The 72,089-nt window shown below is 39.3% G+C and overlaps 1 protein-coding gene across 2 annotated transcripts; it reads left to right on the top strand.

The window, feature by feature from the left end:
* The first annotated feature begins 31,351 nt into the window (after nucleotides 1–31,351).
* On the top strand, nucleotides 31,352–49,088 carry NAT1 (N-acetyltransferase 1). Of its 2 annotated transcripts, XM_032162348.2 has the most exons (4): nucleotides 35,295–35,366; nucleotides 37,574–37,957; nucleotides 44,572–44,650; nucleotides 47,469–49,088. In XM_032162348.2, the coding sequence occupies exon 4, from the start codon at nucleotides 47,475–47,477 to the stop codon at nucleotides 48,345–48,347; it is 873 nt and encodes a 290-aa protein (XP_032018239.1). In that variant the 5' UTR covers nucleotides 35,295–35,366; nucleotides 37,574–37,957; nucleotides 44,572–44,650; nucleotides 47,469–47,474; the 3' UTR covers nucleotides 48,348–49,088. The 2 variants fall into 2 exon arrangements, with proteins under 2 accessions (XP_032018240.1, XP_032018239.1); XM_032162349.2 differs by lacking the exons at nucleotides 35,295–35,366; nucleotides 37,574–37,957 and adding an exon at nucleotides 31,352–31,432.
* The last annotated feature ends 23,001 nt before the right edge of the window (nucleotides 49,089–72,089 follow it).

Here is a 72,089-nt window from a genome sequence, read left to right as displayed (position 1 = left end):
AAAAAACGCCTGATTGGTCTGTTACACAATTCTGCAGACAAAAGGACAAACCAGATTGCAGAGTTTATTTAGAAACACTGTGGAAGATGCTGAGCTATAAAGGCAACAAAGAGTATTTCCTTTAGGGACTGAAACAGTATTAACTTATAGCCTGCAGTTAGACCCAGTAGCTAAGCCATAACCTAATTATTTCAAAGTAGTAGCAGTGGTTGCCAAATTGGTGGCGATCTTCTCTGAAGTAGTTTTGGGAAACATTTTTCTTGCATGTTCCACATGCTATGGAAACCCTACTGAATTCCAGGATAACTCACCGTCTTTCAGTAAACAGACTAACATCTTATGAAATTCTTGTCTCCTAATCGTTATTTAAAACACTGAAATGTACTTAATCCTGCTGCTCTCCTACCTCTAAGGACAACAGTGAAAACTGCAATTGTGTGAGTGTAGCATCAGAATTAGCAAACACTTGTGTTGATTTATAAGATTCTCCATTAGCTAATCAGGAGTTAATGCTTCATGTTATTAGGTCTTAGGCCAAACACTAGAAAAAGAAAATAGCAGGCAGTGTATGCTGTTACAATAGAAACTTTTAAGCTCCACACGTTTTATAAGACTGGTTGACATTTAACTGCTTCTACCTCCCGACATGCCACTTTCCTCAACTATAGCTTTTCAAACTGACTTCTGATCACACTGCTTCATCGAAACGCCTGCTGGGAAAGTCACCAGTAACCTTGTGATCACCAGCTGGGTTGATTCTTTCTCCATCCCTGTCCACCATATATCCCAATTTGTCCTTCAGCCAGGCTTGTCATTTATTCTCCCTCATGCAATCCATGTACCAGTCAAAACTAATAACATGTATTTCCCCTAGCCTGTTCCCACACTGTTTCTCTGTGCAGAACACCCTTTACTCTGGTGGTTCAAATTCTACCAATACCTTGGCTCAGCTCAGTGGTAAACTAGGACTCTTAACACCCAGCCTTTTATTATCATGATTCAGATAAACATCTTAATTCTGTTATAAAATTAACTCCTTGAAAGAGTATAGCTTATTAAACTCTACATCTTTCATGGTTTGTATTTAATACACTGCTGTGCACATAATTACTGTTTAATAAATATTTGAGAAATTGACTTCAATTTAATTGAATTTCTAGATGGAGCAAATTATACCCCCAAAGAACTTGAGTAGATGCTTCAAGGTCACCTGCCAGGCAGACATTCTAAAACGAGCTGTTGTATCTGAAAAGTGCCTCTGAGCAATGCCCCTGTGGAAGAACAAAAGCATGTGAGGCTAGATGCACACATTTTGTCATCCTCAGTCCGTTCTCATGGGGAGCCCAGGACCTCTCTTCAGCGGCGAGTCTTCCATGGTGTTTTATTGTCAGGCAGAGAACAGTGCTACTGCTGCTGTAGATTTCTGACTGGGCTCTCCTGGCTGTGCCCTGTTAGAGCACACGTGCACACAGAGATGCACACACACACACACACACACACACACACACACACACACACAATGCTCATGTGCATAGCACAGTATATGAGCAGAAATACATCACATTTCTTTGATCCTTATTGCAGTCAAGGCACATGGGTGCAGCTACAACTTGAACTTTAGAATCAGGGTGCCTCGTTCCTCAAATGAGTTCAGACTATCTAGCATTTTCATTCTTGCCATCTGTCTTCTACAATAGGTCCCTCTTGTTTTCCACCTCATGGAATGAATGTTCTTTTATCATCCTGTTTATTAAAAAATCTCCAACATATCACTATACAGAGGAAAAGCAAGGCTGTTGTGGATACTCATGCTTATGCTGTGCACCTACCTTCAGCCCCAGAGACACATAAAGGGCTTTCTAATAACTGGGATGGCAATTGCAGATGGCCAACATTATAACACTGAGGCACAGAAAACAGCCTCACCTCTTCCCAGTGCTTAGGAGCCCAGTGTGGATAGCGGAGAGTGCACATTCCACATCTCAGTGCTGACACGTTCTTGTTGTATAGTCTTGTTTCTTCACCAATAAGAATGGGTATAAGATTATGAACCTCATAGATTTGTTGTGATTATTTAAAAATGTAGCATCCTAAGCCAATGCCTGGTCCCTAATGAGTGGTTCCTTTTAACAAGCAAATATTCTCGACTACCCCATAACATCAGACAATAGCCTTGAAACAATGTTATTGACATTTTAAAAATCAAACAATATGCACCCCATATTATAGTTATAGTTGCATTGCAATTACATAAAGGAGTGAATAGACAGACTCACCTTTCATATCCACTTTTAATCTAACTAAGAATATCACAAGACAGTCTATTGAGATGGATAAAGTAAGAAACAGAGACAGAGCTTGTTGATGTGTGTGTGAGTCATCCTCCTTGTGAGGTTCTGTGTGTGATGAATGGCTCACTAGCGCCCTGGGGTCACTAAGAAGAGAGAAAAAGATGATTAGAAGAAACTGAACATTTTGCAATAAAATAAATTGCTGTCAATATCTGAGCAAGTGTATGAATAGATAAGCCACATGAATGTCTGTTTCCCAGGGTGAGGGAAAAGCTGTGAGGTAAGGCTGTTCAGTGACTGGACTTACATCCACCATGATTGATTAGAACATTCTCAGCAAGCCATATTTCCTCTGGACACATTCAGTCCCTGCCCTTGCTAATGAAGATTAAACACATCATTATTTTAGCTTTCCACTCATTCACTGACATCCCTGCCAGAAGTCACCTCACCCCTTAGTTTCCTCCTCTGTAAAGTTCCTACTGTTTTCTAGCTACCTTCATAAAGATATTCAAGGATGGCTGGAAAATTCTTAAGTTCTCAGAAGGCACCACAGGTCAAATCCCATTAAAAACACAAACAGAAAAGTATTACATTTTCTCCATCATAATGGACCTTCAACTTAACAAATAATTCAAAATCCAGAGGAGTCCTCATGCCCTGGAAAACACAGCTTTAGAGGGCAGTTATTGTGATTTTTCCCTGTAATAATAATATTTATTTATTTGCGTAGCAGAGATAGCAAGCATGAGAATAGGAAGCATCAGATACGAAGTCGGGAAACCCAGGGTTTTTTCTAGCTCTATAACTCTGGGCAAACCTCAGCACACAAGCCTAAACCCCATCTTTTACAGAAAAGGGTCATCTCTATAACCCTTTTACCTCCCAAATGCGAACTCTCATGCTTATGTAGCACTAAGAAGAATGAAAGAAAACATACACAGTCCTCAAGGGGTTTACGGTCTCCCCACACCTCTGGGTAACAGAATCTCAGAAGAAGTATGTACAAAGCTGTGTTGACCTTCTTATATTCCTGCCGCCTGGTTTTATTAACTTCAATATTTCTGCATCATATTCATGATTCCTTAATTTTCTGGTACAGAGTAAGTTTTAGTTTTCTTAAATATTTATTTATAATTGACAAATAGTAATAGTCCACATTTATGGGGTACAGTGTGATGTTTTGATCTATGTATACATTGTAGAAAGAGTCAATAAAGGTAATTAACATATCTATCACCTTATTAATTTTTTTTTGGTGTGATGAGAATGTTAAAAATCTATTTTTTTAGCAATTATGAAATATACATTATTATTAATTATGGTCAAAATGCAGTGCAGCCAATCACTAAATCTTATTCCTCCAGTCTAACAGAGACTTTGTACCTTTTGATCAACATCTTTCCATTCCCCATCCCTCCTCCTCTCCCCTAGCTACTGGTAATCCCTCTATACTTTTTGTTTCTATGAGATCACATTTTTTTTGAGTCCACAAACAAGTAAGATTATACAGTATTTGTTTCCATGCCTGGCTTATTTCACTTAGCACAGTGTTCTCCAGCTCCATCTATGTTGTCACAAATGACAAAATTTCCTTCTTTTTCAAGGCTATATAGTATTCCGTTGTGTAATATAGTATTTTTTCTTTATCCATACTATCATTGATGGCCACTTATGTTGCTTCCATATCTTGGCTATTGTGAATAATGCTGAAATGAACATGGGAGTACAGACATCTCTTCAACATACCAGCTTCAATTCCTTTAAATATATATCCAGAGTGGAATTGCTGGGTCATATGGTAATTCTATTTTTAGATTTTTTGAGGAAACTTCATACTTTTTTCCAAAATGACTGTACTAATTCATGTTCCCAACAGCATACAATGGTTTCCTGTTCTCCAGATCCTTGCCAACACTTACCATTCCTCTTTTGGGTAATAGCCATTTTAACAGATGTGAGGCAATACCTCATTGTGTTTTAAATTCACATTTCCCTGATGATTAAAGATTCTGAGCATTTTTCACGTATCTGTTAGCCGTTCCTTTCTGTTCTTTTGAGAAATGACTGTTCAGATCCTTTGCCCATTTTTAATCACGTTTTTTGTTTTCTTGCTATTGTTTGAGTTCCCTATATATTTTGAATATTAGTTGCTCATCAGATGTATGGCTTGTAAATATTTTCTCCCCATCCGTGGGTGGTCTGTTACTTCTGTTAATTGTTTCTTCTGCTGTGCAGAAGCTTCTGAGTTGAATGTGATCCCAATTTGTCCATTTTTGCTCTTGTGGCCTCTGCTTTTGGAATCCTATCCAAGAAATCTTGCCCACACCAATGTCATGGAGAGTATCCCCAATTTGATTTTCACAGTATTGAACATTAACTGTGTAGTGTCACAGTTTCAGGTCTTATATTTAAGTATTTTATTCATTTTGAGTTGACTATTGCATATGAGTGTGACATAAGTATATCCACATGCAGAAGAATGCCATTTATTAAAATGACTGCTTTTTCCCAATTTGTATTCTTGGCACATTTGTCAAAAATCAATTGGCTATAAACACATGGGGTTATTTCTGGGCATTCTATTGTGTTTCATTGGTTGAGGCGCCTGTTCTTATGCCAGTGCCATGCTTTTTTTTTTTTTTTTTTTTTACAATAGATTCATAATATTTCAAATCAGGAAATGTGATGCCCTCTACTTTGTTCTTTTTGCTCAAGATTGTTTTGGCTATTCAGGGTCTTTGTGGTTCCATATGAATGTTAGGATTTTTTTTTCTATTTTTATAAAAAAATAACATTGAAATTTTAAAAGGAGTTGTATTGAGTCTGTAAATCACTGCTTTGGGTATTATGGATATTTTAACAATTCTAATTTTTTCAATCTGTAAACACAGAATATCTTTCCATTTATTGTGTCATCTTCAATTTCTTTAATCAATGGTTTATAGCTTTTAGTGTAGAGATCTTTCACCTCCTTGGTTAAATTTACTCTTAAGTATTTTTTCTGATGCTATTGTGAATGAGATTATTTTTAAAATTTCTTTTCCAGATAGTTTGTTGTTAGTGTATAGAAACACTACTGATTTTTGCATTTTGATTTTATAACTTGCACCTTATTGAATTGATCACTTTTTTTTTTTTTTTGAGACGGAGTCTCGCTCTGTCGCCCAGGCTGGAGTGCAGTGGCGCAATCTCGGCTCACTGCAAGCTCCGCCTCCCGGGTTCACGCCATTCTCCTGCCTCAGCCTCTCCGAGTAGCTGGGACTACAGGCGCCCACCACCACGCCCGGCTAATTTTTTTGTATTTTTAGTAGAAACGGGGTTTCACCGTAGTCTCGATCTCCTGACCTCGTGATCTGCCTGCCTCAGCCTCCCAAAGTGCTGGGATTACAAGCGTGAGCCACCGCGCCCGGCTGAATTGATCACTTTTAACAGTTTTTTTTTTTGTGAAATATTTAGGGTTTTCTATATGTAAGATTATATCAACAGACAGTCTCATTTATTCCTTCCTCATCTGTCTCTTCCCAATGAAAAAGAATTAATACTCAGAATTACAGCATCTTTTCTTGTTCTCTCTTTTACCTATCCCACTATATTCCAAGAATAGTAATATTAAAAGACATTGAATAGGTTTTGGAATATACAATGAATTAACTTAGATATGATCTTTGATATTAACCCAAAAGTTTTATTTATATAGTTATATGAGCATTAGTCAGACTTATCCTCTAAGTCCTAAAATTTTGTGTTTAAAAATTGTACAATTTACAAACAACTGCTTATGACATAAGAATAATGGGAAAATTGCTTTATTTTTATAAGCCCTGAATTCCCAGCTTATATTCATTTGGTGTCATTGTCATTACCCATAAATACTATTAGGTATTACACAAAATTCCATTGTATATAATAATGGGTTAGTGTTTTTACCTCATTTTAGAAATGAGGATATACGTGTTAATAATAAATGCAGTGGGAGGAAAGACATTCGTATCCCACTGTCCTAAAGCCAAACAGTAATGTTTCTGTTGATCTTTCAGATTTGCTCATCATTTTCCTTAGCTGGAATCAGATGAATAGAAAGAAGTCTTAGTTTTAAGTTTTGGATTACACAGGTTACAACTTTATTAACATGTGCATCGTTGTCCAGGAGAATCCAAAAGGCAGCTTAGAAGATGGATGTTTCTAATTAGCTGAGTGACTTTGGGCACCTTTTATTTAATGTAGCCTTAAGGACCCTTCCAGTTTTGAGGTTATCTTAGCCTTTGATTTTCACAGTATTGAACACATGGGATTAAGATTCAGTGAGAAATACCTGAGTCAGCTATTAACTTTCTCTCTTCTTACATCCTCCCTGGATTTTCTAACAAATGGTGCAATTAACCTAATGTAGCTAAAAGGCATTACCAGGTCACAGGAGTGGAGTCATGGGACAGGGGGAGGGAGATGGGAAATGGCAAGTGCTAGTTGACACTGCAGGGAAGAAATAAAACCACCGGAGGCAAATTTAAGAGCAGGAGATGCAAGAACTCGCACTGTATGTTTCTAGGAACCTCTGTTTAGCAACTGTTTTGCATATTCTTCTGGATTTGTAGCTACATGATAGAAAATAATCAGTGGTGACTTCTTAGACAGCATTCCTTCTGGTCAAGCTGGTCTTCAGAATATTAAGCTACTGAACATAAGTCAGAAGAGAATAAAAGTTTAGTGTGGATTTTCTTGTATATTAAAATGTGTGGCTTTAATATACTATTTTATTTCTGGGCTGAGTTAGCATCAACTTGGTAACAAAACAGACAATATCTCTTCACTCCCAGAACCTGGATTGAGGTTCTATTTCTGGGTCTTCACTGGAAGTTTTGCTACTTTGGCCAGGATGTGTAGACAGCAGAGAATTACAGTGCTCAGTGAGATGTGAGCTATAGCTGAAGAGCTCATGAATCAAGTTTTCCTAGTGAAAATTATCACTGTTCTTTCCATTTAAGTGACAGATGAATAGAATTGTAAGGCTTTCAGCAAATCCATAATGTGGACAATTCAGTCATATTCCTTTGAGAGAGGAAGGAGTAGATAAAATATCAGGACTGTGACCAGTTTCCCTAATAGATGAGCGAGCGTTAGGAGAAGGAGAGCCGGGTTTTTTTTTTTTTTTTTTGAGATGGAGTCTTGCTCTGTCACCCAGGCTGGAATGCAGTGGCGCAATCTCGGCTCACTGCAAGCTCCGCCGCCCGGGTTCACGCCATTCTCCTGCCTCAGCCTCTCCGAGTAGCTGGGACTACAGGCGTCCGCCACCACGCCCGGCTAATTTTTTGTACTTTTTAGTAGAGACGGGGTTTCACCGTGGTCTCGATCTCCTGACCTCGTGATCCGCCCACCTCGGCCTCCCAAAGTGCTGGGATTACAAGCATGAGCCACCACGCCTGGCCGAGAGCCGGGTTTTTAATAGAGACTTCGATGGGCTCCATTCAGAGTTTCCTCTCTGTTCAAATTCTAGAGTTTAGCTTACAAGCTTTTCAAGTCTAATACCACTTACTCCTCTAGACTTGTCTTTTCACCTTACACTTCAACCTCACTAAACAACTAGTGTTGCCCTGCAAATACTACAAATCCTTCTCTAGAGAATACCTTTCCTCAACATTTTCAACTTACCCTTCTTGTTCCTGCGTGCCTTTAATTAGCCAACATTTATTCCTCTATATTCCACTGTATGCCCAGCCTTCTCTCTTGTCCTCTTCCTCACTCTGTCCTGGCCAATTTGTCCTTACATCTCTCCATCTATTGCACAGTATTTGCCTGATATTTGGTGTCTGTTCCTTGCCTAAAACATTGGGAAAATCTCCATGGTGGGGATTGTGTCTTAGTCATTTGGCACATCCGGTCCCAGGACACTCTTCACATCCTCAATGTGTTAATACTACAAAATCATTCATTTGATAATAGCAGGAGATAAGGTGAAAAGGTAGATAGGGAAGAGAGAGAATGAAATACTTGATTTTAGGGAATTGGTCTAAGGTAGAATTGAATTTTGGAGCATTTTCTATGGCCACCCAAATTAGTAGCAACCTCTTGAGAAACTTGGTTTTGAAGCACCAGCCTGGAAGTGGCATGCATCACTTTCACTTTTCCCCAATTGTGTCATTGTCAGTGATGTGCTACAGCAAAAGGCTAAGAAATGGCATATTGAAATGTGCACAGAAATAAGGGCAGAACCTATTTTGGTGCATGACTACCAATCCCTACTGGAGTCTGCAGACCCCAGAAAAATCGTACATGTGTTCTGAAATGTCTGTAAGGGATCAAGTTTCAGAGGCGTGGGAGAGAGAATCAGAGCATGGAGCATACTTCTTCAGTCAATCATAGTACTAGGGCCCTAGGGATAGATCTACACATGTGCTATCACAAACCAAATCAAAGCAAATATTTATTTTGCACTCATATGCACGGCATTGTGTTTAGCCTCATGAAAGACACACAGAAATACAAGGAAGGCACTGTTCCTGCCTGCCTCTAATGATTTCCAGTGTGGAAAGATTAAATCTTAAGCAACTTTACAAGATATACAAAGAATAATAGAGGAGATGTCATAAGGCAACAATAACTAATGGCCCAAATTACAGACTAGGCGGGCGGTGGGGGCGCATAGTAAGAAGTCAGAGGAGGGAGTATGCTATGCAGTAGGGGTCAGGTAAGATTTAAAGAAAGGTACTGAGGCATGAAAGACATGGTGTGTAGATAAGCAAGGAAGGAGAATTGGGGGAGCTAGAGGGAACCCACTGAAACCCCAAAAATCATTGAGGACCGCCAGTTGCAAGGTTCTGGACCAAGCCTGGGTGGGCTTGATGAGTGGACTTGATTCTGACATCACGGTGGTGTTGGGTTAGGAAAATTAGTGCTAGAGTTGGATTTCACACTTAGTTGAAGGGAAAATGAACTTTGGCAAGGGGGATGCTATTTGACTAGGGTCTGAGGGGTTGAGAAATGGTTTTTGCAGTCCAAAAGTACAGACTGAGTAAAGGCAAGCAGGCATGAAGCCTATAGTGGATTTGGGAAGGAGAAACAAAGATCTATTGAGCACCTGCTCTGCTCCAGTATTTTGTTGAGGATTTTTGAATCTATGTTCATTAGGAATGTTTGCCTGTAATTTTCTTTTCTTGTAGTGTCCTTATTTGGCTTTGATACTAGAATAATGCTGGCCTCATAAAATGAGTTTGAGTTCTATTGCACAATATGGTGACAACTTATATTAAGATATGGTAAGACAAAATATCGAAAAGAGAGGCTTTTGAATGTTCTCACCATAAAGAAATAATAAGTGCATGAGGTAATGGTAACACTAAATACCCTTATTTGGTCATTATACAACACATATGTATTAAAACATCACATTATACCTCATAAATATATGTAATTATAATGTATCAGTTTTTAAAAATGAGGTGGCTGGGAGTAGTGGATTTATTTCTGGGTTCTTTGTTCTGCTCCATTAGTCTGTGTGTCTGTTCTTATGCCAACACCATGCTGCTTTGGTTGCTATAGCTTTATAGTATAATTTGAGACAGATAATGTGATGCTTCTAGTTTTATTCTTTTTGCTCTGGATTGCTTTAGCTATTCAGGGTCTTTTGTAGTTCCATACACATTTTAGAATTTTGTTTCTATTTCTGTGAAGTATGTCATTGGTATTTTGATAGGAATGCATTGAATCTGTACTTACTTTGAGTAGTATGACCATTTTAAGAATATTAATTTTTCTAATCCATTAGCGTGGGATAGCTTTCCATTTTTTGGGTCCTCTTCAGTTTCCTTCATCAATGTTTTATATTTTTCTTGTGGAAATTTTTCATTTCTTTGGTTAAACTTATGCCTAAAATTTTAAAAAGTGGCTATTCAGTAGGATTCAATGGGATTGCTTTTTAAATTTCTTTTTAAGATTTTTTGCAATTGGCTATTGGCTGAGTACAGATTCAATGCAATCCCTATCAAAATAACCATGACATTCTTCACAGAAATAGAAAAAAAATAGAGATGCTGTGGATTTTTAAATGTTGATTTTGCATCTTGCAACTTGAGTGAATTTATCAATTTGAACAGTTTTTTGTGGAGTCCTTATGTTTTTCTAAATATAACACCATGTTATCTGCAAACAAGGATAGTCTGACTTCTTTCTTTCCAATTGAGATACACTTTATTTCTTTCTCTTGTCTGATTACTCTGCCTACAACTTCTAGTACTATTAATATGTATAAAAGTGGTAAAAGTGGTAAAAGTGGACATACTTGTCTTGTTCCAGATCTTAGGGCACAGGATTTAATTTTTCTCCATTTGGTATGATGTTAGCTGCGGGTTGTCATATATAGCCTTTATTGTTGTGAGGTGTTTTCCTTCCATATCCAGTTTGTTGAGACATTTTACCATGAAGGGATGTTGTATTTTATTAAATGTTTCCACTTCAGTCAGCTAGTGGTGAAGCAGGCCAGGACTCGTTTTCCTCCAGTTGGGGCAGTGGATTCTCCTCTGTCCCAGGGAAGGTCTAAATTCTCCCTCCCTGGGTTTGGAATCAGGCACTGTGGGGGCTCTGCCTGTGCTGTGTTTTACTGTGGCAGGCCTGACTCTAAATTCCAGAACAAATTCCCATACCCACTTCCCATTCCCTTCCCCAAGCAGGAATTGTCTCTCTCCTCTCTGGTGCCTGGGATTGAGGAGAGGTGGTTTTGGCAATGAGTGATTATCCTTCTTACCTTCTTCAGTGTGTATCTTTTCTTGTTATTATGCTAAAACCAGGTACTGTGATACCTCACCTGATCTCTTTAGCTCTTTTGAAGGTGCCTTCTTGCAAGGACAGTTGTTCCGTTTGATGTTCCTGTGGGGGGATGATTGACAGAGGGCCTGTTCAGCTATTTTGCTCCCCATATTTGAAACTCAGCATTTCTTTAATATTCCAATGTATCAGTCTTTTTTTATAATTAGTGCCTTTTATGTCTTATACATACTATTAGTGCACTTTGTGTACAAATTTTCTTATAGCCCAAGGTCATGAAGATTTCTGCACTGCTGTTTATTGGAAGCTTTATTGTTTCACCTTTTACTTTTAGGTCTACAATCCACCTAGGATTGATTTTTGCTTACGGTGTGAGCTATAGATTGCTTCATTTTTAAAAAGAAACTCTTTTCACTGCTTTGCAGTGTCATATTTGTCATGAATTTGGTGTCCACATGAGTGGGTTATTTCTGAGCTCTCTATTACTTCCTTAGCCTATTTTTCAATCTTGATTTCTAGAGCTAAATAAGTCATGTTATCTAGCAGAGCAATTCTCCCCACATTGTTCTTCTCTAAGACTGTCTTACTATTTTTGACTATTTGCATTTTAATATGCATGTTAAAATTAACTCATCAATTTTCACTCAAAAACTGTTGGGATTTAGATGGGGATTTCATTGAACATACTGATAAACTTAGGAATAAATTACATGTTTTCATTAATTTCTATCTAATCGTCATTTATTTAGGACTTTAAAAATGTCTCTAAATAATGTCTAATCATTTTCTGCAGAAAGATCTTATGCATCCATTAGATTTATTACTATTTATTTGAAGTTGTTTATGCTATTATAAAGTCTGTTTTAAATTAATTTTTGTCTTAGTCTATTTTGTGCTGCTATAACAGAATGACACAGATGGAGTAATTTATAAACAGAAATGTATTGGCTCATAGTTCTGAAGACTGGGAAGACGAAGGTCAATGCACCAGCCAGAGGGGAGAAGAACACTGAATCCTCATGTGGTGGAAGGTGAAAAGGACCAAGGAAGAGCCCACTCTTGAAAGCCCTTTTTACAATTGCATTAATCCATTCATGAGGGCTCTGCCATCGTGATGTAAACACCTCCCATCAAGCCCCACCTCTCAATAGTGTTTGCATTGCAAATTTCAACATCAGTTGGGGAGGGGACAAACATTCAAACCATTTTAAACCACAGCATTCTGCCTGTGGTCCCCCAAAACTCATGTCCTCGCATATAAAATACATTAATTCTTTCCCAATAGCCCTGGTAAGTCCAAAGTCCAGAGTCCCATCTAAATGGAAGATAATTTGCAGAATTAGGAGTTTGTAGGCAGATATTCAGAAGAAGCTAGCAGAAGAAGTTCCTTACCCATGTAGTGTCTGAAAGGCCATTAGAGATAAACAGCCCTGAGGAGTCAGAAGAAGCTTCCTAGATTAATGGTTCATCATTTTCTGTGTTCCCTTACAGAACGGAAGATATAGGTGAGACCGAAGCATGAGTCATCCTGAGACAAATCCCCTCCCACAATAAACCTGTGAAATCAAACTATTTATTTATATGTTTCCAGAATACAGTGGTGGGACAGGCACAGGATAGACACTCTCGTTCTAAAAGGGAGGAACAGTCAAGAAGAAAGGGGTAACAGGTTTCAAGTCCCAAAGCCAATAGGGCCTTACATCTTAAGGCTTGGAAAAAAATCTTGACTCTATGGCCTGCCTTTCAGACACACTTGGGTTGGGCTCCCAAGGCCTGAGACAACCCTGCCTCTATGACTTTGCTGGGCTCAGCCCACACAGCAACTCTCATGAGTTGGAGTCTCATGCCTGCGCTCTCCCAGGCTGGCAATGTATACTGGTGGCTCTATGCTTTCAGGGTCCCGGGGCGGGGTGGGGGGGTCCCTGTTCCCATTGCTTCACTAAGCATTACCTTGGTGAAGACTCTCTGTAGTGGCTCCACCCATGTGACAAGTCTCTGCCTGGGCCCCATGACTTGCCGTAACATCCTTTGAAGTCTAGTTGAAGAAAGTCATGCCTACTCAGCTCTGGCACTATGTGAGCCTGCAGAATTAGAACTACATAGATGTCTCGAAGGTTTACAGTCTGCCTTCTGGAAAACTAGGTGTGGCCAAGGAGAGTTGTATTAGAATGCATGGATCAGGGTCCTGACACAGCCCTGATAGAGAGCAGCCCATGGAGGGCACCCTGGGCCCATCATCCCAAACCGTCCTGCCCACAAGGCCCTAAATCTCTGGGCCTGTGACTACAGGGGCAGCCTTGAAGATCTCCAGAATGCCTTTGGGATCATTCTCCCATTTTCTTGATGAATAACACTTCGCTTTCTTTTATCCATTTAATCTACAAATTACTGGAATTAATCAGTGTAATTACCAAAGTTGTTGAATATGAGGTCAATACATAATAATCAAGAATAGTTTTATAACAGCATTTTAAATAATGCTATTATTTGAATGTTTGTCTCTCCCCAAATTCATGTTGAAACAATCTCCCACGCAACAGTAGTGAGATGTAGGGCCTAACAAGAGGTGTTTAGGTCATGAGGCCTCTCCAGTCTATTAATGGATTAATGCTGTTGCAAATAGAGCTTTCAAGAGCGGGCTTTCTCTCTTGGCCCTTCCACTTTCTGCCATATGCAGATCCTGCATTCTACTTCCCTCTAGAACATTTCACCAGTTTTTGCATGCACTCATTTTTCTAATGCCTGCTTGTCCAAAATTCTATGACATTTTATCAAACGTACAGTGATACTTGACTAGTAAGCTTATCTCAAATTCCTGGAATAAATTCAACTTGGTTGTGGGCTACCATCTTTTTTAGATGTTGCTGGCAGATCTAAACATTGGTTAAAAAAATGTTTCAATGTTACTTTTTCAGGTTTCAGGAGTGCTTGTTTCAGTTTCAGGAGTGATTGTTCTGTAATTTTTCTTTCTGGAATGTTCATATCAAGTTTCTGTACCAACATTAGATTAACTTCATAAAAGAAGTTAGGAGAAGAGTTATTTTTTCTATTCTCTTGAAAAGTTTATAAAAGTTTTGTAAATATTTAGTAGAATTCACCAGCAAAGCCATCTAGGCTGGATGTTTTGTTTGTATGAATTTTTTATTATAGATTCCATTCCTTTAATAGTTTCAGGATTATTTATAATTTTTATTTTTCTTGTGACAGTTTTATGCATTATATTTTTTCAGAAATGTGTTAAGTTTACCAAAATTTTCAAATTTCTTGCCATAATACTGGTCATAATGTGGTGTAATTTTCTTTTCTACTGCTTCTGAGTCTATGACAATGTTCCCCTTTTCAATCCTATATTGTTGGTCTTTGTGTGTTCCCTCTCTGTACCTGTCTTTTGGTCAGTCTCATTAGGGTTTACCCATATTACTAGTCTTTAAAAAAAAACAAAATCTTAATGTTGTTGTTTTCTTTTTCATAATTTCCGCTATCTTTATTCTTTTCATTCGTTCTTCTTTTAAAATTCCTTGGGTTTAATTCACAACTTTCTTATTCATTTCTTGAGCTACATATTTTAGATTGTTATTTTTCACCCTTTCTACTTTTCTTATGTATGCTTACAATTCATATAAATGCATATAAATTATTCCTGTAAGTATTGCTTCGGCTATGTCCCAAAAATTTGATATGTTACATTTTTTTATACTTTCAAAATATTTTCTATTTTTATCATGGTTTCTTCTTTGTTCCTTGGCTTAGCTATAAGTGTCTTTCTAAATTTACAAATATTCAGAAAGTTTTAGTCCCCTTTTTGTTATTGGTTTCTAGTTTAATTGCATTGTAGTCAAAGCACATAGTACGTATGATTTCAACCCTTTGGAACTGCTTAACACTTGCGTTACACGTTTGGGAACATTTGTATTTTAATGTTTTTGGGTGAAGTTTTCTACATATGTTCATGAGAGTCAAGTTTGTTAGCCACGTTTTAAAAAAATCTATTCATACTGATTTTTTGTGCATTGATTTTATCGGCCAGTAGAAGATAGGCATTGAAATTTCCCATTATGATTATAGGTTTGTCTATTTCTCCCTGTAGTTCTTTTTTATTTATCTTGATGTTTTACTGCATGATTGTACATTTAGAATTTTGTAATTCCAAATGAATTAATGTCATTATGAAGTGCTCCTCTTAATTCTCATAATGCTTTTATCTTAGTGACTAGCTTGCATGATACTGGTATAGCTACACCATCTTTCTTTTTTGTTGTTGTTGTTGTTAATGTTTTCACTCTTTTCCTTTCAAGCCTCCTGTTTTCTTGTGTTTAATATCGCTACACATATGTAAGTAGCATATAGTTGTTTTCAAAAAATCCAATTTGACAATATTTATTTTGTAAATGCTTTAACACAACTGCTGATATTTTAGGTTTATATCTATTGTCTTATTGTATTTTTATTTCCCCACATATACTTGATTCATTTTTGCTTTTAGAACAGTTGAATATTTTTTATTATTCCTTTTCTTTTCTCCATTGTTTGGAAGTTTTTCCTGTCTTATTACCCTTTCAGTGATTGCTTTACAGATCGCAACATGCCCCTTCCCTTAACAAAGCTTAAAATTAATTGCTAAAAATTGACAAATGGGAACTAATTAAAATAAGAGCTTTCCCACAGCAAAAGAAACTATCAATAATGTAAACAGGCAACCTACAGAATGAGAGAAAATATTTGCAAGGAGGAGCAGAAGAAACTCGAGGAGCTAAAAGTGAAGGCTGCAGGGAAGGGGCCCCTGGCTAGAGGTCGAATTACGAAATCTGGCAAAAAGGAAGCTGTTCCTTGTGCCTGAGGAGATGGTGACCCTTGATTTCATTTGCACTTAAACATCTGTATTCCCCGCCATAACATCTTTTGCCACCTATAGCTGGAATGAAGTGTTGTCTTGGAACTGTTGTAAATATAAGAATAAACTTTTATATAAAAAAAACCATGATGATATACCATCTGACAGCAGTCAGTGTGGTTATTATTAAAACGTTAAAAAATAACAGATGCTGGCGAGGCTGTGGAGAAAAGGAAAGACTTATACACTGCTGGTAGGAGCGTCAGTTAGTTCGGCCACTGTGGAAAACAGTGTGGTGCTTCCTCAAAGACCTAAAACAGCAATTCCATTGACCCAGCAATCCCATTACTGGGTGTATACCCAAAGGAATATAAATTGTTCTACCATAAAGACACATGCATACGTATGTTCACTGCAGCACTATTCACAATAGCAAAGACATGGAATTAACCTAAATGCCCATCAATGGTAGATTGGCTTTTAAAAATGTGTATGTGGTACATATGCACCCTGGAATACTATGCAGCCACAAAAAAGAATAAGATCATGTCCTCTGCAGCAACATGGATAAAACTGGAGACCATTATCCTTAGCAAACTAATTCAGGAACAGAAAACCAAATACCACATGTTCCCACTGATAAGTGGGAATTAAATGATGAGAACACATGGACACAAAGGGAACAACACACCCTGGGGCCTACTTGAGGGTGGAGGGTGGGAGAAAAAAAGAGGATCAGGAAAAATACCTGTAGGGTACTACGCTTATTACCCAGGCAATTGAAATAACCTGTACACCAAACCCGTGTGACATGAGTTTACCTATATAACAAACCTGCACATATGCCCTGGAACCTAAAAGTTTAACAGATCCTGAAAGAAATTGCTACTTTTAATCCATTTATTCCCTCCCAATTTGTATGCTATTATTTTGTATTTTAAACACACGCACACACACACACCCCCACAGAGACTTTTATGCCACACGAGACAGCATTATTGTTTTGTGGTTCCATTTTTATAAAGCAATGTTGTCTTCTCTAAAAAAGTTAAAATTCATCTTTACATAACACATACTAGTTCTAGAAATTAATATACTTTTACTCTTTGTACCTGAGCAAAACCGAATGCTATAAATAGAGGACGCTAAACAGCATAATAGAAAGTCTATACGTATGTGACTTCACAAGTAAACAATTAGACACATCCCTGAAAACATTATAACTGTAAGAAAGCAACATTTTTTCTTCTGATGTCTGCCCAAGCCCACCTTCCGGAATCCATTCATTAAAAAGCCTTATGACAACTTTGACTTGATACTAATGACAAAATTTTTCTTTGACGTTTATCAAGGTAAAATTCATTTTAAGAAATAATCATTCGTTTAAGATATTCCGGTGTGGGGGAGGAGGGCAAAATATACATTTATAAATGAATAAGTCTTAGTTATAATTTTATTAGCTTTTGACTCAAGTTTAAGACAAAAATAGTTGATTTTATCAACTTTTATTAAAATTGGGAAATGGGCATCTGGCATTTCATTATACATATCTTTATTTTTGTGTATGTTTGAATTTTTCTTTAATATAAAGTAAAAAAGTGTTTTTTTAGTTTTTTAGCTTTTTTAAAAGAAATTTAATTTTTTAATTGATATGTAATAGATATACCTACTTTTAGAAAAACATCAGGCCAGGCGTGGTGGCTCACGCCTGTAACCCTAGCACTTGGGAGGCTGAGGTGGGTGGATCAGGAGGTCAGGAGTTCAAGACCAGCCTGGCCAACATGGTGAAACCCCGTCTCTACTAAAACTACAAAAATTAGTCGGGTGTGGCGGTACACACCTGTAACCCCAGCTACTCAGGAGGCTGAGGCAGGAGAATCACTTGAACCTGGGAGGCGGAGGTTGCAGTGAGCCCAGATTGTCCCACTGCACTCTAGCCTGGGTGACAGAGAGAGAGTCCATCTCAAAAAAAAAAAAAAAAAAAAAAGAAAGAAAGAAAAAAAAATCAGTGCATTTTTTGCCTATCACATCTGCAGAGCAGTTGTCCCTTACTGAGAGATCTCAGTACGAAATATTTATTACAACATATAAAATGCAGTCGTCACTCATCAAAGTTGTCAGATTATTTGCTACAGTTTTTTTCCTCGGGTAGCATTAGGGGTTCCTCGAGGATTTCAAACTTGGAAAAACACATGTTTTATGGCAGCAATTTTATTCACTTTATTATTTTTTCCAACTTTTCCCTCCCTTCCTCTCATGATACCATTTATTGATCAGGCACTGTGCTAGCTACTTTATGTTTGTAATCTGCTTTAATCATTCCTACAAGGTAGCTGGTGTCAGCAACTCTCATTTGGAGAGTAGTACAAGATGGGAAAAAAGAGCAATACTCTGGGGGAGGCATATCAGATAACAGTGTAGTTTGAAAAAGCATGTGTAATAATATAATAAAAATGGTCAAAAACCCCGTAATGCTATAATACAAGCAACACAGAGTTGACCAAATCTTCACTGCTAGCAGGAATATCCTAAGACATATTTTTCTACGCCAGACATTAGCATCTCAAGGGGAGTGGGAAGTGATTATTTGAAAAGTTGATCAGTTTTTATAGGTAGAAGGCTTTGTTTATTTGCTTTGCTATGTGGTTGTTTCTTGCCTTTTCTCTCCGAATTCCCTTGCAGTACGGGCTGGTTACACCGTGTTCCAGCTGCATGATGACTGTGAAGCTTACAAACAACTTCACAGAGTTCTGTGGTTGTTGTTTAGGAGCACTGGTATGTAGTATTGACATTTTATCAGTATTTGGTGACAAGAGTCTCACTCTGTTGCCCAGGCTGGAGTGCAATGGCATGATCTCGGATCACTACAGCCTCCACCTCCTGGGTTCAAGCGATTCTCCTGCCTCAGCCTCCTGAGTAGCTGGGACTACGTGCGCGTGCCACCACGCCTGGCTAATTTTTGTATTTTTAGTAGAGATGGGTTTTCACCATGTTGGCCAGGCTGGTCTTGAACTCCTGACCTCAAGGGATCTGTCCACCTTGGCCTCCCAAAGTGCTGGGATTACAGGCGTGAGCCACCACGCCCGCCCTAAACCTGCTATTTTTAAAAACAAAAATATACATGGTTGCAAGCATCGCCATGATGTCCTCTTTCAAACTTGTGGATCCTGTGGCTTAAATAGACATCCTAACTGTTATTGGCTTGACGTATATCTCCCTGGAGCCAGATCCTGACTGGGGTATGATTAGGGCTGAATGGAATTGGGACAACTGGACTGTGAGCCTGCTTTATGTTCACTGGAAGTGGGGGATTGCTGACCCATCGGTGTGGCACAGCAGAGCAACCCTGAGGCTTTTCACAAAACGTGATTATTAACCAGTAGTGCATTGAGCTGCGCTGGGCATTTTCTTTGAAGAGTGACTACTTTAGTGATGTGTCTGTAGGGGAGATGGTGAGGTGGCATAGCATCAGTGATTTAAATTTTTTAATCACGTATATGATCTCTGCCTATGATGCCAATCAGGATTTCTCAGATTTTCTTCTCACTCTGATGTTTAGCACCAGGACCAAGTCATATCTGTTGAATCCACTTGTGACGGTGGAGGTTTGTTATCTCCATATAGAGAGTTTAAGGGCCCTGTAGACACAATATAAAGCATGGCCCTTGAGCAGGGGACAGAAGACTCAAGGTTGGCCGGGCACGGTGGCTCACACCTGTAATCCCAGTACTTTGGGAGGCTGAGGCACGTGGATCACCTGAGGTCAGGAGTTCGAGACCAGCCTGGCCAACATGGTAAAACTCTGTCTCTATTAAAAATACAAAAATTAGCCAGGCATGGTGGCAGGTACCTGTAATCCCAGCTACTTGGGAGGCTGAGGCATCAATCACGGGGGCGGAAGGTGAAGTAAGCCGAGACATGCCACTGCACTCCAGCCTGGGCAACAGAGTGAGACTCGGTCTCAAAAAAAAAAAAAAAAAGAATATTAAGGCAGAGGCAGCAGGGATATGTATGTTTCTCTTTCTCTTGTTGGATTCCTCGTCTTCTCTCCTAGCTGAGGAGCTGCATGGGAGTAATTGTGCTGGTTTCTAGTAAATGGATACCTGCGTGTTCTCAGATGGAGCAGTGATCAGACCCTCTTCTCAGTAATACGTCATCCAAATTGCTAGCAGTTTCAGCAGTGGTCCAGAAAATGGTCAAATCTCTGTTTGATGAGTAAGGTCAAGGAGTTTCCCCTTGGAGTTACAGGGGATCATCTAAAGACCAGAAGCCTCTGCACAGGAGAGACAAGCAACCCGTGAACATGGAGGACAACACATGGCTTCAAATCATGCTTGGTCACGTACACATATGCAGAATCTAAGATTTCTGTTTCAAATTCGCAGGTCACCACACTAGTCCCTAAGGGCATAACTACGCCTGGTTAGTGAGAGTAAAGGAGGTAGAGGTCAAAAGCATGGATTGCTTCCAGAACTGCAGTCCCTAAACAGAACATTCAAATAGTGCTAAGGAGCCTCATTCTAAACTCAGAAAGTGACTGTAATTTACCTGGTAATTAGATATGCTCAGAAGTAACTTCTGACTTTTCCCATCAATTTCTAGGCTCCCTTAACACCTGTAGTAGCTGGACAAAGGAAGAAAGTTGTGCTGCCCTTGGTGGAAGTTTGGACCCATTCCAGACAACGTTATACGCTTCCTGCTTCCAAATAATATGTGTAATCCTATGGGCGCTGACTGGTAGACTTACTTTTTTTTCTGATTCAAAATGCCATTCCTGTATATTATTACAAATTTGGAAAGTACATAACGATATAAAGAAATTTTAAAGTGCCACACAATCCCACTACTAAGAGTTAGGGTCTAAAATATTGTGGTCTGTCCTCCTGAGCCTTTTTCTCGGTGTAAATGAGCTAGGATCTAGCAGGGGACAGAAGACTCAAGGTTGGCCGGGCACGGTGGCTCACACCTGTAATCCCAGTACTTTGGGAGGCTGAGGCACATGGATCACCTGAGGTCAGGAGTTCGAGACCAGCCTGGCCAACACGGTAAAACTCTCTCTCTATTAAATATACAAAAATTAGCCAGGCATGGTGGCATCACTCTGCCACCATGGATCAGCTGCACTCAGAGCCCATAAACCCAGGTTCACTTTCAAAGTCGCGTGCAGGAACTCCTCCTTCCATTCTACCTGAAGGGGATCAGATCTTTTCGACCCACCAGTTATACACACACACACATAAATACACACACTCAGAAGTTCTTGGTGTTAGATTAAAAAAAAAAAAAAGGCCATGATGGCTTGCAGAATTGACATACCACAAAAATGTATGATGCACTTTTATGGGGTACACAGAGGTGAAGTTTGTCATATAAATAGATGGTGGATCTGAGGATTAATTTACAGAAGAAAAGCTTTGGAAACTTTTAATAAATATATAGCAATTTTAAAACATTACACTTTATACAATTTTATTATTTTTTTTAAATACAGACAATGTCTCACTATGTTGCCCAGGCTGGTCTCGAACTCCTGATCTCAAGTGATCCTCCTGCCTTGGACCCCCAAAGTGCTAGGATTGCAGGCGTGAGCCACCACACCCAGCCAACCTTATACGACTTTTAAAGAGAGAAACGATGAAATGTAATTAAAGTTCTGAATAAATGCCCCAAGAATAATGAGATCTTGAAGTCTCACCTGAGCCTTCAAAGGCATGAAGCACAATGACTAAAGTAGGGATGAACACATGAGGAAAAAAGAAAAAAAAAAAAACAACTAAGTTGTGCCTCTATAAAAGCCACCCACCAAACACCGGACAAACATGAAAGTAGATGATGAGAGACCAACACTTCAGTACAAAAAGAGATGCTTTATAGGATCTTAAACTATCTCCACTCAATATTTTTCATGAGGATGCTGTACTTATTACCGATACCTCTGACTTTGTTACTTCCTTGCATTTCTGCTACATTTCAATCTGAGAAAGTGATAAATTCTTGAAGCTCTTAGTATTTTTTCTCTCTCTTCTGGGAAGGTTAGAAAGATGACAATGATAAATGCATAAGTAACCAGCAGGGAGGGAAGGTGCATCATTACATTTGGAAACACCTGACTGTCCTAGCTTTTTATTATTTTAAGAAAGAGGAAGGTTATTAAAGGAAATTTTAGAACTACAGAAAAATCAATAATAATAAAAACTAATATCTGTATGTGATGTTAGAGTTTACAAGCACTGTCATCAATTTCTATTTAATTCTTGTATTAGTCCGTTCTCACACTGCTATAAAGAATATTACCCAAGAGTGGGAAATTATGAAGGAAAGAGGTTTCATTGACTCACAGCTCTGCAGGCTTAACAGGAAGCATGGCTAAGAGGTCTCAGGAAACTTAAAATCATGGCGGAAGGCAAAGGGTGAGCAGGCACCTTTCGCCTGATGGTTTTTAAGCCATCAGCGCTCATGAGAACTCACTCACTATTATGAGAACAGCATGGGAAACCACCTCCATGATCCATGAACCACCCCCACGATCCAATCACCTCCTACCCGGTCCCTCCACTGGCACGTGGAGATTACAATTTGAGATGAGATTGGGTTGGGGACATGGAACCAAACCATATCAATTCTTAAGCAATTTTGTGACACAATTTTTTTTTTTATTATCCCCACTTTATAATTTACTAAATTCATTGAAGTACATAAAGACACCATATAGCCATGGGCGGATAACTCAGTAGGCTTCTTGGTCTAATTCTGTGATCCTCAATCAGGAGTGATCTCTCCACCTCTAGCAGACACTGGCAGTGTCTGGGGACATTTTTGGTTGTTACCACTAGGTAGTGCTATTGGCTTCTAGTGGGTGAGACCAGAGATACTGCTAAACAATGCACACGGCAGCCCGTCACAAGAAAGGCTCATCCGTGTCAGTAGTGCTGAGATTCAGAAACACTGGTATGTTCTACACTTTCATTAGGGTCCTGATGAAACTCTTAAAACTTGGTGTGGCGGTTTGTCTAAACATCATTCTTTCTCTCATTGTTCTTGCTGTCAGAACCTCATTTTATTCAGGGAAGGGCATCCTATTCTCAGTTTAGGAGTAAATATTGATCAGACAAGATTAATCATGGTATTCCCATTTCCTGTCAGCAGGTGATTATCAGGGATGGACATGTGACCTGGTTCTGACCAATAAGACACGAAGGGGGATCTGCTAGAGGGATGAGTTCGGGGAAGTATGTTTATACTTTTTTTTTTGAGATGTTGAAATTATTTTTAGGAAGGCTAAGAACTAAAATCATTTATGTATGTATGATGAGACAACAAAGGATGCCAAAATAGTTTAGAAAGAATATAGTTACTAAAATTGCTAGCAAAGGCAAAAAATAAAAAAGTAAACCCAAAACAAATTTTAAAGATACTATGCCTTATAGAACTTCTAGAATTGATAGATTTTCAATTTATGGACCATTTCCTTGAATTGAAATTAATAGCAGAGACTTTCCAATCTAGGCAAAAAAATCTACTTTTCTTCCATCAGAATCAGAGAAATCAATGAAGTGAAACATGAAAGATTCATGTGAGGTGCCCTCTACTGAAAGCATAAATTTTGATGCAATCAGAGAAAAACATTATGAGAAAGGATGATCATTAAGTTAATATCTTCCAATTACCTACACTTGTCCCTCAGGTTAAGTCACTGAGTTATGAATGGGGTTTGTTCAACTACAATAGTCCTTCCTACCCACATAAGATTCTTAAATCCCCTTCTATCAGAAAATTACTCTTGTAGTAAATTAGGATTCCTAAAGGGAGTATCAAGAGCTCTCAGTAATATTGAGGTTAAATCACTCTTTCCAGCAATAAACGTTATTTCTGAAAAGTAAAACTGAAATCGAACTTGTGTCAGTTAAGTGTCATTGCAAAGTTTTAAACTGTGCTCAGTGTTTAAAGGTTTTATTTTTCCCCAGTAGTATTCAGGTATAATTGACAAACAAAAATTGTATATATTTAAGGTGTACCTTGTGATGTTTTGACACATACATGCATTGTGAAATGATTATCATAATAAAGCTAATTAACAGATCCATCACCTCACATGGTGACCATTTCCTTTTGTAGTGAGAGCACCACACAGTGAAATGGTCACTTCTGTGGGCTGCCTGTTTGGTGATGGAAGCTCAGTTTGCAGCAGATGTGAAAGTAAAACAACTTGAGTAGGACTTGCAATTAGAGAAAAAAGCTTTTCTGAGCTCTATGGTCAGATGTCAGCTTAATTAAAAGCTGATATTCAGGATATAGTGTTTTCTCTTTTTTTTTGGGAAAAAAAAGGCCTTCTGCTTTTAGTCAATTGAAATCTCCTTTAAGACATTGTTTTTGGCCTGGTGACGTGGCTCACGACTCTAATTCCAGCACTTTCGGAGGCCGAGGCAGGTGGATTACTTGAGGTCAGGAGTTCGAGACCAGCCTGGCCAACATAGTGAAACCACGTCTCTACTAAAAATACAAACATTAGCCAGGTGTGGTGGTGCACATCTGTAGTCTCAGCTACTTGGGAGGCTGAGACAGGAGAATCGTTTGAACCCAGGAGGTGGAGGTTGCGGTGAGCTGAGACTGCAACACTGCACTCCAGCCTGGGCGACAGAACAAGACTCTGTCTCAAAAAAAAAAAAAAAAGTTTTTTATGTTTGGCACCTTTCTTGTTGGTGTGATTTTTGCCTCTGTAACTTGTTCTTCCATTTCCTTCCATGCCTGTTCTTCCTTTCTTTTGCCATCTTTGGTATCACACGAAAAAAATCTAGGGGAGACGTCTAGAGACCCTGAGACCCCTTAAGGAACACAGAAAAATGTGCCATCCGTCCCCTTTAAGGAGTCTTCTGCCTTCCCTGTGGAGTTCCAAGAGTCAGTGGAAGGTTTCCCTTAGGTCTAAAGTTCTGCCCTCTCTTGAATTGGGTTCCCTGAACTCTTTGGCTTTTGGGAGTGTATCAGGAATTGCTTTGGACTCTGAGAGAACATGACCTTTGAGTGTGTGACGGCTGATAAGTCACTGGTGAGGGCTGCAGTTGTGGAGGGAGCTCACAGCATTTACAATGAGTGGTTATTACGGCTGGGGGCTACTCGTTTCTTTGTGCATTTAGATAAAAAAAGCATGATCTGCAAGCAAAAAACAAACAGCCACGTTAAAAGGTGGGAAAAGGATGTGAACAGACACTTTTCAAAAGAAGACATACACATGGCCAACAAGTATGTGAAAAAATGCTCAGCATCATTAATCAGAGAAGTACAAATTAAAACCACAATGAGATACCATCCCCCACCAGTCAGAATGGCTAATATTAAAATGTCAAAAAGTAACAGATGCTGGCCAGGTTGTGGAGAAAAGGTAACACCGATTCACTGCTGGTGGGAATGTAAGTTAGTTTAGTCACTGTAGAAAGCAGCCTGGTGATTTCTCAAACAATTTAAAACAAAATGACCATTTGACCCAGCAATACTATTATTGGGTGTATACCCAAAGGAATATAAATTATTCTACCATAAAGACACATGCATGCACGTGTTCATTGCAGCACTATTCACAATAGCAAACATATGGAATCAACCTAGGTGCCCGTCAATGATAGACTGGATTAATAAAATATACACAATGGAATACTATGCAATCATAAAATGGAACAAGATCATGTCCTTTGCAGCAACATGGCTAGAGCTGGAGGCCATTGTCCTAAGCAAACTAACACAGGAACAGAAAGTAAAATACACATGTTCTCACTTATAAGTTGGTGCTAAACATTGAGTACACATGGACACATAAAAGGGAACAACAGACACTGGGATCTACTTGAGGGTAAAGGGTGGGAGGATGGTAAGGATTGAAAAACTACCTCTCAGGTACCATGCTTATTACCTGGGTGATGAACTAATCTGTACACCAAACCCCTGTGACATGTAGTTCACCTATCTAACAAACCTAACATACAACCAAAACATAAAAGTTAAAAAATAATAAAAAAATTAAACCACTGTACAGGATTGATTAATTAAGTAATATGTAGGTATCAGGCATATGTGATAGATCCCTTCATTTGTTTATATTGGAGGAAGGATGGGATCCAGCCCCATTCACCTAGGAGAACAGCAGAGGTAGCAACACTCAGGACCTTGATATTGGATCTCCTGGAAGTCCATTTGCAGTGAGGGTCTTCCCTTCAGGGTAAATATAATTTTTAGCACTGAAGACGGTTTAAGTTTTATATGTAGTCTAGGCCATAGGTGTTGGAGACCGTAACTAGTAAGGCTAAGCCTACGGTGGCTTTGCAGGCTCCGAAGGATAATCGGTAATATGGATGCTAAAATGAAATGTAAATTCAAGGTTATAAGGATGCTCATGATGAATACTGACAGCATTATTCCTTCTAGACATAGAAGTGAAGACATTAGATGAGATCGGTAAATTATTATTCCTGCTAAGAGATGTAATGAAGGCCAAGGTGATATTAATATAGATAGAAGGCATTTAGTAATTATGAGTAATCATAATTTAATGAGTCAAAATCATTTGTTTTGGTTTAAACTCATTACCAATTCAACTCATTCTAGTCCGTTTTGGATTCATTCATAGGCTAATCCTAGGGCTAAGACAGTAATTAAAATGAGTACTGTAATAAGTATTAATTTTAGGCTGTTCATTTGGAAGGGAAGACCCTCACTGCAATCAGGCATCCAGGACGGTGATCATATGGTCCCACACTGCCTCTTCCCCCTCCCTGGGTCCTGCATTTAACTTCCTAATCTCAGCTGGTAGCAATATTAACTGAGTATTTGAGACCCTCAGGGCCCCTCTCAAAAAAAAAAGAAAAAAGAAAAGAAAGAAAAGCATGGTTTGGACACCTGCAGGCTATAGAAATGCTTGCCAATGAGGGATAAGACTCCCACTGGGGATGGGCTGACCAGAGTGGGCTGACTGGCATTGGGTTGGCCAGCAGCCTCAGGGGGCTGTACTGACAGTGGAGTACACTGTGGAAGCATCGCACTATCTAGTCCCATGGTGCTTCCCTCTTTTTGGGAACCTAGGATTCAGTGTGAAAATGGGATTCTTGATTTGGGGGTATCTAAGTGCTCTACCTTCCAGCTGTGGCTGTTTTTCACACACATATGAAGCCCTGGAAGCTGCAAATGCTTTCCTTCCCCTGTTCATCAAAGGACTCCACCTTGAAGTCAGTAATCTCATGAATAAACAAGCTAAGTTGAAAAGACCGCATATCAAGCTCAGTTTCCAAAACACAACTTTGTGACATTTAGTCGGCCATTTTGAAACTCTTTGTAAATAAAATTGATGTCTATAAAAGAAATCCCCATTTGTAAGCACATCTCTCGCTCTGCTCCTAAACCGTTAGAAACTGTAGGATGAAGACATTGACTTAATATTTACCTAACAAACCTTATCTTTGTTTAAGATTTTTTCCTGGCAAGCTTGTCTTGACTGGGCCTTTACCTATGTCCTTCTTTGTCTCAGCAAATAATGGTTTTAAACCTAAGTTCTGTGCCTTTGAGATACAAACTTTAACTTGCGAGTCATACCTTTGGAAGCGTAAATTTAGGGTTGCCTAGCTAACAATTATTTTGGGGAACTGAACAGGCAATCAAGAGATTGATAGTCTAAAGCGCGAAGGGAAACTATTTGAAAACTGTCAAATGAAGAACCTTATAAAGCTGTTGTGTCCGGAATTTATTCCTTCCGGTAGGTTCTTGGTCTCGCTGACTTCAAGAATGAAGCTGCAGACCTTTGCGGTGAGTGTTACAGCTCTTAAAGATGGTGTGTCCGGAGTTTGTTCCTTCAGATGTTCAGATGTGTCCTCTGGAGTTTCTTCCTTCCAGTGGGTTCATGGTCTTGCTGACTTCAGGAGTGGAGCTGCAGACCTTCGCAGTGAGTGTTACAGCTCTTAAAGGTGGCGCGTCTGGAGTTGTTTATTCCTCCTGGTGGGTTCGTGGTCTCGCTGACTTCAGGAATGAAGCCGCAGATCCTCACGGTGAGTGTTATAGCTCACAAAGGTAGTGAGGACCCAAACAGTGAACAGCAGCAAGATTTATTGTGAAGAGTGAAAGAACAAAGCTTCCACAGCGTGAAAGGGGACCCGGGCAGGTTGCCCTGCTGGCTCGGGTGACCAGCAGTTATTCCCTTATTTGGCCCCACCCACGTCCTGCTGATTGGTCGATTTTGCAGAGTACTGAGTGGTGCGTTTACAATCCTTTAGCTAGACGCAGAGCGCAGATTGGTGCGCTTTTACAGAGTGCTGATTGGTACGTTTACAATCCTTTAGCTACACACAGAGTACTGACTGGTGCGTTTTTACAGAGTGCTGATTGGTGCATTTACAATCCTTTAGCTAGACACAAAAGTTCTCCAAATCCTCACTCAACCCAGGATGTCCAGCTGGCTCCAGCTCTCACTATAAGATCTGCTTCTGTCGTATGTCTGTATGTTTATATGCTTGTATGTATGTACATTTCACTACCCAAATATATGAAAGAGCTCTAATTAACTGGCTTAAAGAAAAAGTAAATGCTGAAATAAAATATGTCAGGAAAATAGAAATGACCTCAGATGCCTTTTATGTCATGTGACTTTAGTAATTTTGGGCAAATAAAACTAGTTTTTACATTGTTGGTAAAATAAAATAGAAATGTCTTCAGAATCATCAGAGTTAAATATAACTGAGGCATTTTCACCTAGATCTACTGGTAAGGTAAGTTTAGGCTATCTATCTTAGATTTTTAAGGTCACCAAATGTTGCTTTTGTGACATTTTTGATACTTCTTTGACTTTTCTGTGAGCTTAGGTCTTGGAGCCATTAGATTTCAGGCTCTAAACAAATGGCCACAGTGAGGCCTGAGGACGTATGTGGAGTTCTCGCTGGCCCAGTAGTGCCTCCTGGCTATGCTGGGAAGGGTCAGACATTATCCTTACAGCTCTGTTCTCCCTTGTGAGCTCTACAATTGGTGTGTACATTCAAGACCCAAATGGCCCCTACCCTTTATAGCCATCCTTGTGATACAGGAGTTAAGAAGCAATTACTTAGGCAGATAGTAAGGGTATGGGAGTCCTAGGTAAGGCTTTCCTTTTTAATGAAAAGCAGCCCCAAATCATTTTCTGACTAAGAGCAGCCTGCAGGCTGGGAGCTTGCACGGGTGAATGCTGGCAGGAGATATGGGCTAGACACGTTAAAGATGGTGGCTCTGTCTTCCCTTCTCTGAAAGCCACCTGTACTGTAAAGGAGCAGACAAGATGGTGCCAATCAACTGGAAAGTCTATTTGCATAAGAAAATTAGGGTGGGGAAACCAGCTTTCCCCATGCACTATTTAGACGTCATACCTGATCTAACCAATTTGTGAACCCTATGTAAATCAGACACCACTTTCTCCTGCCTGCCTATAAAATCGGCTGCGGTTCGCTGCCTCCCCGACTTTCTGGATGTCTTTCTCTCTCTCTCTCTCTCTCTCTCTCGCAAAGAGCTGCTCTCCCATATCCTTTCTTCTGTCTATTAAACTTTCCACTCCTTAACTCACCCACATGTTTCTGTGACCTAAATTCTTTCTCCACACACAACAACGAACGCAAGGGTATATACCCCAGAGAGTGTAGCCGCTTCACTTGGGTGCACATGGGTACTTGGGACCCAGGATGAGTAGGGAAGTCAGTAGGGAGGGTGTCATAGTTTTAAAATTCTGTTCAGTAACTTAAAATCTTAAAGTCATGTTATGTTAAACTAAGTAATAAATAATCATGAAATATCTGAGCCATTTAAGTAACTTTAAAAACTGAAACGTTACTTATTAAACATAAGTTTAAGTTTATATACTTTGGCATTTTATTTTTAATATAATATAGAAAGCTAAACATATTTCAATCTGTTAATATACAAAAAAATTGAGGAAACATCCTTCCAAAAATTTTGATTTTTATCTACGAATACAGATATAAACAGTTCAAAATTACTTCCCATGTTTTTCACTGGAAATTAGTATTTCTAAGAGTTAAAATAGTAGTCAATATATGTAATTAAAACTATTAGGTGTAAGAGAATCAATTCTACAAACAAAGTGTATAAAAAAAGTAAGATGTATTTTTGGTGAAGAAGGTTATAAGGGAGACATGAGGATGTTGTTTTAACTCTTAGAAATCCTTTTATCCTATTTGACGACCATAAAGTTTTGATTGCGGTATAAAGTGGAATGAGGTGACTGACCCCATTTCTAGAAGATTTTAGTGGGCCAGTGCTCAGCTCCCAACTTCTGGGCTGTATGCTCTAACTCTGGGGGACCTGTCTTGAGCCCTGACTTTGTCCTCTGGCTCCTTGAGGTTAGGTATCCACTGTGTTGCTAGGGGGTAGAGGTACTCCCGGACCATTGGTCACTACACTCCTTTGGGTGGTGTCAGCCAAAGCATTTCATAGTGCAGTTACGGCAAGATCCATTCTTGCTCACACATGCCAGCAGCAGTGGTAGTGGCAGCATGGTACGTTGCATGCTTGTCAGCTGAGGCAGAGTGTTAGCAGGTGCCAGAGTGCCTGCCTCCCTTCATCATAGTGGTGGAGGCAATGCAGCTGTAGGGGTGGGAGCTTGGTGGAGAAGCCTGATTGCAATTGTGTGCATGGTCATACTGGTGGTGGTATTGGCTTGGGGGTAGGGTGCTGGCAGACAACACAGGTCTCTGTGCCCTGTAAGCAGGAGTGGTTGTTCGGGGCACGTGAGGATCCACTGTTCTCTGTGCCTAGTTTCACTCCCTCAGCAGTCTTAGCACAAGAGTGGGGCACTGGCAGGGGCAGGGCTGGCTGGCTCTGTGCCTGCCAAGGCTCCATCCGCAGTGATGGTTTGCAGAGGGAGGAGTGGCAGACTGTACTCCCGCCACAGCAGTGGCCGGGCACGGTGCACAGACACTTGCCTGCTGGCAGATCAAGGAAAGCAAAACCTGCCCATTCAAACACATGCCAGCAAAGCAACGTGAGGAGTTGCACTGGGCCCTGGGGAAGCTGCAGTGTGGAGAGGGTGCGTGCAGGCTGGTGTGTAGGCATGGGGGCCGCCATGCTGGAGCTCCTTGCAGGTTAGGTATAGTGTGCCAGTGCAGAAGCTATGATGCAGCCCCCAGGGCCCTGCAAGCAGGTATGGCCAGGTTGAGGCCCTGGGAGAGGCCAGCAGATGAAGGGGTGCTCAGGTTGGACTGGCCCTATTTGATGGGCAAGATCACCCTGCAGAGTTTAGGACTGACAGTTCTCCAAGGGCTAAAGGCTCCTATGGCAGCAAGTGGAGCCTAGGGTGATGGCCATCCCTGCCCATGCTCTGCTGCAGGTGCTCCCGGATCAAACCCTCTGGGCTCCACATCGGCTGGTTTGCTGCCCCCTACTTCTTCCCTAAGCAGCTCTCCCTGCCAACTTGTGTCTATGGTGGCTGAACTGTCTCCTTCTGCTGGAGTTCCAGAGACTCGTGGTGAAAGTGAGTTGCTCCATACCAGTTCAACTCACCTGTTCCCCTGGAGCTTCTGGGGCACAGGGACAACACCAGGTATGCAGTAGCCCCATGTAGGGTTCCCAGGTTTCCCCCTCTCAGTCCAGCTTCTGTGTGTTCCCTCTGTTCACTTTCAGTGCCTTCCCTCTGAAGATCTGCTAGGAGTATACCAGTCATCTTGGTCCCTTTGTGGCAGCTGTTTTACCTGGCTGCATCTAGTCAGCCATCTTGCCACCGCTCAAAAACTTCTTAATGTTAATGTGGGAAAAACTGAATGCTATTCCTCTAAGATCTTTACAAGGCAAAGATGCGCACTCTTGCCATTTCTATTGAATATAGGACTGGATGTATGAACAAGAGCAATTAGTCGAGAAAAAAATAAAAAGTACACAAGCCCTTTATTCATGTGTGTTGGCCGCATAAATGTCTTCTTTTGAGAAGTGTCTGTTCATGTCCTTTGCCCACTTTTTAATGGGGTTGCTTGTTTTTTTCTGATAAACTTGTTTAAGCTCCTTATAGACACTGGATATTAGACCTTTGATGGATAGGTTGCAAAGATTTTCTCCCATTCTATAGGTTATTTGTTCACTCTGATAATAGTTTCTTTTGCTTTAATTAGAAATTATAGAAATTATAAATCACTTTGGGCAATATGGCCATTTTCATGACATTAGATAGCTCTTTTGTTTAATTAGACCCCATTTCTCAGTTTTTGCTTTTGTTGCCATTGCTTTTAATGTTTTCGTCATGAAATCTTTGCCCATGTCTATTTCCTGAATAGTGTTGCCTAGATTTTCTTCTAGGGTTTTTATAGTTTTGGGTTTTATATTTAAGTCTTTAATCCATCTTGACTTAATTTTTGTATAAGGCTTAAGGAAGGGGTCTAGTTTCAATTTTCTGTGTATGGCTAGCCAGTTCTCCCAGCACCATTTATTAAACAGGGAATTATTTCTCCATTGCTTGCTTTTGTGAGGATTGTTGAAGATTAGATGATTGTAGATGTGTGGTCTTATTTTTGAGTTCTCTATACTGTTCCATTGGTCTATGTGTCCGTTTTGGTATCAGTACCATGCTGTTTTGGTTATTGTAACCTTGTAGTATGATTTGAAGGTGGGTAGTGTGATGCCTCCACCTTTGTTCTTTTTGCTTAGGATTGTCTTAGCTATCCAGGCTCTTGTTTTGATTCCACATGAACTTTAAAATAGTTTTTTTTCTAATTCTTTGAAGAATGTCAGTGGTAGCTTGATGAGAATAGCATAGAAATTATAAATTACTTTGGGCAGTATGGCCATTTTCACGATATTGATTCTTCCTAACCATGAGCTCACCATCACTGATCATTAGAGAAATGCAAGTCAAAACCACAGTAAGATACCATCTCTTGCCAGTCAGAATGGCAATTATTAAAACATCAAGAAAAACAGATGCCAGTGAGGCTGCAGAGAGATAGGAATGCTTTTCCACTGTTGGTGGGAATGTAAGTTAGTTCAATCATTGTAGAAGTTGGTGTGGCAATTCCTCAAAGTCCTAGAATCAGAAATACCATTTGACCCAGCAATCCCATTCTTGGGTATGTACCCAAAGGAATATAAATCATTCTATTATAAAGATACATGCATGTATATGTTCATTGCAGCACTATTCACAATAGCAAAGACATGGAATCAACCCAAATGCCCATCATTGACAGACTAAACAAAGAAACTGTGGTACATATAGACCATGGAATACTATGCAGCCATAAAAAGGAATGACATCATGTCCTTTGCAGGGACATGGATGGAGCTGAAAGCCATTATCCCCAGTAAACTGACACAGCAGCAGAAAACCAAACACTGCATGTTCTGACTCATAAGTGGGAGCTGAACAATGAGAACACATGGACATAGGGAGGGGAGCAAGACACACTGGGGCCTGTCGGGGTGAGGAGGGTGGGGTGTGGGGAGGGAGAGCATCAGGAAAAATAGCTAATGCATGATGGGCTTAATACTTACATGATAGGTTGATAGGTGCAGCAAACCACCATGGCACACGTTTACCTATGTAACAAACCTGCACATCCTACACATGTACCCCAGGACTTAAAATAAAAAAAACAAAAACAAAAACAAAAAAAAGGAAGTAAAAAATAAGCTTAAAAGGAAAAAGTAAAATTTTTTCTATTTGCCAATGACATGATGCTACATATAGAAAACTCAAAACACTTCATAGAGATTGTTAAATCGAGTAAAGCAGCAGGATACAAAATCAACATACAAAAATCAGTTGCACTTCTTTACACCAATAATGATCTATCTGAAAAAGAAATCAGGAAAACACAATCCATCACAATAGCATCAAAAAGAATAAAATAGAGGGTGGAACAAGGTGGCCAAATAGAACCTTCCAGTACTCATTCCTCTGCAGGGACATCAAGTTCAACAAATACCCTCACGAGCCCAGGAAGCACAGTGCGAAGACAGAATCTACCTCCTTAGGAAGTAAAAGGAATGTTAGGGTGGGATTTTGCATTTGAGCCTAGTGCTGACCCCACTGCAGTGGAACACAGCACTGGAAAGAGCCTCCAAGGCCCTTGATTCTAGGCTGGAGGCCACAGAGGGAGCATTTAGACGCCACCCCCCACCCCAGGTCAGAGGGGAATCTGCTACCTCAGCAGGAGGAATCCAAGTTCCAGTCCACTTCACAACCACCTAACTAAAGTGGCCTTCGGCCAGACCCTAAAACAAGGATTTGCATTCAGGTAGATTATTTGGGAGATGATTTAAGGACGCACCAGTGCAGGAGTGGGACAGTGAGACCAGGGCAGTTTGAGAATCAATAAAGGGTGCATCTCATTGGCAAGTTACCTGTGAACAAAGGGAGCATAATTCCACTGGACAACACTAGGAGGCAGTGTTATACAAGCCTGAGAGTAATTCCACCTGACCAGGTATAGCACAAAGATATTTAGCCTCCAACTCCCATCATCCTGGGCTGAGTAGTGGTCCAGACCCGTAGTTTTCAAGTCTGTCTAGCCTGCCTGAGGACATGCCAAGAGAAAGCCTTCCCATAGAGTCCTGAGTTCACGTGGCAGGATGCCAGAGGCATGTTCTAGAACAGTAGGTGCCGAAGCACAAGGCAACACTCACTCGTGGAATGTTCTCAAAACAAAGAAACGATAAATGTTTGAAGTGATACATGTGCCAATCATCATTTGATCATTACACAATGTATACATGTATCAGAACACCACATTGTACCCTATAAACATGTATGTGTCAATAAAGAAACAAAAATTATGTTGTATAGAGAAAAATGCATAAGAAACAGCAAGAGTTATAGATCAATATCACGAATGTAAAGAAAAAACACCAGCATAAACAAAGCCATATGACATATATCACCCTCATACCACACACATGGAGCTCTTTCAGACACATTGCCCAGGGCCTTCAGGTAGAGGGGCCAGTGGGAATGAGGATGATGGATGAAGGGAAGGAAAATTTTTTAAAGAGGCCTAATGGGGATTGATGAAGAAAGTATGCCATAAACTTGGAGTGCGATTAAAGCCTTCCATCTGCCTCTTTTGCCGCCTCTTTTGCCGCCTCTAGGTTACCAGTTCTGCTTTTCCTGGACCTGTTCCAAGCTCTCATGTTCCACATCACACATGGGACATCTGGTGTCAGGCTCCCAGAGAGCTAGAACCAGGTGAAATATAAGAGCACAGTCCTCCCAGTCAGTGGCATGGGGATAATCGGACAATACAACTCTCCACACTTTTTTAATGGAGAGATATGAATAAGAGGTCCACAGGAGCAACCTGAGGCCCTGCAACTACATTTCCCAGGGCTCTCTGGGGTAACCCTAATGTGACCCTGGGGGTGGGGCCACTTGGACATCCAATGAGAGCACTTCCCCTGCAGACTTTGAAAGTGAGAGCACTTCCTTATAGGCATTGGATGTGGGAGGATTGCATTCAGTCTAGTTCCTGGTCGCCTGCTGAAATAACCTGGTAAGTGGAACTCTGTAAGGGACTTGCAGCGTACTTTGAAATTGGGGTTTAATCCTATCTCAAGTGTGAGTACAGGAGAGTAGATTCAACACGATGTCTACATTTCAAGTATAAGGTTGTTCAGAAAGTGTGGCCGGCACATACTTGGAAGCTAATGCTGTCACTACTCCACAGCTTAGTGGTGGCAGTTACAGGTCCTTGACTGAAACTGTTGGGTTTAGAGTCACAGCCACTTTATAGCTGTGAGAACTTGGCCTAGTCACTTAGTTTCCCTAAAACTCAGTTTCTTTTTCAGTAAAATGGAGCTTTGAGTACTGCTTGCTTAAAGGAGTTGTTATGAGGATTAAATACATGTATTAAAAGATAGCTAATGTGTTTAAGGCAACTTTCTCAACAGGATTTCCCTCTTGGTTACTTGTAACAGTGATGCTCACCCTCCTCTGTCCCCAGTGGCTTGTGTCCCAAAGGACCCAGGTAGTCCTACAGGCAGCAAGCTCGTAATAATTCCTGCTCCTCTTGCAGTAGCTGATAAAAAGCCCCTAATGATCCTGGATGTCCAGGAAGATTGAATTCTGTTGTTTGCAATGCCTATGGGAATTCCAGAGGGAAGTTTTTGTTTTTTTGAGACAGAGCCTTGCCCAGTTGCCCAGGCTGGAGTGCAGTGGCGTCATCTCAGCTCACTGCAACCTCCTCCTCCTGAGTCCAAGTGATTCTCCTGTCTCAGCCTCCTGAGTAGCCGGGATTACAGGCACCCGCCACTGTGGCTGGCTAATTTTTCTATTTTTAGTAGAGATGGGGTTCAGTTTTGTATTTTTAGTAGAGATGGGGTTTCACCATCTTGACTAGGCTCGTCTCGAACTCCTGACCTCACGTGATCCACCCGCCTCCGCCTCCCAAAGTGCTGGGATTACAGGCGTGAGCCCCCACACCAGGGACGAAGTTTTATTATGGCCAAAGTTTCCTTAGTGGAGAGGGTCTCCAGGAGGCTTGAATGACAAAAAAGTTAACTCCTTCACTGTCAGACTGAGAGCATCACCCCCTGAACATGGACTTGCAGAATTCCACAGAAGAGAGGAGACTGGCCTAGACAGACAGCCCCAGGAGCTGAGGGCCCAACGGGCTTTCTACCCTGGATGCTCCTCCCATGCCCTGACATGATGCCCACTACAATGGTATACTTGTTTGCTCTTTTCTAATTAAAAAACAAACAAACAAAAAATCAGACATACTGTTTGCTCTTCAATGCTTGAAACACAAAACAGGTGACACCACCTTCCTCCTCAAAAGGAACTTTTTAACTGTCAACTTTCTACCTGCACGCTGCCCAGAGACTTATTTTGTCTGGCCCTTGCCGTCTTCAGCAGTAGCAGCAGTTTTTCTTTAGATTTGCTTTCCTGGCCTGCTACAAGTACCCCCCACCACCTGCCTGGCCCCAGTCGGCATTAAACGGCAGCAGTGAGTGGCCTTCTGGACAGGAACAACTGTTGAATGATGGTCTTTGGGTGTGGCTAGTCCAGCAACCCCTTATCATCCAGAGACTCAATGAGCTGGCTTAGGAGGGGGCTTGGTTGTAGTGTCAATTTAGTGGGATTCCATGCCCTTCTTTCATGGTGGTAGAGACAAAACAAAAGAGAAGGAATAGGAAAAGAAAAGAAAAGAAAAAACACAGAAAGAAAAGCCACTCATTGGCTCTCCTTATTAATTCTTCTAATCATTAATGCCAGAAATCTATGCAGCAGGTGTAGATGATTTTAACTCAGTCCACAATTGTACTTGTGCTGACTGTAGCCTTAAGGCATAAGAGCCCTATCTCACAGGCAGGCTACCTCTGGGTTAATCTGCTTTTAATTCGTCTGTGTTGGGCTCTTGTTTATAACTTTTTTAAGAGAAAGAATAAAGGTTTCTTTAGCGATAAAGAAAAAGAAAACCACTGCTGTATATTTAACATATATAGATTCTAGAGACCTGGAATTGAACAATGAGTTCTGCGTATCAACCTACTCTCCAGGGGTACCAATCCAAGAATGTGATTATTGAAGTGCCAAATCACATAGGGATAAATCACAATAGTTGGTCAACCGTTGAATATTGATCCTTCAACTAAACAACATTCATGAACTCTGCAGAAAAACATAAGCATTTTGCTCAACATTCAGGACCCTCTAGAAGTTGCCTTATTCTGTATATCTTACCTTTCTTTTACACAGCTCTCCAAAATGTCCACAAAGGTGACTTAAGTCAGGTTCCCCCAAACCAGACACCAAGACAAGAATCCATGTGCGAGTGACTGAAGGAAGTGCTGGGAGAGCCCCAGCTGCAGCCTGGATGTGAATTGCAACTCCAAAGTGTGTCCAGACTCAAGGCAAGGGCACTAGGCTTTCCAGACCTCCTACTAAGTCATCGATCCAGCACTGCCCTGCCAGGACATAAATCCCTGGCACCTCTAGCTCTCTGCAAAGGAGGGCAAAGCAGCTTCAAGAGCCCTTGGGAGTCCTCCAAAGAGAGTCTAGGGTACAGGTCCGAAAGTAGAAGAACATAGAAGGCAGGCCACGGGCACTGCGAGATGGGAAAAGAGATCTGAAGGGATCCAGGTAAGTTATTGAAAGTATTCTTCCTGCGCTAACCCCAGTCCTGAATCCTTGCCAGTCAGCCCCGTCTTCCCTCTTAGGTACCCTGAGCAGGCTCTATTTTATGCCCTTCCGTACCTACAGTGGAAACCAATAGGTTTTTTTTTTTTTTCAGACAGAGTCTCACTCTATTGCTCAGGCTAGAGTGCAGTGGCACGATCTCAGCTCACTGCAACCTCCACCTCCCAGGTTCAAGTGATTCTCCTGCCTCAGCCTCTCAAATAGCTGGGACTATAGGCATGTGCCACCACACCTGGCCTTTTTTTTTTTTTTTTTAAATTTTTTATTAGAGATGGAGATTCACCGTGTTGGCCAGGCTGGTCTCAAACTCCTGACCTCAAGTGATCCACTCGCCTTGGCCTCCCAAAGTGCTGGGATTACAGGCGTGAGCCATTGCGCCAAGACCCAATAGGTCTAAGGGGTCTCATTTGAGTCATTGTATATAAGTATTTTTTTCAATGTTTTTTGTCTAAAAAACTTTAGACAGGGAATGCACTCTCCAATTACCTTCAAGCGCTACCCCTCCTTATTTTATTATACCTAGATACATCTTGCCTTTACATTTCAATAATTTAACCAGAATATGTTCTGTTAAAAATCTTTTCATTGGTGGGCCATCAGACTGGGTGACTCCTGTGGTTTCATTTTCATTCATTTTACTGTTTACCAGTAAACAGTAGAAAACTGGAGACTTCACCAATCAGAAACTGTCAACTAACCTCTAACTGGGGACTTTTCACTCTAACCAACCAAATAGCTTTTCTTTGTCTCACTCTTGTGAACATTTTATAAAGGTTTCTCTCCTGCCCTCCCCTTTCCTCAGCAGAGCATTGAGCCACCTGTGGTCTGGTGCTGCCTGGCTCATGAATTGCTGTCTGTTCTAGTAAACTTTAAAAAATGTTATACCTAAAAAATTATCTTTTAACAATTCCGGTGTTGACAGTACTGGATTGGTCTCTCTTAGACTCTAGTCTTTCTTGATCTTCAGATTGAATTTTTAACCTCGTATTTCTTTTTTTTTCTGAGACAGAGTCTCACTCTTTCACCCAGGCTAGAGTTCAGTGGCGCTATCTCGGCTCACTGCAAGCTCCGCCTCCCGGGTTCATGCCGTTCTCCTGCCTCAGCCTCCCGAGTAGCTGGGACTACAGGCACCCACCACCGCGCCTGGCTAATTTTTTGTATTTTTAGTAGAGATGGGGTTTCACCGTGTTAGCCAGGATGGTCTCGATCTCCTGACCTCGTGATCCGCCCTCCTCGGCCTCCCAAAGTGCTGGGATTACAGGCGTGAGCAACCGTGCCCGGCCTTAACATCATATTTCTATCTCCTTATAAGCCAAAATGGCTCGTTCAAAAGCCATAACTCTCTTAACTTTTCTACTCTTTGTTCTGTATTGAAAGGAGTCAGTGTTCACCAACACTCCTTTAGTGTGACCTCTCTACTTTTTGGTTTTCATATTCATCTACTTGTTCACTGGCCATCAAACCAAAACTATCCAGATAGCTCAGTTATTGCATTTCTCAAGCTCTTTTATGTTTGATATTACCTTTATATTCATGTTGCCTTTATGATCAAGTGAAATACTAGCCAGAATATTTGGAGCAAACCCTTTCCCTTCAATACTTTGAAGATATACTTCTATTACTTCACCAGTGGATATTTTTGTGTAACATTCTCTTGCTGCCCTGATGTTTTCTCTTTCATGAAATATTTTCTTTCTCTGCCAGATGCTTGAGTAGTTGTCTTTAGACTTTTAATAATTTAACAAAAATATATTCCAGTGGCAAACATGTTGTATCGAACTTTCCCAGAATTTTCTCTTTTGTTTTTTAGCTTCAATTTTTTCATCATTTCAGGAAAATATTTATCTTTACATACATTTTTCTTAACTTTTAAATCCTGGGGTACATGTACAGGTTTGTTATACAGGTAAACTTGTGTCATGGGGGTTTGTTGTACAGATTTTATCACCCAGGTATTAAGCCTAGTACCCATTAGTAATTTTTCCTGATCCTCTCCCTGCTCCCACCCTCCAACCTGTGAAAGGCCCCAGTGTGTGCTGTTTGCTTCTTTGTATTAATTCTCATCATTTAGCTCCCACTTATTAGTAGGAACATGCATTATTTCATTTCCTGCTCCTATGTTAGTTTGCTAAGGATAATAGCATCCAGCTCCATCCATGTTTCCATGAAAGACAGGATCTTGTTCTTTTTAGTGGCTGCATAGTATTCCATAGTGTATAAGGACCACATTTTCTTTATCCAATCTGTCATTGATGGGCATTTAGGTTGATTCTGTGTCTTTGCTATTGTGAAGACATGATCTTGTTCTTTTTAGTGGCTGCATAATATTCCATGGTGTATAAGTGCCACATTTTCTTTATCCAATCTGTCATTGATGGGCATTTAGGTTGATTCTGTCTTTGCTATTGTGAATAGTGCCATACATTTTTCTATTGCACTTTTTGCGTTCTGCACTTTGGAGCACCAATTGTCTTTGCATTGGCTTGTCCTTGTCTGCTTTCTATTTTACTCTATCTTAATTGCTTTATCATTTCATTAGCCTTTAGTAGGAATATCAAGTTTTCTGTCACATAAGCAATGTGATACGATATCGTATCTATATAGTTCCTTTCTGTTCATCATTATGTATTCTGTTGATTAATTAGTCCCATTTCTGTCCTTAATTAGTATTCTAAGGTATGAAATCTTTCTTTTCATAAAACTATTATCATTTTATTTTTAGCTGTTTTTTATTGAGTTTATTTTACACGGTCCATAGCCCCAGATACCTGTACAAATTTTTTTTTTCAGTTTATTTTTCTTCTTGAATTGGTTGTGGTTTTTTTGTATGTAACTTTTGCATGTTATGTCTTTTCTTCTAATCCCAATCTCATAGTATTTTCATTTTGTTTGTTCTCATCATTTTCATGTATGTATCGCTCTATTTCCACCTTTTATTTGTTGCTTGAATCTGGTGCGGCTGGTGAGATGTCCAGCTGGGGTTGGCGTACACTTGTCAGTCGAGGAAAATGACAGGATGAGTCTCAATCATTTTAGGAGATTTATTTGCCAAAGTTAAGGATGTGGGCCTGGGACACAGGTCTATGCCTTTCTCCGAAGATGATTTTCAGGACTGCAAATTTAAAGGGGAAGGATGGGATATCGAGAAGCACAGTTTTCATGTAAGAGCCGGGTAGGGAAAATAGTCATTCATGGCCTTTGGCTCAGTGATTGTGCATTTTTTTGCATGAGATGACATAAACAAAAGGGGCAGAGGAAAAATGCAAGGACTCTGCATTTTACATAACACACCTGGTGGCTCAGATGCTACTCTTTTAGCTGTGGTTTCAGCCAGTTGGTTACCCTGACTTTCTGTGGTGTCTAATTTTGAGTGACCTAGGATTTTTATAATTGCCAAACGTTTTGGTTTTACAGTAGCTTCTAACAGCTCTGATACCTGCTGCCCATTTTCTATGGGTTGCCATGAGGAGCTTAAATATCCTCTCTCTTTCCATAGCATCCCAAAGTTATGAGCAACCCCAAAAGCGTAGGCTGTCAGTGTAAATGTTTGCAGCCTTGTCTTTTGCCACTTGACAAGCTCCAGTCAGGGCAATCAATTTGGCTACTTGAACCAATCTGGCATGGGGAAGAGGACTGGCTTCAGTTACCTCTAGTAAGGAAACCACAGCATATCCTGCTCTAAAATTTCCATTTTCTCATCTTAAATAAGACCCATCTGTATACCATTCTATCTCAGCATTATCCAGTGGCATCTCTTACAGGTCTGTCCTGGGGATAAGTTGGTCAGTCATCAGAACACAGTCATCAGGGATCTTGTTGGAAGGGCCTCGCAAGAGAGTGGCTGGATTAAGACGATAGAGCAGGAAATAGTAATACTGGGAGATGATAAAAGGAAAATTTCATAAGAGGCTAACCAGTTGACAGACAGATAGTGGGTATGATGAGAATTTAGAAGGGTCTCAATAGGATGTGGCACAAAAATGGTAAGGGGGGAACCCATAATTATTTCTTCAACAGACTTGTACAGAAGGACCATGGCTGTTACTACTCTTACACGAGGAGGCAGCCCTCGAGCCACAGGGTCCCACTGTTGGCTATAATAGCCTACAGGTCTCTGATGATCACCATGTTTCTGGGTCAGTACCCTGGATGCAGTACCTTCAGTTTCACATACAAAAAGGGAGAAAGGCAACTTGTAGTTTGGGTGCCGTGAGGCTGGGGAATTAGTGAGAATTTCCTTTATTTGTTATATAGCTGGTTGTCCCTCTGGAGTCCCCATGATGAGATCAGGTTGTTCATTTTTTAGGTATGCATATGGAGGGTAAGCCATAAAGGAGAAATTTGGTATCTAGTTTCTACAACAGCCTGCCAGTCCCCAAAATCCTCTAAGTTGTTTCTTGGTGATGGGCATTGGGAAAGCTAAAATTTCTCTCACTTTGTCAGGGTTAATACTCAGTCCTTTGACCAAGATAATATGCCCCAAATACTTAACTTCCGGTAAGCACAGCTGAAGTTTGTCTTCAGACACTTTGCGTCCCTTGCTGGCTGAGTAAATACAGACTATCTTCCTGGGAGGAAGATGTTGCGCCTGGACAAAGGAGAAGGTCATCCACATACTGAATGAGTGTTGAGCCCTGGGGAAAAATTACATCCTTTAAATCAGCTTTTAGTATTTGGGAAAAGTAAGTGGGACTTTCTGTATACCCTCGGGGCATGACAGCCCACATATATTGCCATTCTTTCCAAGTAAAAGCAAACAAATATGGCTGTCTGGCTCTACAGGAATACTGAAAAAGGCACTGCAGAGATTCACAGCTGAGAAATACTGGCTGGTAGTGAGTATAGCTGATAGAACGGTATGTGGGTTGGGGACCACTGGGTGCTTGGGTATTACAATATTGTTTATTGCCCTCAAGTCCTGCACAAATCTCCATTTTCTTCTGCTTTGTTTCTTTACAGGGAATATAGGGCTATTGCAGGGGCTCGTGCAGGGAATAATGAGCCCCTTTTTAGATAGTCTTGTATAATAGGGGCAATTCCATTTGCAGCTTCCTGTCATAGAGGGTATTGTTTAAGGCTAGGCAAGGGTTTCTTTGGATTTATCTCTACCTTTATTGGAGTGGCTGAGAATATTTTCCCTATATCTGTATTGACTGAGACCATAAGTGGGAGGGGACATCCTTGAGCAAGCGTTCCTCTTCTGGTGTTAACGGGAAGACTGGGGAAGCTAAAAGGAGTTTCATTGTTTCCTCCTCTTTATTCCAGTGTTTTCTCTTCTCCTCTATTATTTCCTTCTGTGTCTCCATTTCATATTCCCGGCCACAAGATGATGTTTCAACACTACTAAATTCAACACTACTAAATTGTGGTACGTTGTCAGGACATTTTGTAATTCGGTATTTTTGGCCTCCTGGCCCCAATTCTAAAAAAAGTTCATGTTTTGATGAGAAAAAGATATGGGCATTATGGATGTTGAGGAGATCACAGCTCAAAAGATTGACAGGGGCCCCAGGGCATATAAGAAACATATGGTACCTACAGAGCATGTCACACACACTTAGAGCCTGCGGCGGGAGCTGAACCCGATGGAACGGTAAGGTATAGGTTTGGACTTAAAACAGGAGATCATTTTTTTAGACACAGCCACCATGTTAATTCTTTCATTACTCTGAGAAATGGGCTTTCTAAATCAGGTGGGATTTATCAGAGATATAGTTGTGTCTGTGACAAGGCAGTTGTAAGCTCATGATTTATTATTATATTAATGTCTCCCAATTTGTTTGTCATGGCGAAGTTTTAACAGCTCACTAGGAGTTTCTTTGTGGGCAAAATATGGGGGAGGCGTGTGGCTTTTCATCTTGTAGCCATCTTATTTAGGAACCAAAAGGGGGAGGCAGGTTTGCATGACCCACTTACCAGCTTGACTTTTCCCTTTGGCTAAATGAGTTTGGGGGTCCCACAGTTTAATTTCCTTTCACAGACTCCTCAGTTTTCTTTAGTGGAGGTGAGGGGAGGTGATTATGACAAGAGATGCTCTGATGGCGGATCTTCTGTATATAGATAGTCCTTCTTTCTTTTGAGCTGCATCATACATTAAGGGCCTTACCTTGTTTATCTATCTCAACATGCCCAATTATAGTTGTACCTGGAGGAAGACCAGGTGCTAGCACTACATCCTGGTCTTTGATGTGTTTGGTATATGTCATGGCAGTGATTGAGGGCATGGAACTTGGTTCACCCTTCCTTGCTGATCTCATGACAGTTCATCAGCTGGTGGGTTGCCTCTGGAGGCTGCGGAAGCCCTGCTCCTGGTGGCTTCCACAGCTTCCAGGTTTTTAACCCAGAAGGCTCTACCCCATCAGCGTTGCTCCCATCTCCATAGTTACAGTTTCCACACACTTTCTTATACGACTCAAATGTTCGCTTTACTGTGCAGGCCCTTCCCTCCGTTTTGTGATTTTTAGGACATCTTCATAATTTATGGTCTACAAAACTATTATTTCGTTTTCAAGGAAGTCATGTTATCTATTTCTAACGGTCTTTTCTCTTATTTCTAGAATTCAAGCCAGGAAGAAGCAGCATTCTGTCTTCTGGATTAAAACTGAAGATCAACCTACTACCAACTTACTAAGAAAGGTATTAAGTGCCTGAGAGCTCTCAGTGGGCTTCCTAAGCACGTTCACTCTGCCTCCTTTAAGTCTTATATTTATGATCAAGATGAAAGGGAGGGATGTATCACTGCACAGAGATTCTACAAGTGGATATATAAAGCTAATAATGTTTTCAGTGAGCTCTTCTCCTGGCAACTACTTTCCAAATGCTTTCAGCATTCCACCTTGAAGCACAACGTTAATAATGCACAATTTCTTATGCTCAGCCACAAAATGTTCAAGTGTGATTTGGTTACACCATATTGCTCTATCCAGGCCTCTAACAAAACTGACTTCTTTCAAATGGACTTGCAGTTGCTAAATTCCAAATCAACACTTTATCTTAAAAAAAGAAAAGGTAATCCCAGCACTTTGGGAGGCCGAGGCTGGCGGATCACGAGGTCAGGAGATCGAGACCATTCTGGCTAACACGGTGAAACCCTGTCTCTACTAAAAATACAAAAAAATTAGCTGGGCACGGTGGCGGGTGCCTGTAGTCCCAGCTACTCGGGAGGCTGAGGCAGGAGAATGGCTGGCGTGAACCCAGGAGGCGGAGCTTGCAGTGAGCCGAGATCACGCCACTGCACTCTGGCCTGGGCGAAAGAGCAACACTCCGTTAAAAAAAAAAAAAAAAAGAAAAGGAGGGGAAGGGTGGAGGGAGGAGAACAGAGAGGGTACAAGAGACAAAAAAAGAAAAAGAGGAAAACAAATGCTTGTAAACAAGTTATACCAAATAAAAGAGATATAAAATAATTTCTTAAGGAATGATATTCTAAGCAAGAATCAAATGTCCAGGTATGTATAAACTGCCTTCTTCCTTTTAGATCAGCTTCTCTCTCTTCTTTACATACTCAGTACAAATTCTAGGTGAGGGGGAAGAGAGGGGTTGGCATTGTCTGACTAAATACAACTTGTTCTCTCTCTGAGTGGTAGAACTTTAGAGCTTGACCAAATGTTACGAAAGGGTGCTGGTGGAAGTTAGGATGAGAAGAAATGCAATCTAATAGATTTAGGAGAAATGATGTTGTAGACATCAAGAACAGAGAAAGTTGGAAACTGGCAATATGGGGAGGATAGCTGGGTCAGAAAGGAAAAATGGGAGAATATAGAAGAAATGTTATGAGAAGGGAAAATAGGAGATGCTTCACTTATCACCATTCATCTCAGGGCAGGTCCCTTTGTACAAGGTCATCCTCAGGCCATATCACATTACAAAAGAGTTATACCTGAGGTCTGTACAGCACTGTTGCAATCAAAGTCTCAAAAGATTAAGACACTATGATGGCAGGTTTCAAAAACCTTTTCTAAAATATTTAACAAAATAAGGGGCATTTATTTTTTTTTTGGTTCACGTTACCTGAAAGTTAAAAGATAGCTTTTGGCTTCATTGAGGTCTTTCCTCATTCTACCTTCTCTTGTTTTTCATTTCTTGGTAAACTTGGTGAACTCTTTGTTAGTGTTGTTCTTCAGTAGGTTCTCACCAATAGCTTTGAATGAATACACCACCAGCTTCTACTCACCAACAGCTTTGAATGAATACCCCACCAGCTTCTACCTTGTAGCAGAATGTATACGCTTAGGTTTCAGCAAAAGTTCCTCAATAAAGTCTCAGATCTACTTAGGTCATATGTTATCCATGAGCCAAGCACTGGTCCTAGAGCATATGTGTTCAAATTGGTCCCACCTAGTTCATGTGACTGTCCATAAGGCGCAATATGGGCAGCCTATTCTCTATACAGTATCTGGAAACATCGCTTTGATTGTGGCAAACATTGCTCAATTACAACCCTTCTCTCAGGCCTCTCTCATTTACATTTCTCATTTCACTTACAGTAAAAGCCAGAATGCCAGTCTTAGCTCCAAGGCTGCAGTTGCCTGTCAGATCTCATCTCAATCCACTCTCCTTCTCACTCATATGCTCCAGTTACCCTGGCTTCCTGAATGTTTTTTGAACGCTCAAGGCAGTTTCCAGCTTAAGGCCTTGTTATTTTCTGTTCTCCTACTTGGAACAATCCTCCTCACGCATATCCTTAGGCCTTATTCTCTGGCATCCTTCAAATCTTAGCGAGTGTTTTTTTTGTTGTTGTTTTGTTTTTAACCAACTAATCTGAAATTGGAGCTCTCCCTGTGCACTTACTGAGTCCTTTCTTTACTTTAGTTTTCCCAGGGCACTTACCACAATCTAACAGATTGCATGTTTTATCCGCGTATTCAGTTTCCTATATATGTCACTCCAACTACCACTAAAATATAAGATTTTTGAGAGTAAGCAAGCACTAGATCAGTAGGAAACACATTATAGCTATTCAGTGAACTATTTCTTGAGTTAATCAATGGATGAGTGAAGCAATACAGTTCTTTGAGTGGGAAACTTTGTATAAGGCTCAGCTAAAAGGGAAATTGAGTGGGTCAGGTACCACGGATACTATACACTCTATTGCATGATTCTCCTGCCTACATCAGAAGATGTTTATAAGCTATTTTAAAGGATACCAATTGGAATCTCTCTTTTATTAATCACCAAGAGAACCATGAACAAGCTGTGTATCATTTGACTCATCATTTAATCTTGATTTCCAGCTTCTCACACTTGAAAGAAGACATAATACATTTCTCACAGGATTCTGGGACTATTAACTGAATTTACGTGTGTAAAAGGAATTCATACGATGAAAGCACTAGAAATAATTATTATACTTATAACTATCGTATTTTTACATGTTTAAAATATAGCCATAATTAGCCTACTCAAATCCAAGTGTAAAAGTAATATGATTTGCTTTCGTTTTGTTTTTCTTGCTTAGGGGATCATGGACATTGAAGCATATTTTGAAAGAATTGGCTATAAGAAGTCTAGGAACAAATTGGACTTGGAAACATTAACTGACATTCTTCAGCACCAGATCCGAGCTGTTCCCTTTGAGAACCTTAACATCCATTGTGGGGAAGCCATGGACTTAGGCTTAGAGGCCATTTTTGATCAAGTTGTGAGAAGAAATCGGGGTGGGTGGTGTCTTCAGGTCAATCATCTTCTGTACTGGGCTCTGACCACTATTGGTTTTGAGACCACGATTTTGGGAGGGTATGTTTACAGCACTCCAGCCAAAAAATACAGCACTGGCATGATTCACCTTCTCCTGCAGGTGACCATTGATGGCAGGAACTACATTGTCGATGCTGGGTTTGGACGCTCATACCAGATGTGGCAGCCTCTGGAGTTAATTTCTGGGAAGGATCAGCCTCAGGTGCCTTGCATCTTCCGATTGACGGAAGAGAATGGATTCTGGTATCTAGACCAAATCAGAAGGGAACAGTACATTCCAAATGAAGAATTTCTTAATTCTGATCTCCTAGAAGACAGCAAATACCGAAAAATCTACTCCTTTACTCTTGAGCCTCGAACAATTGAAGATTTTGAGTCTGTGAATACATACCTGCAGACAGCTCCAGCATCTGTGTTTACTAGTAAATCATTTTGTTCCTTGCAGACCCCAGATGGGGTTCACTGTTTGGTGGGCTTCACCCTCACCTATAGGAGATTCAATTATAAGGACAATACAGATCTGATAGAGTTCAAGACTCTGAATGAGGAAGAAATAGAAAAAGTGCTGAAAAATATATTTAATATTTCCTTGGAGAGAAAGCTTGTGCCCAAACATGGTGATAGATTTTTTACTATTTAGAATAAGGAGTAAAACAATCGTGTCTATTTGTCACCCAGCTCGCCAGTTATCAACTGATGACCTATCATGTATCTTCTGTACCCTTACCTTATTTTGAAGAAAATCCTAGACATCAAATCATTTCACCTATAAAAATGTCATCATATATAATTAAACAGCTTTTTAAAGAAACACAACCACAAACCTTTTCAAATAATAATAATAAATGTATTTTAAAGATGGCCTGTGGTTATCTTGGAAATTGGTGATTTATGCTAGAAAGCTTTTAATGTTGGTTTATTGTTGAATTCCTAGAAAAGTTCTATTGGTAGATGAGTATATAAAATATTGTAAAAAAACTTATTGTCTACAAAGTATATTAAAACATTGTTGGCTAATATGATTTGACAAAAAGTGGTTTTTTGGAAGACTTAGGGTATTATGGGGCTACATAATTTTTCCTCAGTGCTCTCTTCCTCTGATCTTTCTTGTCTCTTAAATTACTCTACTTCCTTGCACACTTTGCCATACGAGAACGAACATGAGCTTTTCTTGTGTGGACCTGAGTTGAAATCCTGTGGACACTGGGTGAATTGCTTTTTAGATCTGTAGCTCTGACTCCTCAGGCATAAAATGGGAATTCAGTGGCAGAACTAAACTCCCAACAAATATTTGTTATATGGATCAATTAATAATGTCAGTAATGTTTTTGGTACAAAGTCATTATTTAATAAAAGTTATTGTTCTATCTTGCTTGCCCCCTCCACCCCTGTCATCTGCCTGCTTCTTTCTTGATTAAATATTGATAGGATATTAGATGCCCAAGATCTAAGAGTGTGTTCTGCGCTTCAGAATCTGAATCTTTGCTTATCTATAATTCAGATTTTCTGTTTGTGGATTCCAGTATCAGGACTATAGTTTAACTTGCAGACTTGATCTTATGCTATTCTCCCTCTTCAATGTGTAATCATTGTAATAAGGTTAAGAGAAAGGCAGGGACTAGAATGAAGAAATTTTAGCTAAGAGAACAAGATATATTGTAACACGGGTATTTTATGCAGCAATTTAACAGTTGGGAGATGCTGGTGTGGGTGGATATCTTAGGAAGAGGTAGAAATGAGACATGGCCTCAGTGGGAAGGAAGGATGAAAGACATATTTTAGTATTTGATGGCTTGCCATCTTACTTACTGTACTGGCCTTTTTCAGCTCTGCTGCTATCTGGCAGCAATGCTAGGTCACTTCTTGTACTCTTGGGAAGAAATAAGTTTTTCACTTTCTGACCAGGACCATGTCTGTGGAGTACATGTTGACAAGAAACACTGACCAGATCAAAATGTGTCTCAAGGAGAATGGCACAATTTTGTACAAATGAATCAAGGAAGTCTTATTGCACAAGAGTATCCTGGAACCCAATGCAATTGATTTTTTAGAAAAATATATCACATAGGGGAAAAAAAACTGGAATATGTTGAAGGAGACATATATAATATTTAGCATCCAGATTGGTGACTTCTGCCCTAACTATGCAATGTTAACTTTTCTCAGATGAAATCTAAATGAGTGAAGGAGAATAATCTCTCCAATTCATTTGGTGAGAGATCTTAAGATGCCTCCTACTTACTTGTGTTTGTCCAAACTATTGTCTCTGTTTTTGGTGGCCCCTTGGAGATCAGAATGTGCCATGTCCTGTCAAAACCCCAAGACAAGTAAGGTAGAATCCAAACACTTTATGTGTAGCTGGAAATGTGGGGGTGTTGGATGTGTATTTCAGTTTCTTCTATCATTATGGTGAAGCTGAGTGTGAACCTTTATCTCCCGTTCTCTCTGCACTAAGCCAGGGAGAGAATCTGGGACAAGTGCCTGTACTGGTGTTTAGGTTGTGCTCTGGGGGAGATAGCTACTAGAAGTTGGCCCAATTGTATATTTGCCTGTTTGTTTCCAGTGTCTAGGGCCACTCAGAAATGCAAAGCCCCACTGACTCCCAGAACTAGGTTATTAAAGAGACAGTCCCTTCTATGAGAACTATACAAGTTGTGGCAGTTGGTGTGTGGATCAACTACCTCCAAAAAATATGGGTGGACTTGGAATAATCACTGGAGTGAGCTAGAGGAAAGGCTTAGGAGGTGACATCCTTCAGCTCAGGCTTTTGGAGGGTTACGGTTTGTCTACCCCATTAGCTCACCAATGCAAGTTCAACGGAAGCTGCCTGCCAAATAGCCACTTAAAAAAATGTGCAATAGGCTGGGTATGGTGACTCATGCCTGTAATCCCAGCACTTTGGGAGGCTGAGGCGGGTGGATCACCTGAGGTCAGGAGTTCAGGACTAGCCTGGCTAACATGGTGAAACCCCGTCTCTACTAAAAATACAAAAAGTAGCCAGGTGTGGTGGTGGGTGCCTGTAATCCCTGCTACTTAGGAGGCTGAGGCAGGAAAATTGCTAGAACCCAGGATGGGGAGGTTGCTATGAGCCAAGATTGCACCATTGCATTCCAGCCTAAGCAGCAAGAGTAAGACTCTGTCAAAAAAAAAAAAAAAAAAAAAAAAAAAAGAAAAAACCCCTTCTGGAAAAAAAATGGGGGCCTGTGCATTCCAGCCTTTTTTTCTGCACTACACCCAGAGAGTGTACTCTTTGGAAACCACATCTTTGTTCCGTGACCTAGAGAAACACGTATGCCTAGTCTCCTCTACTGTTAGAGCCAGGAGGCTTAGGATGCTGTCCTTCATGTGGAAGCTATAAAAGTTGGGGCAAAAGGAAAATAACTGCCAGTTGAAACTACTATACTTAGCAAATCTATTCTTCAAACATGAAGAGGAGATAAAACTCCAAGACAAACAAAAGCTAAAGTCATCACCACCAGACTTGTCTTACAAGAAACGCTAAAGGGATTTCTTCATCTGAAAGGAAAGGATGCTAACATGCAATAAGAAAATATGTGAAGGTATAAAACTCACTGGTGAGAGTAAGTACACAGACAAATTTATAATACTCTAAGATGGTAACTGTGGTGTATAAACCACAATATCCTTAGTATGAAGACTAAAAGATAAAGCTACCAAAAATAATGACAACAATTTGTTAGGGGATGGGCAATATAAAATGATGTAAATTGTGGCAACAAAAAGCCAAAATATGGGAGGCATGGAGTAAAAGTGCAGAGTTTTAAACTTTTTTTTATTGGCTTCCTTTCTTTGTGCTGAATGTTAAGTTTCCATCTGTTTAAAGTAACTTGTTATAGCTCTAAGATTTTTTGTAAGCCTCGTAGTAACCACAAAATGAAAGGTTGTCATAGATATACTAAAAATAAAAAGAGAGTAATTGAAACATACTCCCAGAGAAAATCACTTAACCACAAAGGAAGATGGGAAGGAAGAAGAGCAGAATTAAAAACAATCAAACCTGGGCATATGGCATGTACCGACAGTCCCAGATACTCAGGAGGCTGAGGCAGGAGGATCACTTGAGCCCAGGAGTTAAAGGATTCAGTTTGCTATGATTACACCAATGCATTCCAAACTTGTTGATAGACAGAGACCTTGTCCAAAAAATAAATAAATAAAATAAAAACAAAAATCTAGGCATGGTGGTTCATGTCTGTAATCACAGCACTTTGGGAGGCCAAGGTGGGCAGATCACTTGAGCCCAGGAGTTCAAGACCAGTCTGGGCACCATGGCGAAACCCTATCTGTACTAAAAATACAAAAATTAGCCAGGTGTGGTGGCGCATTCCTGTAATCCCAGCTACTTGGGAGGCTTCGGCATGAGAATCACCTGGGAGGCAGAGTTTGCAGTGAGCCGAGATTGTGCCACTGCACTCTATCTAGCCTGGGCAAGAGAGTGAGACTCTGTTTCAAAAAGTAAGTAAGTAAATAAATAAAATAGCCAAAAAACAAGTAACCAAATGGCACTAGTGTGTCTTTATCTAGCAATAATAACATTGCGTGTAAATGGAAAAAATTTAAAGATGTAGAATAGCTGAACAGATTTTTAAAAAATACTCAATTATATGCTGTCTACAAGAAACTCATGTAACCTATAAAGGCACTCGTAAACTGAAAGTAAAGAGATGGAAAAAGACACTCCATGCAAATGGAAACCAATAATGAGCAGGAATAGCTATATTTATATCAGATAGACTTCTAGTCAAAATTGTACAATGAGGCAAAAAAGGTTATTACGTAATGATAAAGGGATCAATTCAGCAAGATGGCAAGATGATATAACAATAATAAATATATATGCACCCAACACTGGAGTACCCAAGTATATAAACATAAATAAATCTAAAGGGAGAAGTACACAGCAATAAACAATATTAGAGAACTTTAAAAACCCACTTTCTACAATGGACAAGTCATCCAGACAGAAAATCAACAAAGAAACAATGGAGTTAAACTGCATTCTAGACCAAAAGAACATAACTGACATTTGTAAAACGCTTTATCCAATTGCTACAAAATACACAATATTCTCATTAGTACATGGAACACTGTCCAGGATATACTATACGTTAGGCCACACAATGATGTCAACAAATTTTTGAAGTCAAATTCATATCAAGTATCTTTTCTAACCACCATGAAATAAAACTGGGAATCAATAACAAGAGGGATTTCGGAAAGCATATGAATTCATGAAAATTCAACAGCATGCTCCTAAACAACCAATAGGTCAATGAATAAATTAAGAATGGAAATTAAACATTTTGTGAAACAAATGAAAATGGAAGCACATCATATCAAAACCTGTGGGATACAGGAAAAGCAGTACTAAGACAAAGACAAAGTTTATAGTAATACATGCCTATCAAAAAGGTAGAAAGGTTTCCTATAAACAGCCTAATAATATACTTCAAGAAACTAGGAAAACAAGAATAAATTAAACCCAAAATAGTAGAAGGAAAGGAATAATAAATATCAGAGCAGAAAAATTAAATTGAGACTAAAAAAACAGTAGAAAGGATCAACTAAATGAAAAGTTGGATTTTTGGAAAGATAAAATCAACAAACCTTCATATGGATAAAAAAATTACAATTGATGCCACAGAAATACAATGCATTATTGTAAAGTATTATAAACAAGTATATGCCAACAAATTTCAAAACCTGGAAGAAATGGATACCTTTCTGGACACTTACAACCTACCAAATTGAGCCATGAAGAAATAGAAGACCTCAACAGATTAATAATGAGTTATGAGATCAAGCAGTAATAAAAAAATTCCCCATCAAAGAAACGCCCAGGACTTGATGGCTTCATGCTAAATCTACCAAACATTTAAAGAAGAACTAATACCAGTTTTACTCTAACTCTTCAGAAAAAATGAAGAGAAGGAAATCTAAATTAATTCTATGAGGCCAGTATTACCCTGAAACCAAAACCAGAAAAGGACACAGAGAAAAAAGAAAACTACAGGCCAATATTCCTGATGAACACAGATGAAAAAAATTTTCTACAAGATACTAGCAAACTGAATTCAACAACACGTGTAAAACATCATCACCATAATCAAGTGGGATTCCTCCTAGAGATGCAAAGATGGGTTAATATATGCAAATCAATAAATGTGATACATCACATTAACAGAATCGAGAAATCATGTGATTATTTCAATAGATGCTGGGAAAGCATTGCATAAAATTCAATATCCCTTAGTGATAAAAATTCTCAGCAAATTGGGTATGGAAGGAACAAAACTTAAAACAATAAAGAATATGTATATGACAAATACACAGCTAACATCATACTGCACAGGGAAAAATTGAAAACCTTTCCTCTACGATTAGAAAAAAGACAAGAAATGCCCATTTTCAGCACTTTTATTCATGTAATACTGGAAGTTTTAGTCAGAGCAATTAGACAAGAGAAAGAAATAAAGGGCATCCAAACTGGAAAGAATTCAAATTATCCTTCTTTGCAAATGATGTGATCTTATATTTAGAAAAAGCCAAACACTCTATGAAAAAATGGTTTGAATTGATAAATGAATTCACTAAAGTTGCAGGATACAAAATAAACATACAAAAATTATTAGCATTTCTAGATGCAAATAGTGAACAACCTGAAAAAGAAATCAAGGAAGCTATTCCATTTATAATAATTACACAAAAACAAAAACCTAGTCACAAATTTAACTTAAAATGAAACATCTCTCATTGAAAACTATAAAATATTGATGAAATACATTGAAGAGGACACAGCAAATAGAAAGATATTCCATGCTCACTGATTAGAAAAATTAAAGTTGTTAAAATGTATGTATTATCCAAAGTGATCTGCAGGTTCAATGCAATCCCTATCAAAATTCTAATGACATTCTTCACAGAAATAGAAATAGATTCTAAAATTTGTAGAGACTTACTAAAGACCTTGAACAGCCAAAGCAATTTTGAGCAAAAAGAACAAAGCTAGAGGCATCACACTATCTCACTTCAAAATGTATTACAAAGCTTTAATAACCATAATAGCATTGTACTGGCATTAAAACAGACACATAGACCAATGGAGTAGAATACAGAATCCAGAAATAACCCTAGGCATTTACAGCCAATTTATTTTTGACAAACGCATTAAGAACATACACTGGGGAAAGAAGAGTCTCTTCAATAAATGGTTCTGGGAAAATCTCTACATTTTTATGCTGAGAAAAGAACCCAGAGTAATTTAATTTTTGATTTAATTTTAATTACAAAATTAAATCAAAATGGATTAAAGACTTAAGTTTAAGAACTGACACTATGAAGCTACTAGAAGAAACTATAGGAGAAATGCTTTAGTACACTGGTCTGTGCAAAGATTTTTTGGGGTAAATTCAAAAATACAGGCAACCAAAGCAAAAATAACAAATGGGATTATATCACACTAAATGGCTTCTGCAAATCAAGGGAAACAATCAAAAAACTGAAGAGACAACCCACAGAATAGGAGAAAATATTTGCAAACTATACATTTGACAAGAGATTAATAGCCAAAATATATAAGAAGCTCAAACAACTCAATAGCAAAAAAACCTACAAATGATCTTATTTTAAAAATGAGCAAATGATCTGAACAGACATTTCTCGAAAGAAGACATACGAATGGCCCACAGGTATATAAAAAAATGCTTGACCAAACATGGTGGCTCACTCCTGTAATCCCAATGCTTTTGAAGGCCAAGGTGAGAGGATCACTTGAGGCCAGGAGTTCAAGACTGGCCCGGGCAACCTAGCGAGATGTGCATCTCTACTAAAAAAAAAAAAAAAATTAAACAATTAGCCAGGTGCCTTGGCACATGCCTGTAGTCCCAACTACTCAGGATGCTGAGGAGCCTAGGAGTTTGAGTTGCAATGAGCTATGATCATGTCACTGCACTCCAGCCTGAGTAACAAAGTGAAACTCTATTAAAAAAAAAAAAAAGAAAAAGAAAAAGAAAGAAAAACAGAAAGGAATAAAAGAAGAATGCTGAACATTGCTAATCATCAAGGAAATGCAAATCAAAACCACAATGAGTTATCTCACATCAGTTAAAATGACTATTATTAAAAATAAAAAAACAAAAAATAACAAATGCTGATAAGGATGTGGAGAAAGGGAAATGCTAATACGCTGTGGTGGGAATGTAGATTAGTAGATCCACTATGGAAAATAGTATGGAGGTTCCTTCAAAAACCAAGAATAGGACTACCATATGCTCCAACAATCCTACTTCTGGGTATATATCTAGAAGAAATGAAATCAGTTACTGAAGCGGTATGTGTACTCTCATGTTTACTGCAGCACTGTTCACAATAGCCAAGATATTGCTTCAACATAAGTGTCCATCCATGGATGAATAGATAAATAAAAGGTGATTTATATGCACAATGGAGTATTATACAACCATGAGAAAAAAATGAAACCCTCTTGTTTGGAGCAGCATGGATGGAATGGGAGGACATCATGTTGAGTAAAATAAGCCAGGCACAGAAAGACAAATATTACATGTTCTCAAATGTAGTTACTAAAAATGTGGACTTCATGGAGGTAGACAGTGGAATGGTGGTTTACCAGGGCTGGGAAGAGCATGGAGGAGGTGGGGATGTAGAGAAGGTGACTAATGGGTACAAAAATACAGTTAGATAGATGAAATAATTTTTAGTATTCTATAGCACAGTAGGGCGACTATAGTAAACACTAATTTATTGTGTATTTCAAATTAGCTAGACAAGATGTAGAATGTTCCCAACACAAAGAAGTGCTAAATGTTTGAAGGGATGGGTGTGCAAATTATACTGACTTGATTAGTACACATTCTATGCATGTAACAAAATATCACATGTACCCTATACATATGTATAGTTGTTACGTATCAATGGAAAAGAATAAAATAATAAATTTAACTAAAAAAAGAAAGCACTATACACTGAAAAGTATAAAACATTGATATATGAAACTACAGAAGACACAAATAAATGGAAATAGGTCCCATGTTTGTGGAGAGGAATTAATACATTTTAAATAGCCATACTACCCCAAAGCATATATTAATTCAATCCTTATCAAAATTCCAATTCTATTTTTCACAGAAATTTTAAAAAATTCAAAAATTCACTTGAAACCACAAAATGCCCCAAATAGCCAAAGTAATCCTGAGAAAGTAGAACAAAGTTGTAGGCATCACACTTCCTGATTTCAAATTATATTACAAAATTATACCAATCAAAACTGTATGGTAGTGGAATAAAAACAGACTCATACAGTAACGGAACAGAATAGAGAGCTCAGAAATAAAACCAAACATATATAGTCAGCTAATTTTTGACTTGCCTCTAAGAAGATACAATGAGGAAAGGATAGCTACTTAAACAAATATTGTTAGATAAATTGGATGTCCACAGGCAAAAGAATGAAAGTGTCCCTTATCTCACACAGATACACCAAAATCAGCTGTCAGTGGATAAAAGATCATGCATAAAACCAGAAATTGTAAAACTTCTAGAAGAAAACATAAGAGAAAACCTCCTTGACGTTGGCCTAGTAATGATTTTTTGGATGTCACTCCAAAAGCTCAGGAAACAAAAGTGAGAATAAATAAATGGAATTACATCAAACTAAAAAGCACCTGCACAGCAAAGAAAACAATAAACAAAATGGAAAGGCAATGTGTAGACTGGAAGAGAATATTTGCAAACCATTCATTTGATAAGGGGTTAATATCCAAAGTAAAAGAGCAATTCATACAATTCAATAGCCAAAAAAAAAAAAAAAAAGATTAAAAAATGACCTGAATGGACATTTTCCCAAAGAACACACACAAATGCCTAATAACCTAATAACACAAATGCCCAATAACAAATGCTCCACATCATTAGTCATCAGGGAAATATAAATTAAAACCACAGTGAGCTAACCACTCACACCTGTTAGAATGACTATTTTCAAAAAGGCAAGACAGAACAAGTGTTCTTCATGATGTGGAGAAAACGGAACTTTTATACAATGTTGGCAGGAATGTAAATTACTGCAGCCATTATAGGAAACAGTATGGAGGTTCGTCAAAGAAATAAAAATAGAACTATCATACGATTCAACAATCTGTCTGTTGGTTATATACCCACAGGATATGAATTTAGCCCCTTGTACTAATATCTGTGCTCTTGTGTTTATTGTAGCATTATTCACAATAGCCCTATCAAATGACAGATTAATGGACAAAGGAATTGTGGTATATATATATACATATATATATAAATATTAGTCAGCCTTAAAAAAGAAGCAGATACTGCCATTTGCAACCACATAGATGAAACTTGAGGTCATTATGCTAAATTAAATAAGCTAGACACAGAAAAATACCACATGATTTCATAAGCAGAATCTAAAAAATATTCACATACACAGGAACAGGTAAAATTTTGTTTAACAAGGGAAGGGAGGGGAGAAAAATAGCAACATGTAGGTCAAAGGGTACAATCCTGCAGTTATTATAGGATGAGATCTAATGTATACTATGATAATTACAGCCAGGTACGGTGGCTCACATATGTCATCCCAGCCCTTTGGGAGGCTGAGGCAAGAGAATCACTTGAGGTCAGGAGTTCAAGACCAGCCTGGACAACAGAGTAAGACTCCATCTCTAAAATAAAAACTTTAAAAAAATTAGTAGGGGGTAGTGGTGTTCACCTGTGGTCCTAGCTGCTCAGAAGGCTGAGCCCATGAATTTGAGGCTGCAGTGAGCCATGATGGTGTCACTGCACTCCCGCCTGGGTGACAGAGTAAGACCTTGTCTTGAAAAAATAAACAAAAATTTAAAACCACATAATTATAGTTAATCTTGTACACTGAAAATTTCCTAAGAGAGATTTAAAGGACCAGTAATCATAAACATAGGAATCATTTCACTATGTTTATGTTTATCAAAACGTGTTGTACACCTTAAGTATTTTCAATACATTTAAAAGTAAAATTTAAATAAAAGAATTAATGGGAAAGGGGAGCCATGCAACCTTCATGTACTGCTGGTGAAAACTGTATGATCACTTTGGAAAACATCTTGGTAGGATCTACTACACTGAATATCTGTCTCCCACTCTATGCCACAGCATTTCTACTCTTGGATATATGGCATATGTCAACCAATAGACACACACAAGAATATTCGGCCTGGCGCGGTGGCTCACAGCTGTAATCCCAGCACTTTGGGAGGCCGAGGCGGGTGGATCACCTGAGGTCAGGAGTTCGAGACCAACCTGACCAATATGGAGAAACCCTGTTTCTACTAAAAATACAAAATTATTGGGGCGTGGTGGTGCATGCCTGTAATCCCAGCCATTTGGGAGGCTGAGGCGGGAGAATTGCTTGAACTCGGGAGGCGGAGGTTGTGGTGAGTCGAGATCGTGCCATTGCACTCCAGCCTGGGCCGCAAGAGCGAAACTCCATCTCAAAAAAAAAAAAAAAAAAAAGAAGCAAAAGAATATTCATAGCAGCACTATTTATAATTGATCCAAACTGGCAACAATCCACATGCACATTAACAGCAGAGGGAATAAATAAAATGTGGTATATTTGTTCAACACAACATTATATAGCAAAGAGAATGAACAAATTACAATTGTGCACAACACAGTGTTGTGAAAAAGAAGCTAGACACCAAACTGTACGTATCACTCAATTCCATTACAGATAGGTGAAAACCATACAAATCAAGATTATACTGAGGATGGTGGCTACTGAGTGGAAAGACTCACAGCAAAAGTTTCTGGGGTATTGGTGATGTTCTCTCTTGATATCAGAGTTCTGATGACATGCTCATTTTCTTGAAATGATCAAACTTTATACCTGTGACTTGAGTACTTTTGTGTATGTTATGCTTGAACAAGAGGTTCACTTAAAAAAATTAAGTACCAGGTTCCACCATTCCATGAGATAATGGGGAATGGGGTTATCAGAAGAAATAGGAGGAAAGGTGACTACTGTAGGAAAAGGGAAAGAGAGGACAATATAAAAATCAAACAAAACAATTCTGAATGTATTTATTGGTCAATAGGGAAACTTCCATTTACAAACATTTATTTTACAATCAGAACCCAAACATCTCCAATAAATGTCACTTCAACAATAATCAACACTTCTCAGCTCTTGTCTCTACCGTCTAATATTCCTATGCCTGGAAAGAACTCTAACAAGTACTTATGGGAATCCCTAGGGGTATCTAATAATGTTACCAAGAACTGTCCCTGCTCTTCAGCAGTGCTGCCACTGGTTACCACTTCATTCCTCAGCAATCCTACAGTCCCAGGTAATCATGCATTTATCTAAACCCCTTGTTGCCACTAACTCTTCTGATTTTGTTGATGCAATGGAAATTTTTGAGGCCAGAGCTTCACGGTATTTTGTGAGAAGAGTATGTTTTCCATCTTTTCTGTCATTATGCTCAGAAAGACAGGAACCAAGGCTACACTACCTTTCTCCTGTAGAACTAACCAAAGACCAACCAAACGATAAAAGCAAAGGCGATTTGTTCTTAATTTGTTACAGCTAGACAGGTAAACACCTTTCCCAAGTGGTAAAGGTAGCAAAGAGATACTGCTGTGGCTTTTACTGAGGTAGAAGCAAAAATGAACAAACAAGAAAAAACATAATTTGAAGCAAACAGACATGAGCTTGATAGAAGGAAACTAAGACATGGAGTAATGGCTTTTGCAAGAACCTGATTAATATATTTGGTTGGTGCCAAAGTAACTGGCAAAACTGCAATTAACTTCGGCACCAACCTAATACAAAATTAAATAGACCTACGATGTAATGAAAAAAGAACAGCACACCTGTTGTGTGTTCTAGGATCAGCCGTTCAAACAAAATTTATGGAGAATCTCTTTGTACTAAGAGTTTCACTTGTAGACAAATATATACCACGTACGAAGCAAAGAGATGAAAATACCTAGGCTTTCCCAGAAACATGGGTGATTTTTACCATTTCTGGGCGTTTTTTCCTCTGTAAAATGGAAATAATATATGTGGAAATAAAGGAAGATTGCCAAAACTAGAACGGGCAGAGGCTCTTTATTCCAAGCTTGCAAGGGAGTCAGCCACCATCACTTGCATTTTGTCAGAGCCCGAAGGCAGGCAGAGGAGTGGGAAAGCTTTACAGCGGGAAGAGGGAAGATACCAGTATGCCTTGTATGAAGCCCGGTGGTCTGGGAAAGCTGCAGGTAGGCTAAGTAGAAATGGGGCAAGCTGAGCAATCAAATTTATTATGTTTGGCTTTCTCTGATTGGTCCAAAGTTGGAAGTGGGGACAAAAATTAGGGAGATTGTCAGTTACGAATCAAGTCCTGGCCATTCTGAGCCAAATGTTACAGAACATATTATTAGTTATTAGTTTGGCATCCTGGATTGTCACTAGAGAGAGCAATTTGGTCTTCTGTAAGCCTGACTTAGAGCAGCCTGGCTTCCGGTTTTGTTTTGTTTTCTTTCTAACTTGTAAAATTAGCTTCTTTGTATTTTTTTTATTATTATTTTTAAGTTCTGCGTTACATGTACAGAACGTGCAGGTTGGTTACATAGATATATGTGTGCCATGGTAGTTTGCCGCTCCTATCTACCTGTCATCTAGGTTTTAAGCCCCGCACGTGTTAGTCATTTGTCCTGATGCTCTCCCTCCTCTCATCCCCTACCCCTTGAGAGGCTCTGGTGTGTGATGTTCCCCTCCCTGTGTCCATGTGTTCTCATTGTTCAACTCCCAAGTGTGAGTGAGAACATGCAGTATTTGGTTTTCCGTTCCTGTGTTAGTTTGCTGAGGATGGTGGCTTCCAGCTTCATCCATGTCCCTGCAAAGGACATGATCTCATTCTTTTTTATGGCTGCATACTATTCCATGGTGTATATGTACCACATTTTCTTTATTCAGTTTATTCTTGATGGGCATTTGGGTTGGTTCCTTATTTTAATTGTCAATAGTAGTTGGTTACCGGGGCAGGTTGGCGTAGGTTGTGAGTCAAAATTCTCTTTTTATATATGATCTGGACATTTTCTGCTTGTATATTCAGTTTCTCTCACCCTCTAATGTTCAACAGACACTTTCATTAAAAAATTTGACATAGTCTATCAATTTATTTATGGCTTATAGTTTTTGAATCTTATATCTATCCACATATTCATACATCTATCCAATTTATTTTATCGTTTTCTTCAGGAAGTTTATGGGTTGGCTCTTATACTTAGGTCTATGAAATGTTTTGACTTAATTTTTGTGTACAGTTTGAGGATAGATTATAAGGAAAAAGGTTGTTTGGTTGATGGGCTACTTATTTATTTATATTTAATTTTTTTTTTGAGATGGAGTCTCACTCTGTTGCCCAGGCTGGAGCACAGTAGTGTGATCTTGGCTCACTACAACCTCTGCCTCCCAGGTTCCAGCGATTCTCCTGCCTCAGCCTCCCAACTAGCTGGGATTATAGGTGTCTGTCACCATGCCAAACTAATTTTTTTGTATTTTTAGTAGAGATGGGGTTTCACTATGTTGGCCAGGCTGGTTTCGAACTCCTGACCTCAAGTGATCCACCCGCCTCAGACTCCCAAAGCGCTAGGATTACAGGCATGAGCCACTGCACCCGGCCGGATACTTTTTCCAGCACCCTTTGTTGAGGAGGATGTCTGTTCTCTGTTGAATTACACTGACATTTTACAAAGAAAATTGTGGGCATATTTGTGGGCATGTTTGTTCCTATTTGTTTCATTGATCTATGTGTCTATACATATGCCAACACTACACTGTATTGATTCCTGTAGGTTTACAGTAACACTTGAAACATGGTAATGTGAAACCTCTAAATTTGTTATTTTTCTAAATTATTTTGGCTATTCTAGATTCTTTGCATTTTCGCATAAGTTTTAGAACATATTTCCAATTTTCTACAAAAATAGTCCACTAGGTTTTGAGATGGTATTGAATCTAGAGGTAAATTTGAAGAAAATGGTACCTTAACAATGTTGAGTATTCCAATCTTTGAACACAGTGTATCTCACCATATCTTTAGCTCTTCTTTCCTCCTAGCAGTGGTTTGTAGTTTTTACTGTATGCTTTAATATATTTTGTTAATCTTCTAATGCTTTAAGTTGTATTATCTATAGTTTCAATGTCCAATTGTTTGTTGCTAGTGTATAGAAATAAAATTAATTTTTTATACTGACCTTGTGTCTTGTGACCTTCATAAATGCACTTATTAGATTACATATTCTTCAGAATTTTTTATGAAGATGACTAATTTGTGAAGAGTTATTATTTCCTTTCCAGTATGTATGTCTCTTATTTCTTTTCCTTACCCTATTGCACTGTCTAGACACCCCACTGCAATGCTGCATATAAGTGGTCAAAGTGGACACCCTTCCCTTATTTCTGATGTTAGGGGAAAAGAATTCAGGCTTTCACCACTGGGTGTGATGTTAGAAACAGATTTTTCATAGATGCCTTTTATCGTGTTGAGAACATTCCTTTATATTCCAGGTTTCCTGAGTTTTTTTAAAATCATGAATGGGTGTTGAATTTTATCAAATGCTTTTTCTGTATTTGTTGACATGATCATAACCTTGACTTGTTATGTTTGTCTTGTTATTGTATTACTTTGTTTCAAAGAAATATTTTAAAGCAGCAGTCCCCAACCTTTTTTGCAGTAGGGACCAGTTTCAGAGAAGACAATTTTTCCATGGATGGGGTTAGGGGAGGTGGGGGGATGATTTTGGGATGAAACTGTTCCACCTCAGATCATCAGGCATTAGATTCTCATAAACTAGATCCTTTGCACGTGCAGTTCACAGTAAGGTTCGTGCTCCTATGAGAATTGCTGGTGCTGATCTGACAGGAGGCGATGCTCAGGGGCTCATGCTCACTCCCCTGAAGTTCACCTCCTGCTGTGCAGCCCGTACCTAATAGGTTCCTAACAGGCCATGACCGGTAGTGGTCCAGGGGTTGGATTGGGGACCCCTGTTTTAAAGCATATGGGAAGAATCCATGTAAGTCAGAGATATTGGATTTATAAAAAATAAGTGATAATTCAAAAATTGAGGTGCCTAAAGAAAAAAATAAAAAATGTCTTTAATGGCTTGCATAGAGATGTTTTCCTGAATTACAGCAGCATTTCCCCTGCCCCCAAAGCCTCACAAGGCTGATCTTTCTGCCTGGAAATCATCCCTGAGCTGATTGCTACTCTCCTCCCACTGCATTAGAAGCCTTTCTTATTACTCTCTGTACTTTTTCATGGCACTTTGCCCTCTTTGAGTCATTTCATTAATTACTTGTACAAGTCTGTTTAATATCCATGAACACAGTGACCTTATCAGTTCTATTCTCTACCATATCTTAATGTTTGACAAAGTAGTTAGCCACATCTACTCACACTGGCAGTAATTTGAGTATGAATTGCTGCCAGTGGGATTATTTAGAACTAAATATATATGATATAATTTAATGGCCATGTCAATCCCAGCCTGTGGCTATTTATATATGGATACTTATATGTGGAGCCTAAAAAGGTTTAGCTCTCAGAAACAGAGTAAAATGGTGATTACCAGAGACTTTAGGGAATGGGGAGATGTTGGTCAAAGAATACAGAATTTCAGTTACACAGGAGGAATAAATTCAAGAGATTTTGTGTATCAGGGTGACCACAGTTAATGACAATATATTCGACACTTGAAAATTGCTAAGAAAGTAGATTTTAAGTGCTCTCACCACAAAAGTCTGGAATATAAGGTAACGTATATGTTAAATAGCATGACTTAGCCATTCCAGAATGTATACACATAACAAAACATGTTATATACCATAAATACCATATATGCATTTTTTACTTGTCAATTTAAAAACAAGAATGACTCACACTGTCACTAAATTACAATGTCTAAGGTGGTACAAGTCTTTCATTTTCATAGGAAAAACTGGCCAAAGTGACTGGTTTTACTGAAGTGAATAGGTAAAAAATATCGAATAAAGTTAAAAGCATATAGGGCTCTTCTAACATAAATACAATTTTCTTGATTTTTCCTGGTTTGATCTGTTATGCGAGGAAAGAGGTCTTAATTTTCAGAATGTAATTTCCAAAAGTGACAGTTTTATTACATTTTGAATAGATACAAGACATATCATATGATTGCATGTGTATAAAGCGTAGCCATAAAATAAAAAGCTTAGAAAATTGAAAAATACCATCGTGGTATGTTTCAACTTTCCGTTTAGGATTGGAACTGCTGGGTTACAGGGGTACATCTCTCTGGCATTACTAGACATTGTCAAATTATTTTCCAAAGTAGTTGTACGCATTCATACTCTCCACCAACTCTGTACAAGGGTCCCTCTACTCCAAATTCTCAGATTTTTTTCACCTTTTCATTTGTAGTAGTCATATTACCTTGAGTAAGGTATGATAAGACCCAATGCATATCCAGAGAGACATGGGGAATGTTGTAAGGTTTTATTACATTTGTATTTTCCTGGAGAGAACACAGCACATAGCTCTATTGTGCTCTCTCTGGAAACGGTAGGATGAGGCAGGGCAAGTAGATTTAAGATTGACTATGTTGGAAAGTGGTCTGCCTGTGAAGTTGATGTTCACTATGACATATACAGCTTAAAGCCACCTCAGGGCTTCAAATGTGTGTGGGTAGTCATAATTTGCTTAGAGATAGCGAATAGGCTTTTAGATGGATGTTAAAACATTAATTTACAGAAGTAAAAAGTATGGCCATTAGTCTGGTGTTATTAATATGGTATGTATTTTACTTGAATTTGCATTTTAATGAGTACTGAACTGATGGAATATCTTTCCATATATTTATGAACACTGCTATTTCATTTGTGAGATGCTGACTCAAGTTCTTTGACTGTTTTTATTGGGTTAGGTTTTTTTATTTGTTGATTTAGACACTTTCATATATGTTCCTTTTTTTTTTTTTTTTCTTTTTCTGAGATGCAGTCTCACTCTGTCGCCCAGGCTGGAGTGCAGTGGTGTGATCCCAGCTCATTGCAACCTCTGCCTCCCAGGTTCAAGTGATTCTCCTGCCTCAGCCTCCGGAGTAGCTGAGATTACAGCCCATTTTTAAATTGGGTTATTTGTTTTCTTGCTATTGAGCTTTTTGAGTACCTCAAATATTTTGGATATTAATCCCTTAACAAGTGTATGGTTTACAAACATTTTCTCTCATTCTATAAGCTATCTCTTCACTTTGTTTCCTCTGCTGCGCAGAAGATTTTTAGTTTGATGCCATCTGATTCGTGTATTTTTGCTTTTGTTGCCTGTGCTTTTGAGGTTTATTTTAAAAACTTGTTGCCCAGACCAATATTGTACAGCTTTCCCCAGTATTTTCTTCCACTAGTTTTACAGTTTCAGGTCTTTTTTTTTTTTGAGACAGAGTCTTGCTCTGTCGCCCAGGCAGGAGTGCAGTGGTGCGATCTCGGTTCACTGCAACCTCTGCCTCCCGGTTCAAGCAATTATCTTGCCTCAGCCTCCTGAGTAGCTGGGATTATAGGCACCCACTTTGTATTTTCTTTTTTAGTAGAGACAGGGTTTTACCATGCTGGCCAGGCTGCTCTCAAACTCCTGACCTCAGGCGGTCTGCCCGCCTCGGCCTCCCAAAGTGGTGGGATTACAGGTGTGAGTTACCTCAGCCAGTTTCAGGTCTTATATTTAAATCTGTGATCCATTTTTGTATACAGTGTGAGATAAGGATCAAAAAAAATTTTTTGCATGTGTATATAACCAGTTTTCCCAGCATAATTTATTGAAGAGACTGTTCTTTCTCTAGTGTGTGTTCTTTGAAACTTTGCCAAAAATCAATTGACCACATATGTGTGAGGTGATTTCTAGGCTTTCTATTCTGTTCTGTTGGTAGATGTGTCTTGTGTCTATGCTAGGACCATGCTGTTTTGATCTCCATTGCTTTATATTTTGAAATTGAGGAGTATGCTGCTTGCAGCTTTGTTCTTTCTGTTCAAGATTGTTTTTGCTATTTGTGGACTTTGGTGTTTCCATATGAATGTCTGATGTTTTCCCTATTTCTGCTAAAAATAACATTGAAATTGTAATGGGATTGCACTGAATCTGTAGATTGCTTTGGGAAGTATGGATGTTTTTACAATGAAATTTTATTTCAGGAAGTTACAGATATGGCCCAACTTCTAGATTCAAGTGTTTCTGTGAAGATATCAGCTCTCAACCTGATTGTCTCTTGTTTTAGATTATTGTAAGTATACTTTTTAGATTTTATACTTTTGCCTCTGAAGTTCATGATGTCATGCCTTCTGACTTAGTCTGCCAAGTAGCTGGGACCACAGGTTTGCACCACCATGCTCAGCTACGTTTTTTAGTTTTTTGCAGAGATAGGGTTTCACTATATTGCTCAGTCTGGTCTCAAACTCTGGGGTTCATACAATCCTCTCTCCTTGGCTTCTCCCTTCTTGGCTTACTAGGATTCCAGGTGTGAGCCACTGTGCCCAGCCTCTCTGCACAATTAATTTCTTTTTCCCTGCCAAAGTAGAGGAAGGTAAGTCTCATTGCTGTACTCTTCTCAGGAGTGTATTTCTAATTTGCTTCTACACCAGAGATGTAGCATTTGGAAACCCAGCCTTATGAGAGGGTTTTCTATTACTATCTGCACCCTGGATGTGCTCTAAGCTTATCTTCTGCTCCCCTCGTTCCTCAGCCAGGACAATAACAGAAGCCCAAGGTTCCCAGAGTTTGGCTCAGGCCATCAGTGCTCACTGACTGTCCTTGACTATTGCTTTCACTTTGTTTTCCACTGGTGTACATTTCCTATTTTCTTTTCTGCTCAGAAATTGCTTTTAAATTTATTTTTAAAGAATGTTTTAATCCAGCCCTGAAAATTGCTTTTGGTGGAATGGTTGTTAGAAAAGTCTGGTCTAGTGTCCTGCTGGAAATGGGAATCTGACCATGGCTTTCTTTTTTTTAACCTGGTGTTGAGACGGGAGCTGGTCTTTGACTTTACCCAAATTATGTGCAAATACTTCTCACTGGAGAAGTCAAGTATAAGCATTAAAATAGACAGGTGCTGGTTGTGAAAAACAGCATCACTGTTCCTTAGGTATACCTAAAACTTCATTTATAACTCCCCCCCTCCAAAAATATCTACTGATTATATCATCCACTCTCTCCCACTTTAAAGTGATTAAGATGAATTGAGATTAATGCGAGGAACAAAACAGGAGTGTGACTGGCCACGGGAGAAGCATGTTCTCAGTACAGTCTGTTCATTGTCCCTGTAATTGCCAGATGTAATGAAGTACTTGAATATTATTCATTTTTTTCTCCTGGCAAAACCAAGAAAATTATTTTCTTGCCAGTGTGAGAAACGTCTGCTTCTAATGTTTTAGATTTGTTCTTTGCTGTTTTGCTCTTTCAGGGCTGCATGAGAAAGTCCTGCCACTGGTGATATTAGACCGGCTCCATTTTTTAAATGATAAATTAGACCTATGGTCCTATTGTTTGATAGACAGTTTACCTCTTTATTATTATTTACTTCTTCATGATGCCAAGGCTGTGTCTAATTTGCGAACTGGAACATTGGCTGCTGTTCTTTTGCTTCTGTTTAACCTACTGATTCTGGATGCCTGAACTTCTGGTCCTCCAGTATCATAAAAGGGTCACATGTGTATGCCTGTAATATCTGTTTCTTCTGTTTTTGTTTCTTCATTTGCTTTTTAATTTCTCTGTGAGTAGTAAGTACAGTCATGGAGACTAAATTACTGTGTACAATGGGAGGGCTCTTCAACTGAAAAGCTTCCAAGGCTGTCAGCACACGATACAAATGCCCAGGCAGGCCATGTGTGAGGCAACAGAGCTATGTGGAGTCATGGGCAACAGGGCCTCGTCGCCTTTAAAGGCATTGAAATAAAACTTTTAAGAAGCACTCTGAAGGTTTTGGAATATGCTCTTGATGCCAGTGTATGACCCCTCAATTATGGGGCCTTTAAACCCTGTTTTTATTCTTTCAGAAAGACACATGTGATTGTCCAAGTGTTCCCCATGTACACAAATAAGTCTGGGTGGGAATGTAACCGAAAGACTTTTTCAGGTAGAGAGAACAACTTTTCCCCATCCCTTCAACTATCTAGCGTTGCACCAAAAGTCTCTCTGTGCTACAAAAGAAGCATCTTCTCTACATTCAGGATGTTCATCTTGTTCTGCAGTTAATTGGCTTCAGGCTCAGAGCTGCCATTGCAGATGAAATATGACTTTTTACAGTTATTCTCGAGAATAACATGATTTACCCATTTTTTCTTCTTTTACATAATGAGGTTACAGGATGTGTTGGACCAATTCTCACCCTAATAGTAAGACTCAGAAAAGGAAACTTTCCCTGCATATGAGTCCACTCTTTGCCTAAAGCTCTTGGTCCTCATGATTAGATATGTAACCTGGCCTAAAAAGCAAACATGGCTGCTGGCACAAAACATAAATCTAGATTTAAGAGTTTCTTAGTGCATAGTCTACTATGACTGCAAAATAAATTATCCCCAAACCCGGGAGCTTAAAACAACCAATATTTATTACCTCATGGTTCCCAAAGGTCAAGTATAGTTTACCTGAGAGCTCTGGCTCAGTGTCTCTCCTGAGGTTGTAATCAAGATGTTGGGTGGGTGCTGCAGGTCATCTGAAAGCTCAATTTGGGGAGAATTTGCTTCCAAACTCCCTCATATGGCTGTTGACCAGCTTCAGTTGCTCTCTAGCTGTTGGCTGGAGACCAGTTCCTTATATCCCCCAAAATCAATGAAACAAAGTAATAAATTGCTCTTGTTTTAAGCCACCTGTTACTCAGCAGTAGGTAACTAACAGTGCACCCCAATCTCTTGATGTGTCGTCTTCAAGCTGGTGCCTTAGCTATACCAGTATCCTAGCAGACTGGCAGAGTATGGCAAACATCCACCTGACAAGTCATCCTGACAACCTCATGCTCAGTCTCTGCTACTCTCACAGTCAGATCTCAGGCCTGATTTTTAGCATAGTTTAAGCTTCAGAAGATTCATTAAGCACTGCTGTGAAGATCTTCTGTTTCAAGCTGCACAGTAAATTTATTCTTGGCAGAACTGAGACCATCGCTCTCTTTCTTCACACTTAACCACCAGGAATTAAGTCCTTGTTGCCCCCTGGCCAGAATGTGATCCATGTGAGAACTGCTGTCAGTACCAACTGTCTCAGCCATTAAAAAGCTATGGTCAAACACCTATAGTATATCAACTACAGATAAAAATCAAGGAATTAAAACATACTACCAAAGAAAATTGCTTAACCACAAACGAAAATAGTAAGAAACAAACAAAAAAGAGAGGAGCTATGAGAAAAATAGAAAAAGAAAAAAATGACAGGTGTAAGTCCTTACCTATCAATAATTATGTCAGATGTAAATGAGTTAAGTTTTCCAACTAAAAGACATAGAGTGGGCTGGGTGCGGGGGCTCAGGCTTGTAATCTCAGCACTTTAGGAGGCCAAGGTGGGTGGATCACCTGAGGTCAGGAGTTCAAGACCAGCCTGGTCAACATGGTGAAACCTTGTCTCTACTAAAAATACAAAATTTAGCCGGGTGTGGTGGCACACGACTGTAGTCCCAGGTCCTAGGGAAGCTGAGGCAGGAGAAGCACTTGAACCCAGGAGGCAGAGGTTGCAATGAGCTGAGATTGCTGCTGCACTCCAGCGTGGGTGACAGAGGGAGACTCCGTCTCAAAAAACAAAACAAAACAAAAAATCTCAGAGTGGCTGGATGGGTTTTTTAAAAACACAACTTTATGCTGCCTATAAGAAATTGAATTTAACTATAAGGACACAAATAGACTGACAGGGAAGAAAAGGAAAAGATATTCCATGTAATGAAAATTTTCAAAAAGTACAAGTGGCTATACTCATATTAGATAAAATAGACTTTAATACAAAAGAAGTACAAAGGGACAAAAGGATCATTATGTAATGATAAAGGAATCAATTCAGTAAAAGGATGTAACATAGTAAATATATATGCTCCCACCAAAAGAGCACCCTAATATATAAAGCAAATATTAATACATCTAACGGGGCAGATACACTGCAGTACAGTAATAGTAGGGGACTTCCAACATCCCACTTCTGTAATGGAAAGATCATCCTGTAAGAAAGACAACAAAGGAACATTACAGTCAAACTATACTCTGGACCAAATTGACCTAAGTGACATTTGCAGAACATTTCATCAAACATCTGCAGAATACACATTCTTCTCATCAGCACATGGAACATTGTCCAGGATATATCATATATTAGGTGGCAAAACAAGTTTTAACGAATTTTAGAAAGTCAAAGATCACATCAAGTATCTTTTCTGATAACAATGAAATAAAACTAGAAATCAGTAAGTAGAGGAACTTTGAAAATTATACAAATACATAAAAATTAAACCACATGCCCCTAAACAATCAATGGGTCAAAGAAGAAGTTGAGAAGCAATTTTTAAAATTTCTTAAAAGAAACAAAAATGGAAATACAATATACAAAACCCTATGAGATACAGCAAAAACAGTACTAAGATGAAAGTTTATAGCAATAAATGCCCACATGAAAAAAACAGACTTCAAATAAACAACCTGAAAATGCACCTCAGGGAACTAGAAAAGCATGAACAAACCAAATTCAAAATTAGTAGAAGGAAAGAAATAATACCAGAGCAGAAGTAAATGAAATTGAGACTAAAATAATAATACAAATGATCAACAAAATAAAAGATGGTTTTTGGAAAAAAAATGAAATTGACAAACTTTTACCTAGACTTTTACCTAGAAGACCCAAATAAACAAAACCATATCTGAAAAAGACATAACAACTGATACCACAGAAACACAAAGAATCATTAGAGACTATTAGAAACAACTATATACCAACAAATTGAGAAACCTGGAAGAAATGAATAAATTCCTGGACACATAAGACCTATCAAGATTGAAGCATGAGGACATAGAAAAACTAAACAGAACAATAATGAGGAATCAGGTCGAAGCTGTAATTAGAAACCTCCCATGAAAAACAAATAAACAAACGAACAAACAAACAAAAAACCAGCTCAAGACTCTATGGCTTCACTGCTGAATCCTACCTTACATTTAAATAAGAACTCACACTAATTCTTCTCAAACTATTCAAAAAAATTGAAGTGAATCGAAGGGAATACTTCTAAACTCATTCTACAAGGCCAACATTACCCTGATACCAAAACTAGACAAGGACACAACAGCAAAAAAGAAAACATCAGGCCAATATCCATGATGAATGTA

This window comes from Hylobates moloch, unplaced genomic scaffold (assembly GCF_009828535.3).
Source record: "Hylobates moloch isolate HMO894 unplaced genomic scaffold, HMol_V3 SCAFFOLD_8, whole genome shotgun sequence".
Lineage (NCBI taxonomy): Eukaryota > Metazoa > Chordata > Mammalia > Primates > Hylobatidae > Hylobates > Hylobates moloch.
This window is presented reverse-complemented; position numbering and strand designations above follow the sequence as displayed.

Coding starts and splice junctions, on each gene's coding strand:
- NAT1 (XM_032162349.2), top strand. CDS start 47,475: ATGGACATTGAAGCATATTTTGAAAGAATTGGCTATAAGAAGTCTAGG.